Raw genomic sequence first — 72089 nt, forward strand, 5'->3', positions numbered from 1 at the left:
CCCAACCCTTACCCTAAACCTAACCCTGACACTTACACAACCCCTAACCCTAACACTAACCCTAATCCTAAACCTAACCATGAACAAAACCATAACCCTAACCCTAACCCTAAGAGTAACCCTAAGCCTAACCCTAATTCTAAGTCCTAAACCTAACCCTTACCCTAACCCTAACCCTAACCCTAACACAAACACTAATCATGACCCAAACCCTCAGTCCTAACCCTAACCCTAATCCTAACCCTTACCCTAAGCCTAACCCTAACAATAACCCTCACCAATATTCTAACCATAACCCTAACCCTAACCTTAACCCTAACCCTAACACTAACCCTAACCCCAAACCCAACCCTAACTCTAACCCTAACCCCAACAGTAACCCTAAGCCTAACCCTAAACCTGAGTCCTAAACCTAACCCTAAACATAACCCAAACCCTAACCCTAACCCAAAACCTATCCCTAGCCCTAACCCTAACACTAAACCTAAACCTGACCATAACCCTGAATCCCAACCTTTGCCCTAATCCTAACACTAACCCTAACCCTAACCCTAACGCTAAACCCTAACCCCTAACCCTAACTCTAACCCTATCCCTAACCCTAACCCTAACCCTAAACCCTAAACCCGAACACTATCCGTAAATCCTAAACCCTAACCAAAACCCTAACCCAACCTTAACCCTAACCCTTACACCTAACCCTAACCCTAACCCGTTCCCTAACCCCAACCTCAACCCCAACCATAGCCCTAACCCTAACCCTAACTCTAACCCTAACTATAACACTAACCATAATTCTAATCCTAACACTAACCTTAACCCCAACCCTGACCCTGACCCTAACCTTAACCCTAACCCTAACCATAGCCCTAACCCTAATCCTAACCCTAACCATAAACCTAACCCTAACCCTAACACTAATAATAACTCTCACCCTTACCCTAACCCTAACCCTTACCCTAACTCTAACACTAACACTAACCCTAACCCTGAGTCCTATACATACCCCTAATCCTAACCTTACCCTTAGCCTAAAACCTAACCCTTACCCTAACCCTAAACATAACCCTAACCCTTACCCTAACCTAACACTAACACTAAAAGTAATCGAAAGACTAACACTAACCCTGAGTTCTAACCCTAACACTAACCCTAAACCTAACCCTAACAGTAACCCTTATCCTAACCCTAACCCTGAGTCCTAACCCCGAGTCCTAACCCTAACCCTAACACTGTCACTAAACCAAACCTCAACCCTAACCCTTACACTAACCCTAACCGCAACCCTAACCCTAACCCTAACCCTAACCGTAACCCTAAGCCTAACCCTAACCCTAAACCTAAGCCTAACCCTAACCCTAACCGTTACTCTAACCAAAACACTAACCCTAACCCTAACCCTTACCCTAACCATAACACTAACCCTAACCCTACCCCTATTCCTAACGGTAAACCTAATCCTTACCCTAACCCTAACACTAACCCCAACCCTAACCCTAACCCTAAACATAAGGCTAACAATAACCCTAACACTAACACTAACCCTAACCCTTACCCTAACCCTAAACCTAACCCTAACCCTAACACTAACACTAACCCTAAGAATAACCTTAAGCCTTAGCCTAAACCTAACCCTATCCCTAACCCTAACCCTTAACCTAAACCTAACCCTGACCCTTATACAAACCCTAACACTAACACTAACCCTAATCCTAAACCTAACCATAAACAAAACCATAACCCTAACCCTAACCCTAAGAGTAACCCTAAGCCTAACCCTAATTCTGAGTCCTAACCCTAACCCTTACCCTAACCCTAACCCTAACACTAACACTAACCATGACCCAAACCCTCAGTCCTAACCCTAACCCTAATCCTAACCCTTACCCTAAGCCTAACCCTAAAAATAACCCTCACCAATATTCTAACCATAACCCTAACCCTAACCTTAACCCTAACCCTAACCCTAACCCCAAACCCAACCCTAACTCTAACCCTAACCCCAACAGTAACCCTAAGCCTAACCCTAAACCTGAGTCCTAAACCTAATCCTAACCATAACCCAAACCCTAACCCTAACCCTAACCCAAAACCTATCCTTAGCACTATCCCTAACACTAAACCTAAACTTGACCATAACCCTGAATCCCAACCTTTGCCCTAACCCTAACGCTAAACCCTAACCCCTAACCCTACCTCTAAGCCTATCCCTAACCCTAACCCTAACCCTAAACCCTAACCCGAACATTATCATTAAATCCTAAACCCTAACTATAACCCTATCCCAACCTTAACCCTAACCCTTACACCTAACCCTAACCCGTTCCCTAACCCCAATCTCAACCCCAACCGTAGCCCTAACCCTAACCCTAACTCTAACCCTAACTATAACACTAACCATAATTCTAATCCTAACACTAACCCAAACCCCAACCCTGACCCTCACCCTAACCCTAACCCTAACCCTAACCATAGCCCTAACCCTAATCCTAACCCTAACCATAAACCTAACCCTAACCCTAACACTAACCCTAACTCTAACCCTAACCCTAACACTAACCCTTACCCTAACCCTAACACTAACACTAACACTAACCCTGAGTCCTAAACATATCCCTAATCCTAACCTTACCCTTAGCCTAAAACCTAACCCTTACCCTAACCCTAAACATAACCCTAACCCTTACCCTAACCTAACACTAACACTAAAAGTAATAGAAAGACTAACACTAACCCTGAGTTCTAACCCTAACACTAACCCTAACCCTAACCCTAACAGTAACCCTTATCATAACCCTAACCCTGAGTCCTAACCCCGAGTCCTAACCCTAACCCTAACACTAACACTAAACCAATCCTCAACCCTAACCCTTACACTAACCCTAACCCCAACCCTAACCCTAACCCTAACCCTAACCCTAACAGTAACCCTAAGCCTAACCCTAACCCTAAACCTAAGCCTAAGCCTAACCCTAACCCTTACCCTAACCATAACACTAACCCTAACCCTAACCATAACCATAACACTAACCCTAACCCTACCCCTAATCCTAACCGTAAACCTAATCCTTACCCTAACCCTAACACTAACCCCAACCCTAACCCTAACCCTAAACATAAGGCTAACAATAACCCTAACACTAACACTAACCCTAACCCTTACCCTAACCCTAAACCTAACCCTAACCCTAACACTAACCCTAACCCTAAGAATAACCTTAAGCCTTAGCCTAAACCTAACCCTACCCCTAACCCTAACCCTTACCCTAAACCTAACCCTGACCCTTACACAAACCCTAACCCTAACACTAACCCTAATCCTAAACCTAACCATAAACAAAACCATAACCCTAACCCTAACCCTAACAGTAACCCTAAGCCTAACCCTAATTCTGAGTCCTAACCCTAACCCTTACCCTAACCCTAACCCTAACACTAACCATGATCCAAACCCTCAGTCCTAACCCTAACCCTAATCCTAACCCTTACCCTAAGCCTAACCCTAACAATAAACCTCACCAATATTCTAACCATAACCCTAACCCTAACCTTAACCCTAACCCTAACTCTAACCCTAACCCCAACGGTAACCCTAAGCCTAACCCTAAACCTGAGTCCTAAACCTAACCCTAACCATAACCCAAACCCTAACCCTAACCCTAACCCAAAACCTATCCCTAGCCCTGACCCTAACACTAAACCTAAACCTGACCATAACCCTGAATCCCAACCTTTGCCCTAATCCTAACCCTAACCCTAACCCTCAACCTAACCCTAACCCTAACCCTAACGCTAAACCCTAACCCCTAACCCTAACTCTAACCCTATCCCTAACCCTAACCCTAAACCCGAACACTATCCCTAAATCCTAAACCCTAACCATAACCCTAACCCAACCTTAACCCTAACCCTTACACCTAACCCTAACCCGTTCCCTAACCCCAACCTCAACCCCAACCGTAGCCCTAACCCTAACCCTAACTCTAACCCTAACTATAACACTAACCATAATTCTAATCCTAACACTAACCCAAACCCCAACCCTGACCCTCACCCTAACCCTAACCCTAACCATAGCCCTAACCCTAATCCTAACCCTAACAATAAACCTAACCCTAACACTAACACTAACTCTAACCCTAACCCTTACCCTAACCCTAACACTAACACTAACCCTAACCCTGAGTCCTAAACATACCACTAATCCTAACCTTACCCTTAGCCTAAAACCTAACCCTTACCCTAACCCTAAACATAACCCTAACCCTTACCCTAACCTAACACTAACACTAAAAGTAATCGAAAGACTAACACTAACCCTGAGTTCTAAACCTAACACTAACCCTAACCCTAACCCTAACAGTAACCCTTATCCTAACCCTAACCCTGAGTCCTAACCCTGAGTCCTAACCGTAACCCTAACACTAACACTAAACCAAACCTCAACCCTAACCCTTACACTAACCCTAACCCCAACCCTAACCCTAACTCTAACCCTAACAGTAACCCTAAGCCTAACCCTAGCCCTAAACCTAAGCCTAAGCCTAACCCTTACCCTAACCATAACACTAACTTTAACCCTAACCCTTACCCTAACCATAACACTAACCCTAACCCTACCCCTAATCCTAACCGTAAACCTAATCCTTACCCTAACCCTAACACTAACCCCAACCCTAACCCTAAACCTAAACATAAGGCTAACAATAACCCTAACACTAACACTAACCCTAACCCTTACCCTAAACCTAACCCTAACCCTAACACTAACCCTAAGAATAACCTTAAGCCTTAGCCTAAACCTAACCCTACCCCTAACCCTAACCCTTACCCTAAACCTAACCCTGACCCTTACACAAACCCTAACCCTAACACTAACCCTAATCCTAAACCTAACCATAATCAAAACCCTAACCCTAACCCTAACCCTAAGAGTAACCCTATGCCTAACCCTAATTCTGAATCCTAACCCTAACGCTTACCCTAACCCTAACCCTAACACTAACCATGACCCAAACCCTCAGTCCTAACCCTAACCTTAATCCTAACCCTTACCCTAAGCCTAACCCTAACAATAACCCTCACCAATATTCTAACCATAACCCTAACCCTAACCTTAACTGTAACCCTAACACTAACCCTAACCCCAAACCCAACCCTAACTCTAACCCTAACCCCAATAGTAACCCTAAGCCTAACCCTAAACCTGAGTCCTAAACCTAACCCTAACCATAACCCAAACCCTAACCCAAAACCTATCCCTAGCCCTAACCCTAACCCTAAACCTAAACCTGACCATAACCCTGAATCCCAACCGTTGCCCTAATCCTAACACTAACCCTAACCCTAACCCTAACGCTAAACCCTAACCCCTAACCCTAACTCTAACCCTATCCCTAACCCTAAACCCTAAACCCGAACATTATCCCTAAATCCTAAACCCTAACCATAACCCTATCCCAACCAGTGGAATCGCTCCGAAGAACTGAGTCTAAAAAGGTCTACTTCTCCTGTTCACATTAACCTCTTTTCTCTCCTATCTAGAGTAGGTAGGTTGGAAGGGAGGTAAAGCATTAAAGAACCCCAAATAAAGTAGGTTTGAAAAAGTTCAAAGCCTACATGCTCTGGCAAGGAATAACATCCAAAGGCCTTCCAGGTCTGGGTGATCTGGCTGGAATGATACACTTTTAATCCCTCTGACTGGAATACAGACATGCCCTTGGTACACACCTTTCATCTCAACAACACCATCTAATTGAAGGGCAAACAAAGTGACAAATCAGAGAAAATACTTGACAGAATGAGTCAGAGATAGGATATGCCCAACTCTCACAGGAACAGACAAAAAATAGAGGCTACTTAAGAGCAGTGCAGAAAGAGTAGAGAGAAGGAGAGGGAAGCTCAGTGAGCTCAGTTCAATTGAGTTCAGGCAACGCAGTGGAGTTCAGCTGAGTTCATTTTGGTGCAGTTCAGCTAAGTGCAGTTTAATTCAGTTGAGTTCGTGTGGTTCCAATTCACTTCATTGCAGTCAGTGCAATCTGTTAAGGTAGTCTTTTACTCTCCTGAAGAAACTGATGTCTCCAAAGCTTATTGCCTCTGTCTGCTAATGTAGGCCTAGTGTTTGAAGCTTCTAGCCTCTGTACAATTTTATCTACATCTAGAATGTTTTCAGCCTCTGAGATTTACCGTTGAACAAACTCACCCACTATTGGTCTTTCTGAACTCTTGCTGGCAGGTTCAACTCAGCTGTTGTTGCTCAACTTTCTCTCCAAGATGACTTATTCAGCCTGGCTTCTCACTCAGCCTCTGACTGAATTGCTCTGCTTGGCCTCAAGCTAACTCTAGCAATCTGTCCTAATGTTCTGGCTCCTCCTCATTCTCTGGCTCATTCTGTCTTCACCTGTGTCTAGCTTGTTCTATCTTCAAGCCCTGTCTGTAAATCTCTCCTAGTAAAACAATTTCTGAATTCCACAAACTGAACTGCCACGAACTCAACTCCACTGCCTCTCAACTCATAACTCAACTGAATTGACTAGAACTCAGAGATCTACATATGTAGCTTTGGCTCTCCTGGACTCACTCTGTGGTCCAGGCTGGCATCAAAATCACGGAAATCCAACTGCCTCTGCCTCCTAAAGTGTTAGGTTCACAGGCATGTCTGCCACCATGCCCAGCTGCTGCCCTGAGTTCTTAGGTTTCAGAATTCTATCACTGGTTTACACCTTCAGATTATGGGTCTTACTTATCTTGTGAACCACATCCAATAAATCTTTTCCTACTGTTTTTGTTTTGCTGGAAAAGTATTGGTAATAACTGTTTTTTAATAAAAATAGATAGCATATCAGCACATTTTAGAAACTGATTCTACTGCTTTCTTTATGGAATTATTTAAAATCTGAATTAATTTATCTAAAGGCTAATTCTAAAATTGATTTCATTCTTGAATGTGTTTTCTTTATTTTTAATGTTTGAGCTTTAACTTTTTATATATTTACAAAGTTGTTCATCCTGCTAATTTATGCTGTATGTACAGCTGTATTAGTTACTTTTCTCATAGCTGTGATAAAATACTTGAAAGAAGTAATTGGATTTTCTTAAAAAATTGGTTTCAGAGGGTTTAGTGCAACATGACTGGGGAAGGTGCTGAGGCAGAGGTGGGTATAGGGCAACTGGTCACATTGCACTGGCAGTGAGGGAGCAGAGAGCCCAGGTGGTGTGAAACATGTAAGTCCTGATCCTAAGGCTCTGTTTCATCCAGCTAGGGACCATGTCCAACCAAATATTAGAACTTCTCTAAAGAGCACTACCAGCTGAGGAATAATTAATATACGAACCTGTGAGGGACTTTTCTCACATATTCCTTTTTCCCTTTCTCCTTCCTCTACTCTTCTGCCTTTGTATGCTCGGTTTTCATAATATAAATTCTAAGAACTAATGTAATCCAAATCCTCTAGCACTTCATTCCTACTAAAAAAAATTTTTTTTCATCAAAGTCAGTGACTAACACAGGGACCGACTTACAAGTGTATTGTTTTCATAAACGTGTCGTAATAAAGTATGAAGGATGCTACAAACATTTTATACTAAGGATTTCGGTCTACAGATAATCAGGAAACAGTAAAAAACATAACCAAGAAGATATTATAATTAACTTCCTTTTTTTAAATTTCAGAAGAAGCAATTCTCTTTTTATTCTTTCACATTTTAAAAAGTATGATGAACTTGGATCAGTGTGTGCGTGCGTGCGTGCGTGCGTGCGTCCGTGTGTGTGTGTGTGTGTGTGTGTGTGTGTGTGTGTAAAATGCACTGAGTTTCACTGCCGCTGCTTACATAAGCATAACAACCTGCCACTTAAGAAAATGACACATACAACACTGGAGCAACCATTAACTGTTCATTGTTCTCCCATCCATAATGGCATAGTAATTAACCTATTTATAGGATTCTAAATAAGTATTTACACAAAGGGTGTCCGAGCTCAGCAATCTAGCCCTCTATTTTAAAGCACGATTTCCACCTATCAGTGTAACATCTCGGTGTACAAGTGAGTTCACTGGACTTAGTAGCAAGTTTAAAACATGAGACAAAACTCAAGCTTACAGTGCATGTTGGACCCTACCTCACCTACAGCATTAAGTTCACCCGACAATGCCGTATGTACATTCTGAGGAGAGTCCCATGGCACACTCGCACCGTCACAGGAAGAAGCCCACGCCTAGACCCACGCTCTTCAGAGCTCTGAGGGAGAAAAGGCTCCGTGGGAACTCGAATGCGCCTGCGCCTGCGTCGCGCCCTGCGCCTGCGTCGCGCCCTGCGCCTGCGTCGCGCCCTGCGCATGCTCAGCGGCTAAGACCTCCGGACTACCGGGACCCTGAAGGGTACCAGCCCGCCCCGCCCCTCCCCGCCCCGCCCCGCCCCGCCCCGCCCCGCCCCGCCCCTCCCCGCCCCGCCCCGCCCCGCCCCGCCCCGGCGTTGTCTACCGCCCAGGTCTTCCTTGCTTTCTTTTCCGGGCAGGCGGGCCTTGGCTCCGGGGTTTGTATGTCTCCGGGCGCGCTCATCGCGGGGTCCACGCCACGCTCCATGGCGAGTGCTGCGGAGCGCAGGAGCTGGGCCGCCCTCTGGCTCTGCGCAGTGGGTGAGGAGCGCGCGGGGCGGTGGGGATCGGTGGGAGGTTGGGCCGGGTCGGGGTCGCGCCGCGGGGTGCTTAGAGTATTCATCCGACCTCCTCTGTGGGTCGGGCTTCCTCAGCGGGACTCTGCGCTCGCAGACGCCCCGAGAGTACGGCTACCTTCTCTGCCACCAGGAAGTTTCCGTGACTCCATTGGTAGACGGACAAGGAATGTCGAGCCCCAATTAGCCATAGGTTACAGGGTCTTGTTACAGTAAAAGGCTTTCCTTGCCCAAGCTAAAGAAGAGGATGATGCCTAAGGGCAGATCCTAGTCAGATATCCAGAACTGTGGTATAAAGAGAAACCATGCGTCTTTTAAGCTCTCAGCCCTCTGCTGTCACGGATATTTGGGTTCTCTGTGGTTCACCCCTTGATTCAGCCACCTACTTAAGGTGTGAGTCTTTTTCCTACCTATTTTGGTGAATTGTATTTGGACTTTATATCGAAGGGATAAATGCTACTAGAGAAAGGGGAAATTATTTTAATGTCTAGGGCAGAAAAATAGCGAAAAGGAAAAATAAAACGAGAGTGGAAATATGTAGAACAAACAACTATTATTATATGTACTTTCATAGTGCTTGTCCCTTGCAATATGATTGCATGCAGAGTAAATTTTTACTGATTGGATGAACTAATTATGCTTTTGTGTCACTTAAATCTTGTAATGGATCATTGGTGAGGTTTGGTTTTTTTTTTTGATAGATAGTAAAAAAAAATTCAAACATTGAATAGGCAATTTAGACTAAAGGTAAAAACAAAGTAATGAATCATTTATCTTCTACATTTTGTCCTTTCCAGTTATTTTACTTGACCTGGCTGTCTGTAAAGGATTTGTAGAAGATCTAAATGAATCGTGAGTATACATATATGTGTAAAATACTGTTAAATACTGTTTAACTTTGCCTAACTCAGATGCCTTCTAAATATCCACACATGAATCTAATCTTTTAATAATAGGTGCTGTGGTGACTGATATTAACATTGTCAGTTTTGTTTCAGGAGTTGTATAGAGTGCCTGCCATTTACATGCAAAATGGAAGAGTGCTGCAGAGAGTTCTGCTAATAGTTATAAGGTGAAAACCCAACAAAAGTCTCCTTATTGTTTTTTTTTTTTTTTTTTTTTTTTGGTTTAATCATACAAAGTTAGCGCTGGAATTCGGTGCTTAATCTATAGTATAACAGGTTTATTCGTGAGATCTTGCTCACAATAGGTGGGAAAACTAGCTTCATTGCAAAATTCAAGGTCAGTATTTCTGCCTTCACGGCAACTGACAACAATCTCTTCCTTGGCAGGCCACATGGGTGCCTCTCCCATACCAGATTTGGTGTGCAATCAGTCTCTGGAGGGACTTGTAGCCAAGGACTCAAGCTTCCCATGCCAACCAGGCTCAGAAGTATACCAGCATTCCTAGCCTACTTGTTGGTACATTTTTTTTTTTTGGCATTTTTTTCATATACTTTGCTACTAAAATGTTCTTTTTGAAGTCTTTAACTTAGTTACTTTTCTACTTATAGAGAGGCAGAAATCTTTTCTTCTGTGTTCTTCATCAGTGAGATAGATTTCCCTGTCTGTACTTCATCTGCATGATACTTGTATGGTACTATTTCATGATGGAAACAAACACCACCTACCAAGGAGCTACTATCTTTTTTATCTTATATCTTTCATTGTTAACAGTAGATGAATCAGTACTTATTACTTCCAGTTTTGCTTTTCTGTGTGAAATGGTGTGGGCGTGTGTTTGTAGTTTGTATATGTGAGCACAGCCTTTGTATGCTTGTGCAGAGGACAGACGAATACTCTGGTAGTCCTGCTCTACTGCTTTATGTCTTTGAGACGGGGTCTTTCCATTAACCTGGTTCTGGCCAGTATCTAGTAGGCCCCAACACTCTTCCTGTCCCTACCCTGTAACACTGAGGATCCAGGCATGGTGTTAGCTTTTTTTGTGGGTGCTAGAATCTAAACCCTGATCCTGCTTGCACAATAAACTTTCTTACTCACAGAACAATTTCTTCAGACAATTTCAGTTTGTTCCTTGTCCGCATTATCCACCTTGGCACCCAACTGTGTGATAGAATGGCTGTAGTAAGTAGTATGGTCATTTGAATACAGGTACTTATGGATTACAAAGAAGTATGAACATCCCATGGGTTCTAGTCCTAGTGATGGGCATTGAAGTTGTGTTTGAAGATTATTTATAGAAACTATATGTTTTCCCAACAAGGAAAAAAAAAAGAAACTATATGTTTAAGGAAAATTCTTTGATAGCAAGAACTCAATGGTATCTTGTGGGGTATTTCACTTTCAACCACTTTTTCATACTTCTCTCTCTTTTTTTTTTTTTCTTTTTTTGCTTTTTGAGACAGGGTTTCTCTGTGTAACAGTGCTGGCTGACCTGGACTCTCTTTGTAGACTAGGCTAGCCTCAAACTCACAGTAATCTGCCTGCCTCTGCCTCCCGAATGTTAAGATTACAGGTGTGTACCACCACACCTGGCTTCACACTGCTCTTATAATGGTAACTGCCTGAGCAGGGGAGGTTTCACTTTTGGTAATCATTTTGCTCCTGAAGTGGATGCTCACCTGAAGGCTCTTTCATTACAAAATAGAGTACCTTGCTTGATGCCTGAATGTGAAAACTGAACTGTATCTTGTCATAGTGCCAGCCAGTGTTTTCACTCAGATATACAAGACAGTGCTCCATGAAAAGGGAATCCAACTGTGAAAAGACACCAAAACAGTATGGGGGGGGAGCCCCATTTGTCACATCCTGGTGAAAGCTAAATATCCTGTGCAGGGAGACTTCCGAAGCCTAAAGGCATGCCATCCTCACCAGATGAAACATGTTGAACCCCTTATATTGTCTGTAATATTACTATAGACCTAAATGCAGTAATGTGTCTCTGGATGTGCATTGACATCCTCATGCTTTGTGCCGCCTTGCTAGGTGCTCTGCTGTATTTGCGTCCTGCTCAGACTTTCTGAGAGCATTGCATCTGATGGTGGCCCTAGAGTTTTGAGCTAACTAACTGATGGAATTTTACAAGTTCATTATAGCCTGGAATGTGAATCTCAGACATTGACCCCAATGCAGCAATTCTGGATTTGTTGCTTTTCACCAATATTTTATGAGAGCTGCATCCTTTACCAAAAAATGATGGGATTCCTCCTAAAATCCAAGTTCTTAATAAAAATAATGGGCCAATCTTTTTTAAAAATATATTTTATTAATTTATTCATATTACATCTCAATTGTTATCCCATCCCTTGTATCCTCCTATTCCTCCTTCCCTCCCACTTTCCCCCTACTCCCCTCCCCTATGACTGTGACTGAGGGGGATTTCCTCCCCCTGTATATGCTCATAGGGTATCAAGTCTCTTCTTGGTAGCCTGCTATCCTTCCTCTGAGTGCCACCAGGCCTCCCCATCCAGGGGACGTGGTCAAATATGGGGCACCAGAATTTGTGTGAAAGTCAGTCCCCACTCTCCACTCAGCTGTGGAGAATGTCCTGTGAAGGGGCCAATCTTATAAGCAGTGTTTTCTAAGTATAACCTTAGGCCACTGCGTTAAATTTCCTGCACAGGCTCAAAATAGAAGAGTGAAGAGCTTACACAAACATTGTCATCCCTCAAGACTCCTGGAGATTAGTTCCGGGATTTTAACAAAGTCTGGATGTTCAAGTACATTATATAAATTTATGATATGCTATATATGATAACTTATTTACATGTGTCTTTACACATATTACATATATATAACTTATTTGCATGTCTCTTGCACACATCTTCCTTTGTATTTTAACTCATTCCTAGAGTTCATGTAAAACCTAACAAAGTATAATGTAAATAGTTTTGCTGTATTGTTAATGGAATAAAGACAAGAAGCAAAAACTAATACTTGTTCAGTTTAGAGGAGCCCCTTGTTCCAAATGGAATACCAGATTAAGGAAACAGACTGCATTTGTGGTTTTCCCAAAAAGTTCTTTCTTTTTTATAGTTTTTCGATTTTTTATTTTTTTGGTCAATTTTCAATTTTAATTCTTAAAATGTTTACTGGATAGGATAAGATTTAACAGTCACTGAGTAAAATTTTTATGTAAAACTTTTATTCAAAGATTTTGTTCTGTAATGATTAGTTCAATATTTTTACTTAAGTGGCAGATTTATAAATTATACTAATTGTAGGGGGTCTGGAGAGATGGCTCAGAGGCTAAGGGTACTGACTGCTCTTCCAAAGGTCCTGAGTACAATTCCCAGCAACCACATTGTGACTCACAACCATCCATAGTGTGATCTGATGCCCTCTTCTGGCCTGTAGGTATACATGCAGGCAGAGCACTGTATATATAATCAATAAATCTTTAAAAAATAAATAAACAAATTATACAATTGCAATAATAAATATTATTGGCAGGGACAGTGTTTGTAAACAGAAATATAAAATCAGATTTATTTTTCCTTTTGTTTTTAGATTTAAAGATAATCGAAAAGATGACATATGGCTTGTTGATGTGAGTATGTAAATTTAAGTATCAATTTTGCTCTCTGCAAAGAGAACAAATTTGTTTTCTCAGATACTGATACTTGTATTCCCCCCATATGTATGTGGGTGTACATGTATGCATGCATATTTGTTAAGTGTGCATTCACTTGTGTGTGTTAGTGTACGTAGTGTATGTCTGTGCCTATGAAGGGCAGAGGTTGACACTGTGACTTCTTCAGTTGCTCAGCATCTTATATAATGTAAGACAGACTCTTTCACTGATGGAACTCAAGATTTTTTTCTATTTTGGTTAAGTATCTCCCCATCTTTCTCCTGTGTACTTAGACTTTTGTATTTAAATGACCCTGAGAATTTTCTAGTGCCTGGCACAGAAATTTATTTTGGATGAAATGCTGAGAATAGGGTTATTCTGTGGGAAGCTGTAACCTTTTCTTATAATGAGGTGTTGTAGATTATATTTTAAGGAGATTATGTTATGATTTCAGTGTAGACTTAATTCATCTCTTAATTATTTTGAGAACTTGAGTTATATTAATATAACAATAATATCAAACGTACTTTCATCCCAATACTGAGCAAAGCTAAATTTGGGGGTTTGCTCTAACAAATATCGGGGGGGGGGGAGTTCGATCCATGAAATAGAACAAGATAGCAGAGTTGGTGACTGTTAAGGTAGAAGATAGGACCTGAGAATCTACTGCTTAAATCTTTCTTCTTTTATTTCAGTGTGAACGTTCCATACTATCAACTTTAAAAATAAGCCTTATTTCATGAAAATAAATAAATACTGTGTTAATATCATATAACCCAGGGATCTAATTAAATCTGATGGTTCTGTGATATGAAGGGCTATGGTTCTGATCAACCTGACTTGTCCCTGTGTCACATTTCTCAATGATCACCTCTACTCTGCTAGTGAAAACAATAGAACTAAGGAAATTCACCTACCTCTTAACTTTTTGTACTAAGAACATATTTTTTTATGAACACAGATTGTATGTGGTATGGTACATGCTTGTTTACTTAGTGTTTTTATATAAACATGGACACATTTGCACAGAATTAGAGACTTTGAGTCAATCACATTTCTATTCTAAATAGATATTGATAGTCAATTAAAATAAAGTTAAAATACTAGTTTTGAGGTATCTATCTATATTTATCTGTTTTGTTATATTGCTTGGATAAATTCTTTGAATATTATGATTGATCCTCATAGTGATGCAGCTTCTTAGTGTGTTTTCTTTCTTTCTGTATAGTTTTATGCACCCTGGTGTGGCCATTGTAAAAAACTAGAACCGATTTGGAATGAAGTTGGGCTTGAAATGAAAAGCATTGGTTCTCCAGTTAATGTTGGAAAGATGGATGCTACTTCCTATTCTAGTAAGCTCATAGTTAATTATTTTATGGTTCTAATAATAGAAATATTTTAATTGAAACTGTTTTCAGGGTGAGTAGAAGAGATGTTTGTTTTATCATGTAAAATTATCATAATAACTTTAATAACTTAATACTTTAAGGTTATATACTTTGAGTTAAATGAATTAGCTATTAAAATTTTAATAAATAATGTGAGCTAATCTTATATTTTGGTTGTGAGCTTAGCCTTTAATGGCTGAGCCATCTCTCCAGCCCATGTGAGCTAATCTTAATCATAGTGTAGACATGCAAGCCATTGTTTGTTCCTAATTGAGTCCACATTGATCATAATATATTATAGGAGACTACTATAGAAAAGTTGATTTTGTAAGTGCAAGCTGAGGAAAAAAGATAGGGAAATAAGTAGAAGTTTAAAAGGTGGACTGAGTTAGAAAAATAAGTGAGGGTTAGGAAGGTATTGAAAGTAGAAAATGAGATGAATAAATGGATGCAGAAACTGAATGAAGCTGAGACAAGTATAAGTACAATAAGCCAAATCTGCCCTGCTGCCTATTTTTATAAATAGAATTATTCGATGCCACAGTCATTTGTGTATTGTTATGTAGATTATTTTCATGCTTCTTTGTCAAAACTGAGTTGTGACAGAAACTACATGCCCCATAACATAATCTTCATTAAGAAGTGTCTTAAGGGAAATAATAAAAGAAGAAATTAAGCTTAGAGAAGTGTGAGGTATCAGAGCAATTTGGAAAGAGCTTCAGAGACAGTAAGGTTGGTACTGCCTATTGCTCTTGTGTGTGAAACTGGGAAGGCTTCTGAAGATCCTAAGCTTTGGCTTTATCAGTAAACATTTAATTGTGATATTTCTTTACTGGCTGTTTTGAAGTTTGAATGATGTGATACATGTAAAATCCTTTGTGTTCAATAAAATTAGTTTCCTTCTCTTTTACTTAGGAAAGAATTGTGTTATGTGGCAATATGTATGCTTGCTCTCTTTAAAATAAAACAAAAATGAGACAGGCTCTTTCCCTGTAGTTCAGACTGGCCTGGAACATTCTATTATGTCCCTGGACTCATATCACTCTTCTTCCTCAGTCTCCCAAGTACTAGCATTACAAGTATGAAGCAACACACCCAGCTACTTACTGTCCTTTTTTTTTTTCTTTAGGACAGTAAGTTTATGTTCTAGATTGTACTTTGGGTCAAGACAGGCCCATGTTTTTAATCTCAACTCTTACATCCTATTTTGTGGCTATGAAAGAAGCACTTAACCTAATTTTAGTTTTTTGATCGATCAGGGAGCAGTAATCTTTAGGGTGGTGAACATTGCATAATGTTTCATACTTAAAACCCATTGGTGTAGTAGATAGTGCATCTGATGATACAGAAGGAGCCATATTAAGAGTTTCCTACGTCAGGCAAAGTTTTACATTTTATCATTTGTCAATAGGGAGAGAACTCATTTGAGGAAAAGCAAATGACTTGATAAAAGAAATGTTTTGGGCAGAAACTTGTAAGATGAAGGAAAAGATCAATACATACAGAAGGATAATCTATATGAAATGTTATAGGTATTCTGTGTAGGGGCCTGGAAGCTTAGGCTTGAATGGAAACAGCAGAGCAGTAAAAATAATGTTCATAGTAATTTGCAAGGCTGAAGGTATAGATGGGATAAACTGTAATCCTAGATGTACTGCTGTATTGCAAGCAGGACATTTTGCTTTTTGTTATGTTCAAGCTGTCAGCTAGTTTCAGTTGGCAGTTTTTAGTTTACTGATGTTAGTGAATTAGTGATCTAGAATGTAGATGAGTTGTCAGAGCTGGAATTACTAAACCAAATAAATGAACTTTTGAATACTAGAAGGAGATAAAATGACTGGCAGACCCTTGTTGTAGAGAGGAAGGATTATATGCTTGGATTGGTATGTTTGAATTAGTTTTTGACCGTATTAGAAGAGTCTGGCAAGATGGCTCTGTGGTTAAGAGCACTTTACTGTTGGAGAGGACCTACCTAGGTTTGGTTCCAAGCATCCAGTGGGTGGCTCATAACCACATTTAATTTCAGCTTCAGAGGAGCTCACACACATATTTACTTATGGTGCAATCATTCACTTGTCCACTCAATCAGATTATACTTCTTAACTATTTATGAGCCTCCATTCCAATCTTTAGAGATTGTTTAAAGGTCAAACAAGTTCCATTAGGCCAAGAAATGCTTAATAACCTATTAGAGAATGAGAAATAAACTAGTAAGTGCCAAAAAGTCTGGAAAATGGCAGATTAATTGATCATTTGAATCACTTATTGGAAAATACAATGGACATATAAAGAAAAGTCATTAGAAAAAATACATATAATACATGTAATGCATTTAAATTGTAAATATCTTAAAGATAAACTGTGTGATGCCTCAGAGATATTACATTAACTCAAAACACTTATATTATCTGATATTTTAAATTTAGTATTCATTAACTGACCCTTTTAAAGGGGTTCTGTGATTAGGAAAATTAGCCAAGTGAGAGATAGAATTCCTTGATGGTAGAACACTCCCTTGCATGTATAAAGCTAGTAAATTTTGTTTGGTAGTTCAGGTGAGAAAGTGTTTTACATGCTATGAATTCGTTTATAATTTTCTTTTTAGCCACTCTAATTGGGACTTCCCCCCCCCCACTTTGTTGTTTTGTTTTGTTTTGCTTTGTTGTTTTTCGAGACAGGGTTTCTCTATGTAATATCCCAGGCTATCCTGGAACTCTTTTTGTAGACCAGGCTGGCCTTGAACTCACAATGATCCACCTGCCTCTGCCTCTCAAGTACTGGAATTAAAGATGTATGCCTCCATGCCCATTGGTACATTTTAATTTCATAGGTGTGATTATTACAGCTTATATTTCTCGTTCACAAAACATTGTTATATAGAGCTGACCATACAGAAAATATGCATTTAACACATCTTGTGTAAACTGCATATCTTTGGGAAAGGGGAAAGAGAAACTCATACATATGGAACACTGTCACCTGCCAAGTATTTTACCTTGTGTGATACACTCTGTGGATATAGACCAGTGAAACTCTTCTACTTCCCCTTCCAACTTACAGCCCAACCAGAGCAGTAATACATTCTTTCTTCTTGTTGTTAAGATGTTTTTAATAATTATTTACTGTTAACAGTATTTTGTATCCTTTCGGCCTACAAAGCAAATAACTGACACAGGGAGACTGAAACTTTAAAGCTGCCAGCACTTTGCTGGGCAGAATCTGAACTGATTCTAATCTGCTCATAAACTAATCAAACTATTCTAAGCCTTGTAACATACATATATTCCAAGCACTTGCCACTATGACCCATTCCTCCTCCAACTGTCAAAAAACCTCTCCTCACTCCAGCCTTCAAACTGTCCCCTCCCCTCCAGGAAGTCCCGCCTCTCACTTACTGTTTTTCTGCCTAGCTGATTGGCTAAGCAGCGCTTTATTGATGGTTGATACAATTACTCACTCAGCATTCCTCCACAATGTACACAATGTTTTGTCTGCATGTACACCAGAAGAGGGCACTAGATCTCATTACAGATGGTTGTGAGGCACCATGTGGTTGTTAGGAATTGAATTCAGGACCTTTGGAAGAGCAAGCAGTGCTCTTAGTTCTTAGGAATCTTGTCACTAATTTAATAGGCCAAACATGGTCTATTACAAAAGTCATTCTTTCATAGAAAAGCTGTAAAGTCAGCATTCATTTACCTAGAAGATAACTTAATGAGTGTTCCTTCCATGATGGTATGTACCAGTTGCAGAATCATTTCCCTATAAGCCAGCACATGCCAGACACATTCTAGACATTGGTAATACACCATTGAACAAAGGGAAACTGGGCTATTCCGGTACATAAACTAGAAAAGAAACAATATCCAATAAACATAAATAAGTTATTTTATCATTGAATATACCGTCTCCAATGTACTGTACAGAAAAAGAATGTACTTTTTAGTATGTTGATAAACATTGATAAGTATTCATAAACTGCTGTCTAGAGATCACATAGTTTTGTTCTTATAATTCTCAATGCTTCCTTAAATACCGCAAAACTTTAAATACAGACATTTTGATGCAATTGAGAGTTAAATTGATAAAGGACTGATTTTTTTTTTAAGCCACCTGTCCTTGTTATTCTTTGTTGTCTGTACAGTTATAAACTTTTGACTATTTCATAGATACCTCTCCTGTGCATTTTGGACATTGTGTTTCTCAATATTTGGTCTGTCTACCTGTGTTAAGATTACCTGAGTACTCACTGTTAGTTTAGAATCCAGACACCCACACTGCCATATCATTTGAAAATATTTCAGAGTAGGTTATGAGAATAGTTTTGAAGGCATTTTGAATACTTCTACTGCAGAACTTAAGTTGAAGAACCATAAAGTAGAATATTGGTATGTAGTTACATGATTTGGGTTTGGTTTGAAAGAGGGCTATTCAAAGCAGTCATGTAGAAATAAGATTATTTGACAGTAGCTTATTCTCAGTTGTATAACTGTGACTGAAACAAATAGACACAATGAAACAAATCCCAGTGTATAGAACTTTTGAACTGGAACTTTGAATTAGTATGATTTATTTTTCTTTGTTTCAAATAGTGACAAATTTTTTATCCAGTTTTAATTAGTAATTAATCTAGCATGTCTTAAAACATCTACACATACACAAATATCTACTCTTCCAGGAATCAGTGCTAAAAGTATTTCTCATATAGACGTTAAATTGTATAGTTTCCTCAAATGTTTCTTTCTATTGTGGAGCCCCTAAAACCCTGCTTACTCTCCAGCCTACATACAGGCTTTACAGTAAGGATTATGTCAGCCTCACTTGCACTGGTACCATTCCTATTCCTTGTTCTTGTTAAAGGATTATGTTTGCAAATTTCCTTTCTAGACTGCAAAACATTTTAGTCTACGACTATAATTATAAGATAATGAATGCCATGGTTTTCTTCTTTGTGAGATTTAATACTTAAAAACAATCAAGTTTATATAGATATACTTTTTTCTGAATAAAAGGCTCATATTACTTAGTTTTCTCAGTTTAAAAGGAACTTAGAAATATTTATTCTTTTTCTTATCAAGGCATTGCTTCAGAGTTTGGAGTTCGAGGTTATCCAACAATTAAGCTGTAAGTTGAGTGTTGTATGTTTGTCTGTATGGTTTTAATAGTTCACTCTGCTTATATTTTACTTATTCTAGTACTTTCTTTGGAGGGCAAAGGTTTGGGTTCAGCCATTGTTTTTAAGCCAAGAGTACGATCAAAGGTGAGAAAGTTCACCTCTATACATCTTCATATTTAAGTGTGTGGTATACAGCTAATTCAGTAAATGTGTTCTGGATGTTTACTGTGTAACATGCACTTACACTTACACTTAAGGTGTACATCATAAATTATGAAAGGTCTCTTGAGGAGCCCCAGTATGTTTCTGCTTTGCCACTGCAAATCACATCTAAGAGATTTCATTCTTGTATAATTAATGACACTAACTTTATTAGAGAAAAATGATAAATATTCATTTTAATCTATGTGTACTAGAGAAATTAAGTTGGAAAACAATGTGGTGAGTTGGGAAAAAATGTTTTAAAATGATTTTGCTAAATTTTCCTGTTTTTTACATTAATCTTATTTTCGTGCTGTGAGCAGCTAAGCCATTTTTTTTTTCAGTTTTTTTATTTTAAGCAAACTAACTTTACCCCAATATTTTAAAACCCCCAATTTTTTATATTAGTCTGGGTTTTTTTAATTGACATTTTTCCTTTGTTTTTAGTTTTGTTTTGTTGAAAATGTTATTCTATTACAGTGTATGTTAATGGTCCTTTCTCTTTGTTATTAAGAGCTCTGTTTTTGCCTATTAATTGCTCTTTTGTATCTGTACAGTTGGTTAAATATAAATTTATTCATTGACATGTCTTTTGGAAGATAATCTGTGTTTTAGGAAAACTATTTTTATGCCTAATTCATGATGCATGTTGGGGGTTTTGCTACCACCAAAATAATCTAGTCCCTAGTCCTTTTATTTTCCGCTTGATGGAGAATAATTAAAATTACTCTGATTTAAGCTCTTGACTGTAAATGTACAAATTACTCACTTTTCTGAAGGTTCATACTATAACTCTACACTACAGATTAAAATGTATCTCTGATGTGTATGTGGCACATTGCCTTTTCCTGTGCATTGTAAGTTGCTGGTTCTCAGGGGACTCTGCACACTCTGCTTTACACAAGTGCGCTGCTCTTAAAGCTTCTTCTTATTTAGTGTTTTATGCATTTTAAGCTTATACTTTAGTAGAGGAGGATTGAGAGTAAATATGAGGACGATTAATTTCCAATTCTTATCTTTTATTTTTAAGATTAAAGGGAGACTTGGCATATAATTATAGAGGACCACGGACTAAAGATGATATAATTGAGTTTGCTCACAGAGTATCTGGGTAAGTTGAAAAAGCCTTTACTATATGATTTTAGTATTTGAAAGAAATGTATTTTAGTAGATTATATTGAACATACATATTTTAGATATTAAATGTGTTGTATACATTTATGAAAATATAAGGTTATATAGCATATGCAGTGAAGTTCTGTAAAGATAGATGATATAGTTTATGTTAATTTTTTTCTCCAATGAATTTTAATATATTTTCAAAATTTTTATTATAGATATAACAGTCTGTCCTATATATTAAGGACATCCTAAGCCCCTACCTCAACTCCTCCCAGAGATGCTTGAAACTGCCTAGTACCAGATCATATGAATGTTTTTTTTTCCTTTCTTTCAAAATATCTTGTACTTCTCGCTTTTCACTTAAAGGAAGCACTTGATTTCCTTTCTTTAGTATCTGGATTTCCAATGTCACTAACTTCTGCACTTTGTTCCATTGATAAACAAACTAAGGATTACTTGCTCACAGCCCTGAGTAATTTACTGGCTGTCTCTGTACTCTTTGAAGGAAAGCAGTGTACAGTGGGGCTTCCTGTTATTCAGAACAGTGCACAGTTTAACTTATGGACTGGTTCCTGTGGAAGTTTCTACTTAGTATTATCAGACCATAGTTGTTATGAGTAATTGGAAACATGGTAAAAGAAATTAGGAGTATCTGTTAGCAATTTCATGAATCTTATTTTTTAGAAATAGTTCTTATGTTGTAATGCCGTGTATCAACTTACATAGCGTCTTCTCTAATTTCAGAGTCTTAAAAGAAGCCCAGATGTTATTGCTCTTAGAGACTTGGGGTTTCATTTCTAGTTTGTGGTGATGAAAATATTTTTTTAAATACATCTAAATTAATTTTCTTTGCCATCACATTTTTTTTCAATGCTACCTGCAAAGTATTCTGGCAGTATTGGCTTAGCTAGTGACATAGTTAAAACCCAGTGAGCCATTTGCACTGAATTACCAATCTTTGACTTATTGCTGATCAGGAAGTAGATCCTTCACAAGCAGTTCTTGCTGATTTGAATGTGATTTTTAAAAAACAAGATATCTACATCTTGCTAATGTGTAAAGAATATCAGTGTTTATAATTATATTTGTAATATGCTTATGTGTATCTTTGTGAAGAGCACTTGTCAAGATCAATTTATATTGGCTTTAAAGTTCTACACACTTTATTAGCTTAATAGGATATATTGGTAATTATAAATAGCTTGAGGTTGAAACAGGATAGGTTCGTGGTGTAAAATTAAGCCTCAAAATATTTGTGTAAATGCACAGATTTAGGAATGATCTTTGTTATAGTTTGTGACTCTTATATGTAATTTCAACTGTATTTTCTCATTTTGATTGTATATTTCTCTTCATTTACTGTGTGAATAAATAAATTTTGAAACACGTTTATTTGAGGTAAATGATGCTAGTGGTATATACACTTGACTCTCCTGTGGCTTCAGGTAGTTTTATGTTTGGCAGTTATTGATTGCGTTTTTCTTTAACTGTAAGAAGAGATTCTCCTGATGTGAGAGTGCCTCTGGAGTAGGGGAGATTTCATGACTCAGTTTAGAGTTGCATCACTTGCTGGTTAATTATGAAGGGTTGAAGCAGAGGCTCGGGAGAATGATGCAATGACCTTAAAAACTGTGTGTTTTGAAAGTGTTCACTTCGCAAAATAGGTTCTGTTTATTTTATAAGTTTTGTCGACTAAAAGTATGATAATCTATACCATATTTTTAAAAAGAAAGCATTTATTTTATCTCTTAACTTTATAAGTGATATGTTTTATAGTAACCTTTATTGTCATTCATTTATCCATTTGTTTTAAAAATGACTGTTTATTAAATTTTGTAGGAAAGCTTTCTCTTTGTGCTTCCATTTTATTTTTCTGAAAATAAATAGTAATATAAATTAGAAGCTTGGGACTTTGACCTCTATAGGGTACTTAAGAAGTATGTAGTATTTAAATTGACACATATTATATAAATATTAACTCTTGTTGACTCCTGGGATACTATTTCTGTAAGTATGCTTTTGAAAAGGAAAGAATTCTCAGGTGAATTGTCTTGCTTTTAGCCAAGGACTATAAATGGATGATCATTCTATATCTCACTAATTTAAAATAGTGTCGATGATGTCTAAAATGATTTGAAGCTGTCAGATTTAATTTTGCATACTACATAGAATTTTACTATGTAGTACACAAGTACCATAGGCTGAAATTTTACTTGAGTGGGTTTGGTGATATACATAAGTGCAGATAATACATTGCTAAAACATGTCCCATAAGAATGAATTGTGCTCTATCTTTAGTTCACTACCATTTGTTTTGTTTTCACACAGGGCTCTGATTCGACCTCTTCCAAGTCAACAAATGTTCGACCATGTACGGAAGAGGCACCATGTATTTTTTGTTTATATTGGTGGAGAATCACCCTTAAAAGTATGACATTATCTTTTTTTTCCACATGAACAGACATGTTGTAATTTTATGTTTGCTATGCAGCTATGATTCTTCCAAAACTTTGAAGCAAAATATTTTAGCTTATCTATTTTTCACAATGAAAACACTTTCTTTAGTCTCTCTTACTAAATTTACAATTATGAAATTATCAAATTGAAATTAAGTGAAATTTGGATAAAGCTTGCCTGCCTTAGTTTTTTTTTGCATCACTTTTTCGTACTTTAAGTGAAAGACTGAAAACTGTTGTTCAGATGTTACCTTTTTAAAGCAAAGCACTGTGCTTAAGTTTACTTAATGTATATGTGTATTTGTGTATACTTTTCTTATTGTCACCACCATCATCATTAATCATCATTGCTAATCTCTATTAATAAACCTGAGTCGACTTTGTGTTATAATTCATCAACTCTTTTTGAAGGGGAGGGTAGGATCACTTAGTTGCAATGGTGGTTTGCCTTCACAACAGTACATTTGTTTTAGTTATAGTGTCTTATTTCACTGAAAGGTAACATGGTAGGAAATCTTTATAGTATATTATAGTTAATTGGATTATTAAATAAGGAATAAATTTTTTATCTTTAATGTTTAAGATATCCTTTTTCTGTTCAAATTATAGGAGAAATACATAGATGCTGCTTCAGAGTTAATTGTGTATACATACTTCTTTTCTGCCTCAGAAGATGTGGTTCCTGAGGTAATATTTAATATTTGATTTAATGAATTTTGATTTGGTTCTACATGTCAGATTTATTTGTAATGTTGTATGAAAAGTTTTTTACTACTGATGTCAGACTGTTTATAATTCATGAACCAATGCTTCCACAATCATGGCACTTAGAGATTGTGGTTACATTACATTGGTGACCTTCTTTCTTTATGAAATAATATTGGTAAGCAGTGATATATATCAAACCCCAAAGGTGCTTTTAAGTAATAAATTATGTATTGTTGCAAATGCAGTCTACTCCTGGCCCCTCACACCCAGTAGTAAATAAATACTACAAAAACAAGACTCCAGAGATGCTACCAAAAGTAAGTGGACATTGTGAGAGTTGGGATATGTAGGGATGGACAGCTGTTTAATTTTTTTGATCCAAAAAGGTAAGGAAAGAGGGAGGTGTGAGCAGAAAATATTTGAACTGAAGCCTGCTTGATGTGAAAGAGCCTCACACAGGTCTATGGATAGAATATCAGAAAAGAGGAGATAATTCAAATGCCCAAGACAAGAGCATAACTTGCATATTTGAACAGCAGCACAGTAGCCAGTCTTCCTATATCACTGTGAGAAGGGGATAGAAGCAAGCAGAAGACAATTCTTGTTGTATATTTTACAGCATGTATAATGAAGGTGAAGTTCATAAGGAACTCAAGTCGGTTCATTTGAAAGTGCTAAGAGCACAATATTGTGAAAGTAGATTCACAGATCACTTAACCTTTGAACTTGGGAGTCAATAAGCAGGTGAATATGAAATAACTTAGAGTGTACTCTAGCACACTGGTTCTCAACCATCCTAATGCTACGATGCTTTAATACAGTTTCTCATGTTTTGGTAACCCAACCATAAAATGATTTTCATTGCTATTTCATAACTATAATTTTTGCTATTGTTATGAACCTTAAAATGTAAATGTCTGATATTCAGAATGTGTGATATTCAATCCCTGTGAAGTGGTAGTTTGACCCCAAAAGGGTCACGACCACAGCTTGAGAACCATTGCTTTAGTACATAGGTTTTTATGTTACAATGGAAATTCTGAAATGTTTTCAACATGTTAAAGAACCTCTACTTTTGCCAATCTAAATCCACTCCAGTTTACCTATTTTGGTAGAAGACATATTATTTTTTCAGAGCACATAATGTTCATACCCTTAATTTGTCATTTCTCCTTTTTTTAGATCTAAGTATTAATTTTTATATTTTACAGTCAGATCCTTCCATTTTGGTGTACAGATGTGTTATTTTTGGCACATGCAAATAGTTGTGTAACCACTATCTCTTTGAAGCTAAAGAATTAGCTGTACATGATATTTATTATACAACTGGAAATAGAGGCAGGAGCTCAAGGCTAGCCTGGGCTACAGTGAGACTTTATATTTTAAAAACAAAGAAAAAACTAAAACAATAGAGAACAGACCAGCACCTCCTGTAATGTAAACGCCATGGAATGTAAGGAAGAGATAGATATGGAAATGGATTATCTGCTGTAAGTCCTTCCAAGAAAGGCCACTTCATTGCTTTGGAAGGGAGCAATGCCTCATGCTAACACAGAAACTTCCTAACATTTTTGTGGGTGAGTGGCCAAGAAAAGGCAAATCTAGTCATGATTGAGAGCTTTTTTACTACCCGATATTATGATAGTATTATGTAATTTTTAGTTACAATGTAGCAAGATCATTTATCATATTGCCTCTGTGCTGAGATGTACCTGAATCTATTCACTGTTACTTTTGGGTTACATATACTCATGGGTAATTGCCTAGCCTAATTTTTCATAATTTTACCTGTTTGAAATACATACAAAATAGAAGGAGGTACTTTTAGATGATTCCTTATGAATGCCAATAGTATTTAAAAAGTAGTTTGGAGAGTACTTGTTGCCTAATGTCATCCATAATTATCCTGGGAGGTAGATGTTGTCATTGGCTTTAAGTTTCTAGGCTGAGGCAGTTGAATCTAGATGAAGTAACTGAGTATCACAAAGCTGATGAGTACTGGGGAGTGATATCCTTAGGTAGACTGTTAAAGCATTGTGCTCCAGCATACTGCTCTGTGCTCCAGAATTCCTCCATCTTTTCCTACTCAAAATATTATCCATGGTCTTATAGAAACTCTTAAGAGTGGTCCTTGTCTTTTCTTATGTCAGGCAGCATGCTTCCAGGGAGGTATCTGAAAACATAAAATTTAGCTGAATTTAAGATTGTACTCTTTCTAGTCTTCAGTAGTGTGGGTGAGGGGTTATTTCCTAGTTTTTTTTCAATGCTTTTGAAATTAATTGTAGGTACTTAATGTAGAAAATAAAAATGGTTAATAATGTTTATTATTAAAAGCCTGTAATTGTTATGGTGGTATTATTCTCTAACCTGCTACCAAATCAATAAGTACACAGACACCTGATAGATTTTAGATAAGCCTTATTTTACCTGGGGCTGAGCAAATATTTCCCCTCTCAACTACCCTTCATCTCCCAGTCCCATATCCTATGCCAATTGCTCTAATAATTCCTATCTGGGCTACTTCCCCCCCATCCATAAATCATAAATACTTGCACGTGTTTCTCACCTGGGCTGCTTTGCTCCATCCATCATTAGAGCTGCTCCTCCAAGCCATTTGCTTCTTTTCCTATCTCCTCCCCATGAACCTTAGCTCCACCTCTCACTTCTGCCCTGCCCAGGCTTCAGCATTTTGTTTTGGTTTTTGATTTTTGGTTTGTTTGCTTTGTTTGTTTGGTTTTGGTTTTTTTGTTTTTTGGTTTGGTTTGGTTTTTGTTTGTTTGTTTGGTTGGTTTGGTTTTTCAAGACAAGATTTCTCTGTGTAGTCTTAGCTGTCCTGGACTTACTTTGTAGACTAGGCTGGCCTTGAACTCACAGTGATCCAATCTGCCTGCCTCTGCCTCCCAAGTGCTGGGATTAAATGTGTGTGCCACCACACCTGGCTTCAGCGGTTTTTTTTAACCAATCACCTTTAAATTAGGTAGAGCAAGATTTACACAGTAAGGGAAGATGTACCGGAGAATGTGCTTGTAAGAGAAAGCAAGCAGATCTCTGGAACAAAATAATTCGCAATCAAATACAAAGCACCAGATCATGCTATTACAGGTACTAATTGAATTATTGGCGTTAAAATTTCAAACTTCTGATGTTTTTCTGCAGTATGTGACACTGAAAGAGATTCCTGCTGTGCTTGTTTTCAAGGACAACACTTACTTTGTTTATGATGGTAAGTTCCAAAGCTTTAACTCACATAAGGCCTTTCATAATTAAAACATTGTTGTAAGCAGGCATTTATAAAATATTGTGTAAGTGCTGCCACTTACAAAGTATCACATTTGATAGAATCATCTTTTAATCCTTCAGTAGATTTCCAACAATGTACTTCATTCTTAGTTGCTTCCATTGAGGGGTGTGTGTGTGTGTGTGTGTGTGTGTGTGTGTGTGTGTGTGTGTGTGTGTGTAATTATTTGCCACTTTAAGAAATAATCTGTATTCAATTTCTATACATTAAAATGTTCAGACTTAATTTTAGGAGGATAGTTAGCTTTCATCACACACCGATAAAATAAAATATCCTCAGCAGAATGAAACTCTTTACCTTCTTTAGGTATTTCTCCCCCTCTGTCAGAAAATACTTTATTTAAATTTTATTTTTATATCATCCATACATCATAAAAGAAAGATATAATAAAACCCTCATGCTCATAAATGGTTAACAGGACCTTACTGTAGTTGTTTCAGTTTTATTGTTTTTCTTTTGAAGTAATTCAAAGCAAATCCTAATGAAATTTTTTCACTGTGTTTCACTATCCTTCTTTTTAAAAATGGGGGTTATATTTTTTTAGGTAACCACTTGATTGTTGGACCACTGAAGAAAAAAATTATTTTCCTTGCTTTAGTAAAGGAACATGTTTTGATATTTTCTTATATTTTATGTCTTGATAACTGCAGAGAAAACTACACATCTCTAATTTTTGTCATTGTGTTCAATTGAACTAACTTGATACATAATTATCACTAGTGCTATACATTAGATGTCCTGCGTTACCCACCTAATGTTGCATAGTTATTTCTGTCCTTTAATTTATACAGGGGATAGTGTGGCAGATACATGACTGTCCTACATCATTAGAGTATTAGATAAAGTGATCTATACAGTGAAACATCAAAGTACATTCATTCAGGAGATAGTTTTTGAATGTTTATAGTCATCACCAGTCAAATGAACTTGAGAAGAACTTGCATACATGAAAAGAGGAGAAAGGAAAGAACCCATATATTTGTCTGTACCTACCTTCTTTTTGGTTAAGAAAATGCTACTAGAAGTGTTCAATGTATACTTGACCATTGTTACTATTTTATGTATTTTTAAAGAAGAGTGTTTTCTTTTTTCTCCCAAGTTAAAATGTCTAGCAGTATCTAGACTCAGCCTTCAAATCTCTTATTCTAAACCTGCTAAGAGGCCCTTAATTCAGGCAACTATAAACTACCTAAGAACCAGCTTAAGGTTTTATAATTATAATACTGTTTTAGATACGTTATCACTTTGCTGAATTGAGACATTACAGCTGCCTTGTACGCTGATGTATTTCCTTTGCTTTGTTTCAAGAGTATGAAGATGGCGATCTGTCCACATGGATCAGCAGGGAGAGATTTCAGAACTACCTTACTATGGATGGCTTCCTTTTGTATGAACTTGGTGACACAGGTAACAAGCATATGGCCATTCCGCTTCATTACAGAATTTTTCTTTGAGTGCTTATTTACTGGTTCTTTTAAAGCTGCATTTCCTAATTAAAGTACACTTATGTTTGCTAGTTCTGCTTTCTAAGAGTTGAGACTTAGAGTACCACGGATATATACTTTCATATGAGGATCAGTGTAGCCAAAGAGGTTTACTAACACCTGATGGTGATGAGGAAGACAAGGGCCTGAATGATTCAAGAATAAGGGAATAAAAAACCAAAACCAAAACCAAACAAACAAAAACCATGAAGCTACAAGTTAAAGTGAAGCCTTCTCACTGTCTCCTAAGGTCTGCTGTTACTTGTGAGTGGGAATCAGTCATACTGTTCATTTCTTAAGGTCATATGATAGAAAATGACAAAGAAAGAAAAATAAATAGAAATATAAGAGTTAGCCAACATAGAAAGTTTAAAAATTATAAGAAGCTTACTTTATTAGGAGAGTATTGTATAGGCTTAGACCCCACTAAAGGTGGGACATCTATATGTTGTTACCACATGTGTTCCCTCTCACAGTTTCATGATCATGAAATGGAAATACAGCGATAGGGAAGAAACATTTGAAAATTAGACACAATTCAAATTAAGCACTGAAGCCAGGTGCTGTAGCACACGTCTGTAATGCCAGCATTCAGAAGGCAGAGAGGTAGATGGATATTTGTGAGTTCGAGCCAGCCTGATCTACAGAGAGAGGCCAGGACAGCCAGGACTCTATTACACAGGGAAACCCTGTCTTGGGGGGAAAGAAGAATAAGAAAAAAACAAAATGAAAAATTAAGCACTGAATAGTACATGAAATATTTCAAGAAATGAAATAATTCTTATAGATGATGTTTTCAACAAAAAGCTAACAGTGAATCAAGATTATGTAGATGTATTAGAGATGTATTATGCAGGGTGAGATTAGGAAAAGCATGAAAATAATGTAAATGATGCTAATTTTTTGGTTTTGGGATTTTGGGGGGGGGGGATTTTGGTTTGGTTAGTTTGGTTTGGTTTGGTTTTTAACTTATTCCTACATTTGTGTTTCTACCTCGAGTGAAACTATACTCAAGTATGTTTATGTATATAAATTCATTTAATTTTTCCTTATAAGTCAGAAAAACTTGCTTTCCTAAAATAAATGGGAGTTTGCTTATGTTCAGTTACATAAGTATTAGAGAGTGGTATCTCACTTTTATTCTCCCTGCTTGGTACAGTGCTGAGAACATAACCCACGTCAGCACCCCGAACACTACTGTTATTACATTGTTCTACCCTCCCGAACATTGTCAGTAGGCATATAACTTACTGTTTTACTTATACTTCAAAAGTAGTGTCACTCAATTTGATTCTATATGCCATCACTGGTGAAATTGTAACAGAGGAAATGGCTATGCAAAAATAATTTCCTTAGTGTTATAAACTACTAGGGCTTATTAGCAATTTTTAGTAAATGTTTTTAAATCAATGTCTTTGTTGTTGTTGTTGTTGTTGTTGTTGTTGTTGTTGTTGTTGTTGTTGCTGCTGCTGCTGCTTTTTCAAAACAGTGTTTCCCTGTGTAGCCGTAGCTATCCTGGATTCACATTGTAGACCAGGCTGGCCTCTAACTTTGATCCATTTGCCTCTGCCTTCCTGAGTGCTGGGATAAAGGCATGTACCACCACATCTGGCAATGTCTTCTTTATGGTGTAGCTTTTGACAAAATATTTCATTACGTTGTTGGTTTGCATAAAATAATTTTAGAGAAATTAAAATAAAATTATTAATATTTACCTCCTAGAGGTAGAAGAAATGTATCATTTGAAGTTGACTAATTTACTGGTCTGGGCTGCAAATATGTTGGCTTAATTTTATGTAATGTGTAAATAATGATTGGCAAGTGAGAATTCTACCACTGAACCACCAATGTGTAAATGATGATTGGAATCTAGAAACATAGTCTGGTATCAGAAGTAATATTTGACAAGTATGGGTTATGTGAGTTATGTCTTTCTCAATTCAAGGAAATGAAAGATACTATTCTTAATTTCAGGAAAGCTTGTGGCTATTGTAGTCATTGATGAGAAAAACACATCATTTGAGCATACCAAGTATAGTTGCTTTGAAACAGATTTAAGCTTCAAATGCCATGCCAGCTTTGTGTAGTCTACATAGAGTGTCTTGCAACAGATGTTGTAATGGGATAGTTAAACCTTTTAATTGAAGAGGTGACATATTTATGTATTTATTCTTCTACAGATTAAAGTCAATTGTTCAAGAAGTTGCTAGAGATTTCAGAGACCACTTCCATAGGTATGTGCATGTTTTCTGAAAAGTTGACTTTGTTTGAAAGTTTGTCACTGTTTAATTCGGTTTATCAGTGAAGTAAATTAAAAGTAGTTAAGATCCCTAATCTCAAAAATTTAAGGCTGGCATCTTAGATGCTCTAAGGTCTAAATGCATGGGCTCTGACACAGCACTAAGTGGAAAATTCCACACCTGCCTTCCCATGATAGTGGTCAGAACACAAAGTCATGTTAAAGAATTGTGATACTTCCTTCATGGTATGTGTATAAGGTGTATATGAGGAGGGAAAAATGAGTTCTGTATTTTTTTTAATTCACTTTATATCCTGTCATAGCCCCATCCCTCCTCTCCTCACAGGCCCACGCTCCCTCTCCCTCCTCCCTCCCCCATCCCCTCTTCCTCAAAAAAGGGGAACCTCCTTCCCTTCTATCCCAGCTCATCAAATCACATCAGGACTAAGTGTGTCTTCTTCCCCTGTGGCCTGCTAAGGTTGTCCCACCAGGGGGAAATGATCAAACAACAGCCAACAGAGTCCATGTCAGAGAGAGCCCCCACTCCTCTTACTAGTGGACCCACAGAAAGCCTGAGCTGCCCATCAGCTACGTCTGTGTAGGGAGAGATGTGCAGGGATAAAGTTAGAGCAGAGATTGAAGGAATGTCCAACCAGTGCTTGGCTCAACCTAAGACCCACCCATGGGAGAGAGCCAGCCCTGACACTATTAAAGATATTCTTATCTAAAGATTTGCTTGCAGGCAGGAGCCTAGCATAGTTGTCTTCTGAGAGGCTCCACCCAGTAGCAGTTAGAAACAGTCGCAGCCAAACACAAGGCAATGTACAGGAATTCTTGTGGAAAAGGGGGAAGGGGAAAAGGACCTGGAGGTGACAGGAGCACCCCAAGAAGACCAACAGAGCCAACTGACAGCGCCAGCCTGGAGACTGAAGCACCAACCAAAGACTCTGCATGAGTTCTGTACTGAACATTTGGGTCCCTGCCCTAGGGAGCTCATTGTACGCAAATCCAAACCATGAAAACTCAGAAATGTCAAACACTTCTGGGCCCCAGCATTTCAGATAAGAGAGATCATATCTCATACTTTGAAAGGTAAATCAAGAATTAATTGACCTGGAGCTTCCAGTCAGCATGAGGACATATCTATGCCACATCTTAAAAGTTGGAGAAGCTGCTGCACCCAGTCATTTATAATTCATCCCATTCCTACTTCTTGAGAGTGTTTGACACATGTTTTATGGTAGAAGAATATTCACATAAATTTGCAAATTTGAAACAATTTAAATGAACACTCACATGCCAGGAAAGTGATTGTAAAAAAAAAAAACTCAAAATACTAATGAAATGTAAAAAGTTACTTAGGAATAAGAATTTTTGCTGTATTTCATTTTTTTATGTTTGTTGCTGCTACCAAAACAGCAAGAGAAACCTCGAGGATTCATTATTTTCTTTGTATAAAATCTACTAAAAGTTCATTGTGCAATTCTCATGGTACATGGTAGCTGACCTCTTCTGAGTGATCCTATTTCACAGTAAATCCACTTTTTTTTTATTTTCTTTTTTGGTTTTTTGAGACAAGGTTTCTCTGTGTAATGGTCCTCGCTATGTGCAACTCTCCTTGTAGACCAGGCTTGCCTTGAACTCACAGAGATCCACCTGCCTCTGCCTCCCTGAGTGCTAGGATTAAAGGCGTGTGCCACCACACCTGGCTCACTTTCTTTAAATGTATTTTACTTGCAGCACATTTCATTCCCTGTCTTTTAAACATGTATAGTGAGGTGAAATGTCCAGTTTGTTGGTTGTGTATTTGCTTATCAAAACTGAGTAGAAAACACTCTGGTGTAAATGTCAGGGGTTCCATGTTCAGTGTTGGAAGTTTATGTGCTTACAAGTTCTAGTTTGTGGTGTGTACCTTTTTTCTCTTAATCCAATAGTGTGCTCTTTCTCTTCTTTCTCTTTGTTGTTGCTTGTGTCTTACAGAGATTTTCAGTTTGGCCATATGGATGGAAATGACTATATAAACACCTTGCTGATGGAGTAAGTAAAGTATTGATGGTTTTTCCACTTTGATATTACTAATTTTGAGAGATGGAGAGCGACTTAATTAGCTGGAAAAAACATACCAAAAAGCACTTTCTGTCATTTTCTGATGCTGACATCCCCCCAATAAATGTCTGATTTTATTTTATAAATCCTGTATTTTGAATTTATTAAGATTTAATTTTATTCTTTACTATAAAGATTGTCTCCCACTTCAACATAATAACATTTTCAAATCATTCTATAATAGGTAAATTTATAGTTTTTATAATACATATTTTAATAAGTTATTGTGGGCTGGTAAGGTTGTTCACTGAGTAGAGCCACTTCCTCATAGGCCTGACAACTTGAGTTTGATCCCCATATGCCACAAGGTGTCAGAAGAGGCCCAATCCTGAGAGTTGTCTGACTTCCACATGCAATAATCGAAGATGCTTGAAGTAATTGACAGTATTTTTTCTTTGTTCTTTTTTTTTTTTTCTTAATTTTCTTTACATCCCATTTCAATCCACTGCTCAGTGGAGCCTCTCAGAGGACACCTATGCTAGGCTTCTGTCTGCAAACATAGCAGAATATTGTTAATAGTGTCAGGGGTTGGCTCTCTCCCATGGGGTGGTACGAGGCTGTAGTTGGACTTTCCTTCAGTGTCTGCTCTGTCTTTATCCCTGCACATCTTGTAGGCAGGGTAAATTTGGGGTCGAAGTTTTTATGGGTGGGCTGGTGTTCCCATCCCTCCACTATGAGTCCTATCTAGTTAGAGGATATTCTTTAAATTTTAAAATTTCACGCCAGGTGTGGTAGTCGGAGGCAGAGGCAGGTGGATTGCTGTGAGTTCAAAGCCCGTCTGGTCTACAAAGTAAGTCCAAGCTACATAGAGAAACCATCTTGAGAAAATAAATAAATAAATAAATAAATAAAATTTCACTGACAGATTCATGCAAGTGTAGAATAAATTTTAGATATTTTTTAACCATCTTTCCCTCCCTTTCTCCCCCACATCTTTCTCTGAAACACTTCTGCCCAATAAGTCTGAGTTGTTTGCATAAGTGTGTGATAGGTTATTGGTAACTTCACTGAAGAAAATTATAACCTCCTGACCCGAAAGCTACTAACTACCAGTAATCACACAGGAAGAGACAGGACCTCGTAGGCCCCTTCCTTGTGCATGATGAAATGCTGACAGACCCAGTCTCATGCAGGGCTTACACAGAGAACCACATGTTCAGTGAGTTCATAGTTGCAGCAGCTGTGTTATGTACAGCACTCATCTTTTTGCAGCACAACTCCCCATTCTTTAGAGTTTATGTTTTTTTCCCATTTCCACTTCCATCCCTCTTCCACATTGTTTCCCAAATGGCACTAAAGTTTTAATAATGTTTAAAAAAAAAAGAAAAAGAAAAAGAAAAGAAAGGAAAACAATTGTTTATAAATTTCCTATTGCTCATAGAACAATTATTGTGTATAGAAGTTGTAAAGTTGATCTTGTATAAACCTAAGAGGAAAGATATTCTGTATAACCCTATAATGGAAATTCATTTTTTTTTTCAGTATATGATAGGGACTTTGATAAGACCATTTAAGTTGATAGATTCATTTTTTAAATGTTTGCAGCATTCCGCAGCACTTTTGCTCCAATAACTAACATCATAATCCACGATGATAGTATCTAGCAGTAGGTAAGCATTTAATTCGTAGTTTAGTCAGTTGTAAGATCTTAGCTCAAATTACAGTCACAACATCATAGTCAGCTTAAGTTGTTAGGTTTGAAGGGTGTGTTTTAGTTTTTTTGTCTTTGACAAATACCTGAGGGAAACGTTTTAAAGGAGGTAAAATTTATTTTGGTATGTAAGTCTCAGTCAGTGTTGGTGGGTTCTGCTGCTTTCAGTCTGAATGAGGCAGATCATCGTGGCAGCAGGAATTGTATGGCTGATACTCCTCACCTTAGGTGACTAAGAAGTAAAAGTAGAGGAAGAGAAAAGGAAGCAGGAGAAACCTTCAGTGTCATGTTACCAGTGACTTGATAGATCTAGCCAGCTTAACTGTAGAAGACTCCTCTGCCTACAAAGATGATGTCACCAGCTGGGGGCCTTCACACACGAGCCTTTCCAGGCCATTTCATATTCAAGCCATGACAGCAGGGCTTAAGTGCCAAGGTGTGACCTGCCTGGTGAATGTTTAAGTACATTGGAAAATATATGTGTCCTCTTGTTGGGTAGAGTGACAGGAGACTACAGAGAATTCACAATAGTGTTTATTTAACATGTATGTTTACTCAGTGTATACAAGGAACCATTCTGAAGGGTTAGCTTGAATTTTCTCATGTAATTGTGTAGCAAGTTAGGTACTATTGGTTTCCATATTTTATAAGAAAAAAGCTTTACATGTAAGAAGCTAAAGTTCTTGACTAACATGCTGCAGTGTTAAGAGAAAGCTCCAGATTCAAACAGTGTGGTTCCAGAGACCACTCTCTTGCCTGTTGGGGTTTCTGAGTACCATCTGAGGTAGAGTTAAACGTTATTAGTATTCTGTATAGTACTGTGCAGAATTGTATACTTTGCACAGCACTTTTAATCACTTAGGTGTTGGTTTTTAGAATATTTTCATGCAATCTTGATTAATGGTAAAGTTTATACAAACTTTGAAAGCTTCCTGTAAACCACAGAGGTAAAGATATTAAAAATCTCTTTTCTTCTCTAACTATAGCTACTTAGATGTAATTGAGCGCTAGAGTATTTATTATTGCTGTGCTTAATATAAATTTTTATTTTTTTTTTCTAGTGAGTTGACAGTCCCAACCATAGTTGTACTGAATACTTCTAACCAACAGTACTTTTTGCTAGATCGACATATTAAGGATGCCAGTGACATGGTCCAGTTCATTAACAGCATTTTGGATGGTACAGTACCAGTAAGTGTTTCAGATCCATTTCAGAGGGATGAAGGGAAAGAGGCACAAGAGAAACTAGCAGTTCTTTACCTTAGATCCTGAAAAGAGTAGGTATTCATTGCTTGGAGGGAAGAGGGAATCAGCTTCCACCCACTGCTTTCTCCTGCCTCATTCAGTCAGCCTATTAGAGCCTCACAGGGGCAAATGTCCCTCAAAGAGTTATTTGGGACACTGTTGCCTATCACAGTGATGGGGAAAGTATTCTTGGCCTCTAGAGCTGGTAGAGATATTAGGAGGTTTGTGACCCGGAATAATGCTTTTTTAGAGAATTTTCCTGGCATGACCCTTTGGAGTCAGTTGAATTAAGGACAACTGAATTAAGTTAGCCAGACTATGAAAACCAGTTTTTTAAACCATCAAGAAATGTATTGAGGGGCTGGAGAGATGGCTCAGTGGGTAAGAGCACCACTTGCTCTTCCAAAGGTCCTGAGTTCAATTCCCAGCAATCACATGGTGGCTCACAGCCATCCATAATGTAGTGTGATGTGATGCCCTCTTCTGGCCTGAAGGTGTACATGCAGACAGAACACTGTATACATAATAAATAAATAAATCTTAAAAAAAAAAAAAAGAAAGAAAGAAAGAAAGAAAGAAAAAAAAGAAATGTATTGAGAACCAGAGCTCCAGCAAAGAGTTCTAAAAATAATCATGTGAAAGAATTGTCATAAAGACTATGTGATCTTATTTTTTCCTTTTTCTATTCTTTTTGTTACTGTAATTCTTATTGTAGTATTTCTCAAACTAGGCTGCAACTCATTGAACAGTCGTGAAAACATATCTTAATTCAGTAATTTAAAAAAAAGTCAGAATGAGTCTTTGTTGCTTCAGTGATAATTTAATTATTGTTTTGTTTTTTACATGTTTTTTTCAGTTTTACACAGACTTTGGGAAGCTCCCTGAGTCACATAGTAGCAATATGTTACTGTGTTGAAGTGTTGTTTTGATTGAAAGAAACTGAGTTATAGTAGTGAGAGCCCTTTTGTTTGTGAGTTAGTGAAACCTGACCAGACTCTTGTAACAGATATGTCATTGGTCCTATAGCTTAGCAATTCAAAGAATGGTCCAGACTTCTGGGGTAGCTAGATGCCAAGGTTTGATATCCCCAGGAACTTTTCTCTGCACTCATCTCAGCACTATCTGTTGAGCTCCATCTGCATGAAGATGTTCCTACTTAGTAAGAAAGTCTTTGGCCACACTGTAGCTAAGCAGCCAGAGAAACTCAGAGCTTGTGCAAGCCTAGGGAGGGTGGGCCACCTTCCAGCAAGCCACAAGGATTATAAGTAAAGGAAGAATGAATTGTTTAGAGTACGTTAACATGATAAGTAGGAATATATATATTTAACGTGAATATATAAGTGGTATAAATATTTAACATGATTTTTGGGGACTAGGGTATAATATTTTTTGAATCAATATTTTTACTTCTAGCTATATTTTTATGTACGTAACATAACGAACTACTAATATGTGTATAACTTGTCTTATTCTTATTAAATTAAAGGCCCAAGGAGGTGATAGCATTTTGCAGAGATTAAAAAGAATAGTATTTGATGCCAAATCTACAATTGTGGTAAGTTCTGGCAGTTAATTTAGTGTCTTCAATAACTGAAAATTTTGGCATTGTCAGTCTGCTCTCTGTTTCTTTCAACTTGCCTTCTTTCTTTAATACTTTATTTCTTTATATGGCAGGCTTAAATTGTAGAATTAAAATGTGAATTAATTCTCTAACAGTTCATTTGTTCATCCCAACTGTCTTGCTCCATGCCACTTTTCATTTGTTGAGGCAAAGGCAACCATGAAAATGTGGCCTTATTGGTAAGGAATAAATTTGGGTAATCTGAATTATCCATACATAACATCCTTCTGTTTATCACTATCCTGTTTCCACCTAAATGGTTTGTCCTCTTTGTATTTTGTCTGACAGCTGCCCTCACTTTCACTCAGGACCACACATCCTCTCAACAGTCTTCAGTCCACTACACAGTGTCACAACAGCCATCAGTTCTGAGCACTTCCTTTCCCTTTTCCAGTGATACTCACCAGAAGACCTCACCCATCTGAAGTACTTTCCTTACTGGCTTTTAAATATTGCTGAGGCTTTCTAGGGCTAGAGTCAGTAGTCATACATTGTCGTGTTCTGCTTCTTTCTCACTCATCCTCAAATTTCCACCTCTTATTCTGTGAATCAACCAAAATTACCTTTTGTTCTCTGTATTCTTTTAGAGTAACAGACCCAACCCATGAAATAAATCTTAGTGGTAAAACCAATTCACGTAACTGAGGAAATAGCACATAACATAAGAGGAAGTAGTAAATTAATAAAGCTTTACTAACAACCAGATGACTCAGATATTAGAATGTCATGTGAAGAGAGTATGTATAGGGCTGTAAATAGATGGCTCTGTAGTTAAGAGCTGGTACTTTTTACAAAGGACCTAAGTTCAGTTCCCAGCTCATAACCTCCCATGACTCCAGCTACAGGAGATCTGATACCTCTGGCCTCCAGGCACCTACACACACAGACATACACACATAAATCTTTAAGTATGTGTGTGTGTGTATGAGCATGAATATTAACTCTTTACCAGAAAGAACCCACAAGCAACTTCCTAGAGTTTAACACATAGATAATAATCATCTAAGAGATATTTATAGGCGATAAGAGAAAAAGAAGGGTCTTGATAATCAGACTATTTGATTGCTTATCCTGTTGCCTGTAGCCATTTCTGCACACATGCACACTTACATGTGCATATATGAGCATAGAATTTTTGTTTATGGAGTCTTTTTGTTTGTTTTTATTTTTCGAGTCAAGATTTCACTTGTAGTCCTCGCTGTCCTGGACTCCTCTTTGTAGACCTGGCTGGCCTCGAACTCACAGAGATCCACCTGCCTCTGACTCCTGAGTGTTGGGATTAAAGATGTGAACCACCACATCGGGCTTTATTTATTGAGCCTTTAACATGGTAGATACTGCTCAGGTATTGACAGTTATTCATTGCAACTGAGTTCAGTAACAGTGAGAGAAAAGTTGTGTGGCTTTAAATTTACATCATGTTTTTTATGTCAGAATTCCATTGAAGTGCAACTGAATTCTCTCCCCACAGTCTATATTCAAGAGCTCTCCACTTATGGGCTGCTTTCTCTTTGGCCTGCCGCTGGGTGTCATCAGTATCAAGTGCTGTGGAATCTATACAGCTGACACAGATGGAGGCTATATAGAAGAGCGATATGAAGTGTCCAAAAGCGAAATGGAAAACCAAGAACAGATAGAAGAGAACAAAGAGCAGGAGTCCAGCAGTGGAGGGTCTCTAGTGCCTGCGGTGCAAGAGCCCAAGGATGTATTAGAAAAGAAGAAAGATTGAGACTTCACAGAAAGAAAATATTTGATAAGATTTCAAATTATTAAAGAGTATTTATTGAATTTAGATATTTAATCATGATCTATTTACAGAAGAGAACATGTTCTTTGTATTTTGCTAACAACTGCATGAATTAAAGTAATCCTTCCATAAATGGAAGCTGTTTGGAGCAAAGAGATGAAGAGTTTGTCCAGAACAAAGTCAAATCGTTCTGTCAACTATTGTTCAGATGCCCAGTGTCTGTACACCTGTCTATGTGTGTGTTCTATGGCAAAGTTAAGAAACTTTGGCAGAATTTTAACTTGACCATTAAGGTGGAAGATGTGTGTTTTGCAAAGAGAAATAATACTTTCACCTACTATACCAATTCTCCTATATTTTGGATAAAGTTTATATAAACAGATGAAATCTTTAAAATTTAGACATTTTAAGAGAAACTGGTAATTTTTCCATCTATCAAATTTAAAGTTCTAAGTTTAAAAGTAGTGATTTTATATATAGCATAATGATTTTATTTTACTAGTTGTTTTTAAAGGAGAAATGTTACTTTTTTACTTAAACTCCACTGCATTATTACGATACGGGCATATGGTACCATGAAGTAGGAGAAGGATCTTGTAATTGACCTTTACAAAATGACCAAGATATGTGTGGAGTGGGGGCTGAAGCTGTGCTGTTTAGCAGAGCACACTGTCCACTACTGCAGGAAAGAGAGGCCATCTCACTTTTAGCCAAAGCAGCCTGGTATTTTGTTTTGTTTCATTTTTATTTTATAGCTTGATATTACTTACAATATTTCTATTAATTAAGAATGTTTTCATAAGAAATACAAATTACATTTTATGATATGTAAACTAATAATTTAAAATTTACTGCCACACCTCTATTGTGGGAGACTATAATATATCAGTGATACAATCAACATGTTAAACTCAGATATCATGGATAGAGAGAGTTCTCTTCTCTAGCCCCTCACCTTTGCCTCCATGACAGTCACGACCTCTCATGTTTTATCAGAATGCAGTCATGCCTAACAGTAGGTATTTTGTGATAATATGTTTACTACAGATCAGTTTGTTAATTTTGAGGCCTTCGTTTTAGCTAATTTCTGATTTTTTATTAGGTAATGTTTAGATTCTGTCCTTTGACTACTTTAGGGTTTGTTAAAAGGATCCACTGTGCATTTACAGACATCGTGTGTAGTTCCAACAGTGACATTTCTTGGGGCTTCTGCTTTGGTTGCCAGGGGAGCTTCTGATCTCAGATGCAATACTAATCAGCACTGAACTTAAACACGTGTGTCTGGAGCTAGGGAATTGCTAATCATAGTCTGTGTCCAAGTGTTCCTTTTCATAGTCAAAAGCATCCATTTTTAACATTTAATCATCATTAACTTTATTGATAATGTTATAAATATGTAGTCACAGGGAATTTTTAGGAAATAAAAGAATATTCTCTAATGGAAACTGGAGATACGCACTGTTAAAAGTTATTGTGAGCTGTGCATAGTGGCGCACGCCCTTAATCCCAGCACTTGGGTGGCAGAGGGAGGAGGATCGCTGAGTTCGGAGCCAGCCTGGTCTACAAAGGAGTCCAGCACAGCCAAGGCTACACAGAGAAACCCTGGCTCAAAAAAAAGTTACTGTGAAAAGTAAGCTCCTCCAAAGAATAAAGATGATTCTTTAGGAAGGTTCATGGTAGTGGGCCCAATGGTCAAGCCTTTTTATAGGAGAAAAGACCTGAAGTGCATAGAGATTCCTCATTTATGATCCTGTATGGTAAGGAGAGAGACAAGGGAAGTCCCACCAGTATATTTTAGTATTGTTCATCACTGTCAACTATGTATGTATTTTGTCTTGTCAATCATCCCTTGTAAATAAGTTCTTAGTAAGAAAAAAAGAATAACTAAAGCACAGCTTTGCATCAATGAACAGAAGTGCAAAGATAATTCTTTGTTTTCGGCAATATTTTTCTTTACGAATGAGTCCTTTGGTTCTCTGCTGCAAAACAACTTTATACTGATCCTCATAGTCTATTTATACTTTTAAAATGTGCATCGGATAAAACAAAATGTGTATGTGGATTGTAAGTAAAGTTTTTTGTATTGAACTCTTTTTTACTTGTTTATTCTTAAGGACATTTTTATTTGCATTGTCAGGTTGCTCACATAAAAACAAAACAAAACTAAAATTTGTTCATTCATGTGCTTTTCTCTTGAGTGTGTTATCATTCTGAATACTGTATGCTTATCAGGAGAACATACTTTAGAATCAAGGCACCCCTCTTCATAATGTAGTAAATGATTGATACTCTAATTCCCATGGCTAAAAACCAACAACAGAATCCTTTCAGGAAAGTGGGATTCTGCCTTTTTTTTTTTTTTTCATGTGTAAAGATCTGATTTCTGAAATTCAAAATCGTAGCTCATTGGTGCTCAACAACATTTAAGAGTATTTCAGAGAATGTGCATGTTTAGCCCAGCAACCCCAGCACCTCTGCCCTGAAATTCCTCTTTGTTGTGTTTACCAATATTTTGTAGTTTCTATTGTTTGAAATTTGTTTGAGATTTACTAGGTCTAGAGGTTTTGATTTCTTCCTTACTCAGAGGACTTTTGGAACCTGGTTTAGAACTCATGTAAAAGATGCCAAATGAGTAAAAGTAATGGAAAAGTCTCTTGAAGAGCTGAAGCAATTGTGTGTGTTGTTTGTTTTTACCCAGTTTTATTGCTCATGATGTTTCTAATATTTTGACTTGGTAGCTCTTTATTTTAAGAAAATAATATTTTCCAGCACTCGGAGGCAGAGTCCGGCCAATACATGTAAGTTCAAGGTCAGCCTGATCTTCAGAGTGAGGCTACACAGAGAAACCCTATTTTGAGGGAGAAAAGAAAAGTAATAATATTTTCATCAGTGTTTCATGATGAGATGAACGGGGGTAGGGGAGAAACCACTCACCTATTCTTACACAGAAATTGTTAAGTGTGGACTGTTTAGACTTAAGTGGCAGGACTGAATTTGCCATTTTCTTTTTATAAATATATATTTTTTCTGAATGTGCCTGAGCCCCAAGAATGAGAAAAAACAATAATTAATTGTAGAAATAATACATTTTCTAGTTTGGACTAAGCTATAAAGGTTTTTGAAAGTGTATTACTGTTAACTTGTCGAATTGTGATACTCTGCCTTATGACATCAATTGGAAACCTTTGTTTTTCTAAAATAAAGTAACTAAAAACATCATTGCATAACTGCTACCTTTAATACGTGTTTTTCAGAAGTTTGCCATTTGACTAGTTGTCTAAACAAAATAAGCTATAACTAATATTCCATACAATACTTTCATTTTAATAAGACATAGCTTATTAATAATCACAGAAATTTTAGATTTAAGCAGGCTTAGAAGAGAATTATATCCAAAACCCCAACACCCCTTTATCTACTTTTAATTTTATAAAACCTAATTTCTACAAAATTCAAAGTTAAAACTGGTGAACTTTGAATTAATAAATTAACGATTCTGAATACCATACTGTCCTGACCTCTCATTTTTATTATCAATGAACAGGCAATTTAAAGCATTGGAGGGGTGGCTATTTGTGTTTGATTTTTTTTTTCAACATTAAGTAAAGCACGTACATTATGAGTACATAAGTTTTACACAAATGTTAATTTTAAATTCCTGACATCAGATATGTTTTCATGAGGTGTTGAGACCAAGAATAACTGAGCTCAAAATATGAATTTGAACTTGATTTGCAGCTTATGAGCAGAAACAGACAGCTCAGCTATGTGTGAAGGAGGTGCCCTGTGTTATAAGTGGGTGGGGCACCATCTGTACGGGAGTTTTCTCCACCCTTGTGAAGTTAGAAAAGCCAGTTAACCTGTCCCACTTCCGAATTACCTGTGTCTTGAGGATAATGCTGCCTACCTGTGGATTTTTTAAAGTTAGAAGACCCCATGACTGACACAGCCACAATTCATTAATTGAGGATTACTGTTTAAATTTAATTGACTTCTCATTTAGAATTCTATCATTGACCTCAAGGAGAGGAAGGATCTAATAACAAATATTTAAGTTTAGTTACCTATGAAAATCCACTGGAACCAGGCGGTGGTGGTGCACACCTTTAATCCCAGCACTTGGGAGGCAGTTGGAGGCCAGCCTGGTCTACAAAGCGAGTCCAAGACAGCCAAGACTACACAGAGAAACCCTGTCTCGAAAAACGAAAAAAAGAAAATCCACTGGGTTTTGTGCTTTTTAAATGAAAGTGATCACACACAAGGAAATGTAACCTGCCAGTTATTGATTAATATTTATGAATATCTTATTTAAAGTTCTGTATGATTTAGACAATTAGATGCAGATATGTCACCATAGGTGGAGTCTGAGGTTTCAGAAGGTACCTGTGGATCATGATGCAGATCTCAGGTTCTCCAGCACCATGCCTACCTGACACATACTCCCTTTTGGTGATGATGGTATCTTTGGAAGCTGTAAGCAAACCCCTGACTAAATGCTTCCTAAGTTGACTTGGGTGTATTGTTTTATTACAGTAAATGATAGCCCTAAGATAGTTTTCTTGTGCCTTTATCTAGGAGAATACTCTGGACAGGTGAGTTGGGGAAGTGGGTTGAGAACAGAGCTGATTTCCACACTGGAGTACAAGCAATTGGTGTGCATATGTAACTTGATATTTGAATGACTTTAGAAGAAAACTTGCTAAAATGACATTTTTCTGCCTTTGTGGAATAGTAGGAAAATAGTTTGCTATGCTGGAATGGAAAGAAATATGTAATCTAAATTGGACTGGGGATGAATGTTCTAAGTGGGAGCTGGAGACATCTCTCCCTAGTTAAGAGCATTAGGAACATACTAGGAACATACATAGTTCCAGAATATCCAGTTTCTGGATCTCAACACTTACATGGTTGCTCACAATGTTCTGTAACTCCAGTTCTAGAGGATCTGATACCCTTTTCTGGTTTCTGCAGGTGCTACACAAACATGGTACACAAAGACACATGTTAGTAGGCACTCCTACATTAAGTAAATTTTGTTTTGCTTATCAAAACAATTGGAACAAAATGTTTTACACCTTGATTGTTATGATGCTAAGCAAGTAACTCAAGATAATTCTTACTTCCAGCAAAGGAGACAGGTATGATAACCATGCTACAATCCACAGAACCAAAGGAAGCTAAGTAACGAGGGCCACGGGGGATGCTTGAATCTCACTGAGCAGGGGAAATAAGGCAGACATAGGAGTGGAGGGAGGGAACAGGGTTGGAGGAGGGGAGCAGGAGAGATAAAGTGGAGGGGCCAGAGGAGAGAGAACTGGAATGGGGTTTGTGGGGGACAAGCTAGAAACCTAGGAAAATGGAGTATCCCAGGAATCTATGAGGTGATCCTGGCTAGGACTCCTAACAGTGGGGGAAATGGAGCCTGAAATGGCCATTTCCTATGACCAGAAAAGACTTCCAATGGAGGGACTGGGCCACCAACCCAACCACAAAACCTTAGACCCACAAATCTGCTAACAAGATTTGTAAGGGTAAAGATGGAGCAGAGATTAAAGTAACAGCCAGCCAATGACTGGCCAAACTTGAGACCCATGCTTGTAAGAGCAAGACCACTCCCGACATTATTAATGATATTCCAGAAAGGTGCCTGGCATGGCTGCAGAGACCCACAGCCAAACACTGGGCAAAGCTTGGGAATTCTATGGAAGAGGGGTACAAAGCATTGAAGGAGCCAGAGAGGTCAAGAACACCACAAGAAAACATACAGAATCAATTAATCTGGGCCCATAGGGACCCAAAAGACTAAATCACATAATAGCATACATGAGACCCTAGCAGTGAAAGCTAGGAGCTATATCTGACTCTGTTACCTGCCTTTGGATCTTGTTCCCCTACCTGGACTTCTTGGCTAGCCACTTTGGGAAAGGATATGCCTAGTCCTACTGCAACTTGATATACCAGGTTGGGTTGCTATCCATGAGAGGCCTCCTTTTCTCAGAGTCTTTTCTGAGGATATGGGGAGGATTGTATGGGACATGGGACTGGGGGGGGGGCGGCATGGGGGGAACAGACTGAAAGAGGATGCTTCGATCCGAATGTAAATAAATTTTAAAATATTTTTTTTCTTTTAGTGTGGTCCTTCTGACTTAGTTGTCTTTGTGTTTATAATGCAGATATAGTATGTGCTTATGGGACTATTAACAGTCCCTGACCTAAAATAACTATTTACAATAAAAATGAGCCAGTGTCTTAGTGAGAAATGAATGCAGATATTGAGTGTGAGAATTATATAGAAAAGGTCCTATTGCTCTCTGCCAAAGTGGGGAATGCCTTGCAAACACAAATCAGATACCTGATATTGAGGTACATGGTTTTGTGAGAATTTAATAATTATCAGTACACTTAAAGCACTGCTTGTTTACACCATTGCTTTTCTTTAAAACTTTCAGGACACATTATAATTTCTTCATAAGCATTTTCTTATCAGCTTGCAGATGAAAATTACCTTCATGTCTTCTAGAACTCTGAGAATGTTCTTCAATATTATGGTCTTCCTAATTGTAGCCTAAAACATAATACCAGAAAATATGGAAATTAGGCAAATTTTAACTTACTATCTTCAGTGAACCTGATTAATTCACCTCATTCTTCCTTGTCCTCAATTAAAATTACAGAAGAGCATCAATAACAAAGAAACAGTTGTCTCTTTGTTTTAAAAAAGTCTTACCTATAACAGTGAGGTTCCTGTAGGTCTCCAGCATCACATCTTTGTAGAGACTCTTCTGGGAAAGATCCGGCAAAGCCCACTCTTCCTCAGTGAAGTTCACATGCACATCATCATAGGTCACTGTAACCTTAAATATCCTATACATGGTATAACAGAAAGCATGAAACTTATAATGCTGCAAATGTATATTCATTTACAATATATTCATATAATTCTAGTGCTTCCATGAATTATTTCCTGACACAGAAGTTCTAATGTAATCACCAAGTCATTTTAGAAGGAAACTGAATAATGAGGTTCACCTCTATCATTTCTGAGCCCTTTGAATAGGATAGAGCCTTGCAAGATAAATGCCAATTCACAGAGAAGGGGGAAGAGAGAGAGAAACACATCAGAGAAACTGTATGAACAATTACTAATAACAAAAAATGATGAGCAAGCTTGGTGTATTCACTCATTCCCTTAATCCCAGCACTCAGGAGGCAGAGGCAGGTTTATTTCATTGAGCTTGGTGCCAGCCTAGTCTACACAATGAGTTCCAGAACAGCAAGAGGTACATATTGAGTCTGACTCCCCTGCAAAAATCAAACAAACAGAAAAGAGAACTCTTTACTGAAGTTCCTACTAAGAATTATACATTCACTCCAGTTCTGTATTCATCCTATAAACTTGAAGTGCCCCAGATTAAACTGTAACACTAGTAAGATCTTACTAAAAGAAAATGCATGTTTAAACAGCTACAAATAGACAGATGAAAATACTAGCAATATGTTGATCATAAATAAGCAGCATAGGGCAGGAGAGATGTCTCACCAGTTAAGAGCTCTTGATGGTCTTGCAAATAATTGGGGTCAATTGCTAGTCTTTACATGGGGCTCACAATTATCCTCAAAGTTTGAGAGTTCTGAGGCCATCTTCTGACTACAGTGAAGAGGAGGCACACATGATATACATATTTATGCATACAGGTAAAATACTCATCTTCATTCAAAAAATCCTTAACAGATTAAGAACACTGACTATTCTTCCAGAGGTCCTGAGTTCAATTCCTAGCAACCACATGGTGACTCACAATCACCTATAATGTGATCTGATGTCTTCTGGCCTGCGGGTGAACATGCAGGCAGAGCACTGTATACATGATAAATTAAATATTTAAAAATTTTTTCAGAACAAACACAACAGATAGGAAGAATGTCACAAACCTGCAATCCAATGATTCAGAAGGCCCAGGTAGTATTAATGTAATTAATATGTACTATTCTGAGAAATAGAATATACTTTCTGCAAAATTTCAAAATTCAAGATGTAGATGAAGCCCAACACATGGTTGGCATGTACAAAAACATATATTCTACATATATCAGCTAATAATGAACAAAACAAGCCAGGCATGCTGACCCGCATCTAATCCCAGTACTCTGGAGCAGAGTCAGGTGGATCTCTAAGAACAAGCCCTGTCTGGTCTACATATCAGGGCTACACAGAGAAACTTTGTCTTCAAAATCAAAACCAGAAACAACAAAGTTAAAAATATAAATATACCAAGCTAGCAAAATAGCTTAGCATTGAATAGCACTTGCTACTAATGTATCTTATATGATTTAGGAGTAATGGTGAGAGCATGACAGCACAGGAAGGAAGCTGACTGGTCGATTTCAAACACAATACAGTAGATACAAAGAACAGGGAATGGGTTGAATCTATAGGCACTCAAATCCCACCTCAATAAGGAATCTAGAAAGGCTCCCCCTACAAAAGCTCCCAAAAGCTCATCAAAGAAAACCACAGATGGGAAGAAATACATAGATATATTTCTCCAAATGTTTAAAGAATGTAAAGATATTTATGTCACATGTAAATGCTCTTAAAAAGGTGACTTCTGCAGAGGAAGAATTCAATAATGAAATAGATAGAATGATTCATTCTGTGAGCAGTCAGCCTCTTTCCCCAGCCATTCCTGTCATTTTCCAATGGTCCCATGAATAAAGTGGCCATAGTGGCAGATGTTTACATAGTAACTTTCATGTACATAATTGCTTCTGCCATAACCATCATCCATGGATGTGCAGAATGCCTTATCCCCTGCAATAGTATTCCACACAGTGTTGCTCCTGACCAAGGAACTCACTTCAAAACAGAGAAAAGAGATAGTGGGACCACTATCATGGATTCCACTGGTATTGCTATGTTCCTTGGCATCCTGAATCAGCTGATCTGATAGAAAGATGGAATGTTCTTTTGAAGATACCATTGCAAAGCAAATTAGGTGACAGGCAGCTGGAGAGCTGGAGCAGGGTCCTCCAGAAGGCTGTATATCCTTTGAGTCAGCATCCAATATATGGAATGGTTTATCTCATAACCAGGATCCATGGGTCCAGGATTTAAGGGGTGGAAAAGGGAATTGTCCTAATCACTATACTACTGGTGACCCCTTAGGGAATGCTTTGCTCTCTCTTCCTGTGACCTTAAGTTCTGCTGGCCAGAAAGTTATAGTTCCAGAGAGGTGAGCGCTCCAACCGGGAGCTAAAACAAGCAGTTCATTGAACAAGAACCTCAGGTTGTGGTGATCCTCAAGCATAAAATCATTTTCACTGCTACTTCATAAGTGCAATATTGCTACTGTTATGATTTGTCATGTAAATATCTGGTATGCAGATGGTCTTAGGCAATTCCTGTGACAGGGCCTTTAGATCCCCAAAGGGTTTGCAACCCATAAGTTGAGTGCATTTAGTGATTTAGTGCATTCCTTGCTACTACAATGCCTTGTGATTAAAGGCAGTGGGAACCTACAACAGCTTAATCCAGAGGGATGACAAAAGGCACAGACCTCTCAGGAGTGAACATATGACTCACTCCTCTAGTAAAAGCACTGAGATCTGCTGAGGTTATGGCCAAGGGTGGAGGAAATACAGAAAGGATGTTAGGGGAAGGTAGTTATAGTACCAGCTAAAGCTATATGACCAGTTACAGAAAGGAGTTTTATAAGTGATATGAGTGTTCCTGTTATATTTTGTTAACAATGTGTTTGTACAGATATTTGTGCTTTCTTTCCTTAATTTCTTCTTTAGGTGAGGTAAATCAAGTAAGAGAATATTAATGGTTATCATGTTTAAATTTGAGATACCAAAATAATGTCCCCCGAGGACATTGCAAACTATTCTAACATTATAATGAGCTTACCGTTGTACAAAAGATACTTATATCACATTAGGCATAATTAGGGTCTGGTTTGGTATATAATGTGTTTTCCTTGGACTTGGAATAGTTAGTTACATCATAGTTAGGCATTATTATGACCTGGTTATTGTTTTCATTTGTGAAATTAATGATGGCATAAAAAGATGGACTGTGTGTCAAGTTGACCTGGGATGGAACTGTGATGGTATGATGGTTCTTTTTGGTTGTCAACATTATTACATCTGGAATTAACTATAACCCAAAAATGGAGGGACACACCTGAGAGGGCCTAACCCTAACCCCGCCCCTGCCCCCCCTGTTAATGAGAAGTGGGAAGATCTACATGTAATCCACAACTTGGAGGTAGGAAGAAATGCCCTTAATCTGGATCTTGATGGAGAGGGGGGCGCAGACACCCTTTAATCCAGTTGTTTTGAAATAAAAAACCCTAATCTGGGCTACACCTTGTGCTGGAAAGTCCATATAAAACATAGAAGAATGAAGCTTTTACTCTTTCTTTGCTTGCTCTCACCTTTGTAGCAAGTCCATTCCTTCACTGGCATTAGTGCCTACTTCTTTGGGATTCCAGCCTATACTGAAGTTGCACTGTGACATCGAGGCTCCTGCAGTGAGGACCTACTGGATTCTTGGACATTGCCAGGGTAGATGGCCATTGTTCAACGAGCTGGTCCACAGCCTCTTTTTATAAATAGAGAAATTGATTCTATCAGTTCTGTTATTCCATAGAACCCTGACTAATAATATATTGGGTATACAAAGAATACCATTTAGAGCCATTTGTGACTCAAAATCATCTCAGCTCAGTTATAAATTACTTTTGATAGATTTTCATGATTAAAATGGAAAATTTTAAGCAAATAATATGTTGGTTTGAACTCTATAATAGCCTTACGAAAGTCTTATTAAACGTTAAGGTAGACCATAGGGAGAAGAGCTGCCGAAATGTCCTCTAATCTGCAATGGATGGTCCCTGGGAAGTGCTCCAGTTTCCTGACCAAGAGGAATAAGCAGACGCTCGTCACCAAGCCTAATAATCTGAAGGCCACAGTTCCTTCCACTACTATGGGCTAATTCACTGCCAAGACTGTGGGAGTGGAGCCCGAGGCCAATGGCAAAGGTGTCGTGGTGGTCATGAAACACAGGGCCAGGCAGTGGTGGCGCATGCAGGCAAAGGCAGGCAGATCTCTGCGAGTTACGGCCTGCCAGGTCTACAGGGCGAGTTTAGGACAGCCAAATCTACACACAAAAAAAAACCCTGCCTAGAAAAAGAAAGAAAGAAAGAAAGAAAGAAAGAGAAAGACAGAAAGAGAAAAAGAGAAAGAAAAAAGAAAAGAAAAAGAAAAGCAGAGCAGATCCGGTCAGTGAAAACCAGCTCTACCTGGAGCCAGAGATTGAGAGAGGTTTAAAGTGGGCTCTCCCCAACTCCTCCACTTGCTGATTTAATTTACTTTTTCTCTCCCCACTGTCTTGAGTTCTGACTCAAGTGTCTCCTCTCCATCCCTCAATACCCTTCTTCACTACAAATTCTAATGATTAAACAAAAAGACAAAAAAATTATTTTTATTTATACTTCATAACTAAGCTTGGCTGTCCTGGACTCCCTTTGTAGCCTAGGCTGGCCTAGAACTCTCAGCTATTCACCTGTCTCTTCTTCCAGAGTGCTGGGATTAAAGGTGTGTGTCACCATGCCTACATTGTCCTCAGTTCCTTTGTCCATTTCCTCGCATTTCCATACCCATCAACCATTTCCTTTGCTTATCTTCATGAATCTGTGCTTTCAATATTGGATATTATTTAAATTGCTCTTTTTAGGGGATACATCTATGGTTGTGATTGGTGTTTAGTCTTTTTTTTTTTTTTTTTTTGTAAATAATTTATTTTGAGAATGAGACCAAAAGAAATTGGAATTAGGGTGTTGGATGTCTTTTGCCCTGCATTTTTTTATCCTAGGAGGCTTGTATTCCAAGCTAACAAGTTAGGCTGCCTATCTTTTATATGAAGGGTTCAGAATTCACTATAGGGCTCAGATATTGGGGTGCAGCATCCTATTAGACCCAGTTCTGGTCTAGGCTGGCAGCAAGAATGCTGGGAGGCTTGCAGAGCAGAGCCAGGGCAGCTTGACAGTTGGAGCTGTGAAGGAGAGATAAACCTGTTTTTTATGATGCCAAGTGTGGGATCGGAACGGTCTTGTGAGAGAACAGGTGAGGTTAATCTACTAGAAGACCAACCTCGTGCAGGAGCTTGATTGGTGCCAGCTGAAAAGATCCCATGAACAGACTTCTGGGAGGAGATATATAAATAAGCCCAGAACTGGAAACGGGGCTTTTGGAGACCTGGGATAGTTTTGGCTGTTCGTTGCTGACTGCGGGGGAAGGCTTGGGGCTCCGGTTCCTGCTGAGGTTCCGGGTTCTGGTTACTCCAGGTTCCAGCAGAAGAAATCCTGCTGATTATGCCAGGAGAATCATTCCTCGGAACTGCTTTCCTTAAGGTTTTGTTATTGCGTTCTTTAGTCCTTTTTTCCTATTGTTTTGGTTAGTCGGGTTATAAGTGACATCGGTTCAGTTAGTAAGTTGTAATAAAATACATTGGTTAAGAGAACTGAGCCTACAGAGCTGTGTGGCCTGCAACTTGAGAAGGAGTGGGAGGGACCAGTCTCTGCAGGGCAGCGACACTAAAAACCAGGATAGTGACAAGGAAGAGACAAAATCTGGGTGGCCCTTGAAAAGGTTTGGGGAACCGCGTGACTGGAACTGAAGGATAGTGGGCGGGTCTATATGAATATGCTTCATTTCCTTCGGTGGATGGGGGTCATGTGGGGGCAGGTTGTTTGCAGAAACCCAACAACTTCCTCAGATGTAGTTTTCCGGCTGCTGGCCTGGTCAGTCACCAGTCAGCAGCACAGCGGTAGGAACAGCAGCCTAGCAGTCAGAGGGAAACGGAGGGAGAGGAGCAGCATGATTTCCTCAGCTGCTTTGCTGTTGCTGCTGTTGTTGTTGTTGTTGTTGTTGTTGTTGTTGTTGTTTCCGAGACAGGGTTTCTCTGTGTTTCCTTGGCTGCCCTAGTCTTGCTTTGTAGACCAGGCTGGCCTTGAACTCACAGTGATTTGCCTGCCTCTGCCTCCTGCTCTTAAGGATGCCACTATCACAATTCTGTTGATATCTTACCATTGTTGGATAGGGTGTTTATTGTGAGTATTTTTTTTTATGGTGGCCAGATTATTTTTCATAAAATCATCTCATGGAGCATTTGCAGTATGTGTATTTGGACACTGGGTTCACAGCTACAGCAGTTACAAATCTCCTCGAATTCAAATTCACCCATGCTTTCTTAACTTCTGTGTTCCTCTATCTGCCTAGTCAAGAGCGTGTCCTCTGTCCTGGGTAATAGGTATCCACAAAATACATGTTGGTCATATGTGGAACCAGTGCAGATTTGATTGAATCAGAAAATTTACTTTATAAAACACCATAGTTAGCCAGGCGTGGTGGTGCACGCCTTTAATCCCAGCACTTGGGAGGCAGAGGCAGGCAATTGCTGTGAGTTTGAGGCCAGCCTGGTCTACAGAGTGAGTCCAGGACAGCCAAGGTTACACAGAGAAACCCTGTCTTGAAAAAACAAAAAACAAAACAAAACAAAAATAAAACACCATAGTTGTGGTTGGAAACATTAACGTCTTGGATGTGAGCACAGCGTTCAGAAATGTGTCTTCAATGCTTAGTTATTAATGGTATACCTTGGGTCTGATGAAAACTGGAGATCTGACTGGTCCAGGGTATGGTTGAGGTTTATTCTATGCTGTGTTCATCCTGAGATTCCCGGGAGAAAAACCAATTTCACCACTTGAGCAGGTACTAATATAAATAGTGAATACTGACCAAGAAATGGACTTTGTCAAGAGCTACAGGGGCTTATGAATACAAACCTATATGCCATCATACTTTCTCATGTGGCGTTGTTATTTTTGAAGAACTACAACTCCCAGCATTCCAGGGAGCTAATCTGGTTCTTGGGCAGGTGGTATTTGCAGATCAATTTTGGGCTTTACAGTATGAGGGAGAAAACAGCCAGATGTATCTAGAAGGGTCCAGACTGAACCAGCTCATGAGAAGACTGAGAGGGGAGGAGATGGGGGACAGAAAGAGAAGGGAGGAGAGACTAGGGTTTAGAGAGGAACCAGGCAGCAAGAAATTACCTCTCCAAAAATGTCTCCTTTAATATGTTAATCTCAGGTAGCCCTGTGTCCTTAGTCTCTTTGAGAGCCCAGCCCACTATGCATGCTGTGAGATCATGACATCAGGCCACACTGTTATTATAGATAGAAAACTCACTATATATTACAACAAAATTAGAATTCACCTTTTGAGTGATTATGATTGCTGACTTAAATCAGAAAACTGTCTCCTTCGTTCAAGGAAATCACTGTGCCTGTGCACATGTGGCCAAACTCTTGTTTTTAAATTCACGGCTTGTTAACACTGAGTTTTTTCACTGTAACTTCTTGCAGGAGTGGGAATGCCTGGACCCTGGCCTCAGAGGTTTTTTTCAGAGACCTCCTGTTGTAGTGGTGCAGCAGTCTGGATTCTGTGGGTCAGAGTCCAGTTTTCTTGCAGTCTTCCTTCCTCAGGCTATCTGGGAAAATGGCTCTGCAGGTGTGTAAACTGTGTGTGAGTGAGTCTCACATCTCATAGACTAAGTGAAATCCTCAGTGAAGAAGAGACATTTTTATCATACTTTCTCTTTCCTTCATGGTTATCCTTTTGGCAGGTGTTAGCATCTTTCAGTTTTGTTCCATTAAAGTACTTTGCACCTCTTTCCCATGGGCAGGTCTCCCACTGCTCAGCCAGATCTGCTCACCTGTGAGTGACAACTAAGAGCCCTAGATAGTGAGGACAGAGATTGTAGCAAAGGATCCAGGTATGTTAGACAGATTGAGCATGGTGTGTGGTGGCTCTGAAATGACAATAGAAACAAGACATGAAATTGATTTTTGCAAGATTCGGTTTCATTAATGATTCTGGAAATTTTCACTGAGAATAATGTTAGATGTGGTAAAATGAATTTCCCATTATAGGCAGTACATTAAGCATTCAGTCGTTTCCTGTATTTGATTAGTTTCGAGTCTCTGAAATAACTGTTGCCCATTGAAAACAAAGTCTCTGACCAGACTGAAAGCAGCACCTGGTCTTGGGTGTGAACCGAGCCATTTGTGTGTGTAGCAAATGTCATAGTGGATTCCTTTTTAGGGCCTGTGACCTTCCTTATCATTTGCTTTGGTGAGGTTCCAAGTGTAATCTGTGTATTTCCCTCCCTGTACAATTACCCTCATATTGAACCAGAAAAGTTTCTGTTACTAAAAATAGTCTTTCCAGTATGTTTCCAGTGTGCATGTCTGACAGATTTGGATTGTAGAACACAGGATCCAAATTGGGAAGTGACCACTGATGACTCTGCCCTCCTCCTCAGTCTGCATAGCTGTTTCTGACATTGTTAATGGTATTACTGTGTAGTACAAGATATCTGAAGACAGTGTGAGTGGTTTGATTGAGGTCTTCTTCTTCTTCTTCTTCTTCTTCTTCTTCTTCTTCTTCTTCTTCTTCTTCTTCTTCTTCTTCTTCTTCCTCTTCTTCTTCCTCTTCTTTTTGGTTTTTTTCAAGACAGGATTTCTCTGTGTAGCCTTCTTTGTCCTGGACTCACTTTGTATACCAGACTGGCCTCAAACTCACAGAGATCTACCTGCCTCTGCCTCCTAAGTGCTGGGATTAAAGGCGTGTGCCACCACTTTTGGGCTGAGTTGTTGTTTGTTTGTTTTTGTTTAAGGAGATCCATTTGATTTCTGACTCTATTGTCACTTTAAATTTTTCTCCGTCAGAGAACTGTGTACTCACTGATGCACTGTGTTGAGTTAGTCCTGATTAGAGTGGAATTATTCCATTTGTCCTTTTTCACACTGTTGGCTTTAGCTTTTGTCTGACTGTATTATTCTGAGGTATGTTCTTTCTCTCCTCATACCTTGAGAGGTTTTATACTGAGAAAATGTCATATTTTACCATAGGGCTTTAATTTATCTATTGACATAGCCATTTTTCTACTTTTACTGAGTCTACATATTTGGTGTCTTACATAGATTCGTCTGTAGGTGTTGGAACAGCCTTGCACTCTTGGTGTGAATTCAATGTTTCCATTTCTGTGTTATTTAGAGATGATCTCTGTGTCTGTGTAGATCCTGGCAACTGCTCTATGATTTTTTAATTTTTTGAATATATTTGTTTGGGCTCACCTGCTTTGTGCTTTGAGGTAAAGCCAGCTTTGCATGAGGACTTTCTATCGTTCCTCCTTTTTTGTGTGTTTTATGCAGTGCTCTCCTTTTGGCATTAGTATAAGGTTTGTATGGAAAGGAGAATTCCATGTTAATCTGTCCAGTCCTCAGACACTGTTGACGGAAACTCTTACTGCTTCAGTCTCAGCAGCTGCTTGCTGTGTGTTGTAGTTGTATCATGTAGGAGGCTGATTCAGTCACTAGTTTCTAGGAACTCATCATGTCTTCTTCAGTTGTGGTTTATGTATGTATGACTTTCCACAGCACTGCACAAGATAACACTGAAGTCCTTGTCAAATCTTTCAGTATCCTCATGTTAGCTCTACTTCTAATACATATAAATTCACTTTTCCAGTTTGAATTAGGTGAATGATGCTTTGTTATTACTTTAGTCCCGGCACCAAAACAGTTCTGTTATGTTGAATCATTGTACTGTCTTTGAGTCTCTATCTAGTTCATTAATCTCTGCATAGCCTTGCTATTTTCTTTCTACATACTATTTCAGATTGTTTTTATGCTTGTAAAGCCCTCAGGCACATAACTCTGGGCAAATATCTTTCATAACCTGAGCTTCTTGCTGCCAAACTTCTTGACTTCTCTTTGTTACTTCTGTGTGATTGTCTTTGCTGAGCTGTCACTCCTCTAGGCTCTAAGAAAGCGTCCTTGGAGCTCCATCATTTCTGACTCACTGTTCATTGACTTAAGAGTCCACAGTAGCTACTTAAGGGACCATTTTACAGGGCAGGAGATGTGACTCAGCAGTTAAGGGCAGTGGTTGTTCTTGCAGTTTCCAGGTTCAGTTTCCTGTGTCTGCCTGGGGACTTGACATCTTTCCAGAACTGAAGCTCCTCCATAGGGTCTGTTACTCTCTTGATCTCTTTCAGTTGTCTTATTGCTCTAGCTAGAACTTCAAATAAAATATTGAATAGATGTAGGGAGAACAGCCTTGCCTTGTTCCTGATTTTAAAGGAGTTGTTTTTACTTTCTTTCCATTTGATTTGATGTTGGCTATAGGCTTGCTGCAGATTCCCTTTATTATGTTTAGGTATGTGTTGCAGGTGGGTTGGGTGTATTTTGATGCTAATACTGCTTGTCAGCTTGTATCTTGCCTAAGAGCCTAACCTGTTTGACCAATAAAAGGCCATCACCCCTGGGCAGAGTAAATGGGATGGGCGTGGCTAAGGTTCCCGGGCTTTGGGAGACCGAGATAATATTGGGAGGAGGAGGGGAGAGGTGGAAGAAGGCTGCACCATGGGTTGGGTGAAGGAGAAGCATATGGCCAACATGGATGGAGATTTGGTCCAGATGCTGAAAATTAGCAAGTATTTGGGATTATGGGTGGGAGGTAGCTTGATAGAAATTATTAGAAGCAGATGGCATAATAAGTAGTTTAGGGATTTAATATCTGGCCTTCCCAAGGTTAAGTAAGGCAATTTTAAAATATAACAGGTGTCTGTGTCTTGACTGATTGCTAGCGGGTTAGAAAATACCACCATAATGATAATTTATAGGCCTAATAATAATATTATTAGGCTATACTGATAAATTAACCACAACAAGTATGTCCCTTGTATCCCTAATCTCTCCAAGACTATTATCATTAATTGGTGTTGGATTTTGTCAAAGGCTTGGTAGGTGGCAAATGAGATTATCCTCTGTGTTTTTCTTTTTTTTCTGTCAGTTTATTTATATGGTGGGTTACATTTACTGATTTTTGTATGTTGAACCATCCCAGCATCTCTGGGACGAAGCCTAGTTGAACAATGTTTGTGATCTTTTTGATTTGTTCTTTGATTGAGTTTGCAAATATTTTATTAATTTTGGATCTATGTCCATGATGGAAATTGGTCAGCAGTACTCTTTCTTTGTTGAGTATTTATGTGCTTTTGGGTATCAAGGTGACTGTGACTTCTTAAAATGAATTGGGTAATAATCTTTCTGTTTCTGTTTTGTAGAATAGGTGAGCAGTATTGGTGTTGTCTTCTCTGAGTGTCTGGTTGATTTCTGCATTAAAACCATCCAGTCCTGGTGTTTTGTTTTGTTTTGTTTTGATTTGATTTGATTGGGAGTCCTTTAATGAATTTTTCTTTTTCACTAGGGGATATAGGTCTACTTAAGTTGTTTACCTGATCTTGATTTAACTTTGCCTATCAATTAAATTATCCATTTCTTTTAGATTTTCCAATTTGTTGGGGTACAGGTTTTTAAAGTGTGTTCTTAACTATTCTCAGGATTTCCTCATTGTCTGCTTGTATGTCCTTTTTGTTTCCAATTATTAAAATTTGCATATTCTATTTTGGTTATTTGCAATGAATCTACTCTGTTTCATTGAATCTTTATTGGTTTTGGTTGGTTGTTTGCTTGCTTTTTGGTCCAACGGAGTTTAGTTTATTCAGGGTTGTGGCATTAGCCTGACTCCTGAACAGAAGCTACACCTTGATCCTGGGAGTTTCTTGCTGGGGCAGTGGGTGCTTGTGTCTGCCATGCCACAGGCTCACACTTCATAGAGCATCATGGGGGAAATCCACATAGATTCGGTCGGTGCGCGGGGTGTGGGGGGGAATCCAGCCTCACGATGTCCTGAGGAATCAGATTCTTATGTATCTGTCCATTCTTGGTGACAATTGTCTCCTCATAGAACTCACGAGCCAGATCCCCATCTTTATCATAGAACATGGAGCCGCGGCGTGTGAATGGGAAGGGAGGCAACCCTCGGGCTCAAGACTGCACCAAAGATTGCTCAGCGCCGCCTCTCCACCCCAGTAGCAGTGGCAAAGGGCCAGAGGCCCCAGGCTTCAGAGCCTCTGATGCCCCTGTCAGCCTCTCGGGAGCTTGGCGGCCACTAGGCTCCCACAGTGCGGTGGGCGTGACCATGCCCCGCCCGGTCTCAGGTGCTGCTGCTGCTCCCTGGTTCTTTGTATTCTTCTCTTTGGTATCTGTTTACTTGATTTTGAGTGTGTTATGAGTTCCTTTAGCGTTTGTTACTTTGTGAACTTTCTGTGGAGAAACAGTGTTAGTTGTCTCTTCTTGATCCTGAAGGTTTGCCTCTCATTTCTTGGCAACTCTGTGTTTTCCAGTTGTAATCATCAGTTTGGGTTTTTGTTACTTAAGTGATTGATATGGTTAACACATTGGTTTTTGGTTTTTCAAACTTTCAGCAAATGCTGAAACAAAAGCAGGACTTTTCAAGGAGAAAAGAAAGAGGGCCCTTGATCTGGATTGGAAGCCTAACAAGGTGCTTTAAGGGCAATACTTCCTCCTGCCCAAGCCTTAAATTAATGGAAAGAGTATGCAAAGTGATTCCTAGTCCCAGGAAGAAACTTCATATAAAACCTGCTGCTACTGTGGTCCAAGCGTGGTAGGGTCCATCCCTGCATAGAAGCCAATCTTGACAGGATCACCTTATTGTGCTGGTTCTAGAAACAAGAAAGACACAAAATTCAAAGATTCTTCCTCTGTGGTTTCAGTTCAGCAATGTCCCAGCTATTTATGTTTGGCAGCTTCATAGTCCCAGTGAGGAAACTGTGAGAGTTCATTGCATTGAAGCTGTGAGGATGAAGCCTAAGTTGCATTTTGAGACCACAAACAAGATGTTGAGACACCCAAGCCTTTGCGAAATCTGCATGGAGAGATGCAGATAGGGAGTGGAAGTAGCCAAACTGAGGGATGTATGAAAAGGTACAGGAATAGGTCATCTGAGCCCTTTGATGTGAAGGTCCATGTGTGTGAGACAGCGCTGCAGGATTTGGTGTTTGCCCTGCAGAGTTTCTTGCCTTGGTCTAATCTCCCCTCACTGTGTACACATTCCTATTTACTGGAATGAGAAGGACTATTCTGTGCCATTGTATGTTGGAAAGATAGAACTTGTTTAATGATTTTATAAGATGTGTCAATTAAGAGATTGTCCATAATTGTCAGAAGCGACTTTGGACATTAGAACAGTGTAGAAGCTATTGCTTTGAACATTTGAACAGTGTAGAGGCTGTTGCTTTGGACATTTAAGCAGTGTAGAGGCTGTAGCTTTTGACATTTGAACAATGTACAGTCTGTTGCTTTTGGCATTTGAACAGTGAACATGCTGTTGCATATTATTAGGACCATTACAATTAGACTAAATGCATTTGCATCACAGGGTGACCATAAGCTTATAGTGACCAGGGTGAGAATGCAGTTGTTTGAGTCAAAAAGCTCCTAGATTAGAGGTTGCCTTTGGGCACTTGTCTGGCTTTTGTGGCTTTCTTTGGGTAGCTTATGCATGCTTTTGTAGGAGGAGCCTTTCTAGATTCTGTTAGGGTATTGTGTACAGTTTACTCTTGTTCATTCAAATGCTGATTTCTCTACCCCACTATCTAGTTTGCATTGCGATGTTTATTTCAAGTATTTCTGGTGACAAGTTTGTATTGACATGTCACCATTTGTTCTCTTTTTTGCTAATAAAAGTCATCTAGCCAGTGCTGAGCAATACAGAGACTAGGGTGGGACATCCTGGTCCAGTGAGAGGAGGAGAAAGATCAGGAAGGGAAGGAAGGATGCCTTTGGACAGAACCAGGAAACACTAGGAGAAGAGAATTGGACCATAGAGACAAGAAAAATGAGAGGAAGATAAACTAGCTTGGAGGCTTAGTATTATGCTCTCTGCTAATTAAACAGATTCTAGTCTCTCTGTGTGGTGTTTTGGCTAAGGAATAAGCACTGATTATCTTAAAATTATAAATATTAATATCCATTCAACAAGATTCCTTATTGGGGATGAAATTTGATTGTCTAAAGACTCAATCCATTTCCTGTTCTTTGTGTCTACTGTGTTGTGGTTGAAACTGATCAGTTAGCTTCCTTCTCATGCTGTCATGCCTGCACCAGTATACACTCTATCCCTAAATCACATAAGATACAGTAGAACCAATTGCTACCCAATGCTAAGCTAATTTGCTAGTCTGATGTTTTTATATTTTTAAATTTGTTGTTTTTGTTTCTGTTTTTGGAAACAAAGTTTCTCTGTATAGTCCTAGCATTCCTGAAAGTAAGTATGTAGACCAGATAGTTGTCAAACTTGGAGATCCCCCTGACTCTGGCTCCAGAGTGCTGGGATTAGTTTGGGCCAACATGTCTGGCTGTTTTTTTACTGTTATTTTTTTTTTTTAAGATTTATTATTTATTCTTATGTATATAGTGCTCTTCCTTCATGTACATCTGCAGGCCAGAAGAGGGCATCAGATGGTTGTGAGCCACCATGTGGTTACTGGGAATTGAACTCAGGACCTCTGGAAGAGCAGTCAGTGCTCTTAACCTCTGAGCCATCTCTCTAGCTCCCTGTTATTTTTTTTTTTTTTAAATAAAGTTAGCGGAAGTTCTTGGAATGTAGGTTTTTGTACAAGGTAGCATATGCTATTGTGCTTATCTTCATCCACATCTTGAACTTTGAAATTTGGCAGAGAGTGTATTCTGTTTTTTAGAACGGCATGTATTCATGATATTAATATGACCTGTGCCTTCTGAGTCATTGCATTGCAGGCGTGTGACGTTCTTCCTACAAGGATTTGTTCGAATCTTTTGAATGAATATGAGTGTTTTTCCTGTATGCATGAACATGTATATCATGTGTGCCTCCTCCTCACTGCTGTCAGAACTCCTGAACTTGGAATAATGAATAGTTGTGAGCCCCGTGTAAATAATGACAATTGACCTCAATTATTTTTTCCTTCACTTTTCTTTTTCTTATTTTATTTCTTATTTTTATTTTTGGTTTTTCAACACAGTATTTCTTTGTGTAGCCTTGGCTGTCATGGACTCACTTTGCAGACTGGGCTGGCCTCGAACTCATAGTGATCTGCCTGCCTCTGTCTCCCAAGTGCTGAGATTAAAGGCGTATACCACCAATGCCCAGCTTACCTCAATTATCTTCAATACCAGCAAGAGCTTTTAACTGGTGAGCCATCTCTCCTGTCCTATTTTGTTTATTTATATTGCTATTATTTCCTTCTGTTCATTTATAAATGTTTAAACATGCATTCCCTTTTAGTAAAATCTTACTATTGTTATAGTATAAACTGGGGTACCTCAGGGTTATGGAAGATGAATATCAAACAGGAGTGAATGTATAATTCTTTGTAGGAACTTCAGTAAAGATCTCTGAGTTCTTTCTGTCTTTTTTGTTTGTTTGTTTGATTGATTTTTTTTTTTTTGAAGGGAGTCAGGATCTTAATATGTACGTCATGGCATAGAACAGGCTGGCACCTGCCTCTGCCTCCTGAGTGCAGGGATTAAAGGCATGAGCAAGGATACCCAGCTTGCCCATCATTTTTGTAGTTAGTAATTGTTCCTACAATTTCTCTGATGTGTGATCTGTGTGGTTCTTTCTCTATGTCTGTTAATTGACATTTCTCTTGCGAGGCTATTTCCTGTTCAAAGGACACAGAAACGACAGATGCCAAGAGATATGGAGGATTGGCAAAAGCAAGCCTGTGAGCCTCTGGAGGCAGCCCACTCATTTTTCACAGCTCTATCCCTTGGTTTAGGAAAAGCCTAAGTTATTTTGCCTCAAAACTGCTTCCTGTTGCTACACTGTCTTTCCATGCTTCTCTCTTGTGTCTGGCATAATGCATTATGCAGATCTCCTGCATAATCGTATGAAGGTGATTATATAGTTCCTGATAGTGATTTCTGAATAGATTCAAGTAACGTCTAGCCCTCCTACAAATTATCAAAAAACTGCTAGGAGTTCTGCGAACCACATGAATTACACCAGTAAGAAAAGCAAGATTAAACCACATTAATGATCAAGGGAATGCATTCATTCTAGGTTTAGTCCAGGCTGAGTCCTAGGTGTTTACCACAATAAGAAAGACCATATGAATATAAAAACAAAGAACAAATGGTTTTCTGTACAAGACAGGACAGACCCCTGTTTCTTGATAACAACCTTGGCACCAAAAACTCTTGTTTTAAATACATAATGTACATATGAAATAAGAAAAAGATAAAGCTTCTGCTTGGGACTCAGTGAGCTTATAGATAAAACTACTATTTAAACTTTAATGAGCAAAAAATGTTCAGTTAGATATAGTTCTAGTGAAATAAATTAAAGTCCTACTGTCATTCTCTTCTGTAATGATTGTATAGGGAAGATAAAAACCTATAGGACAAGAATAAAAGAGAGAGGGGCTTGCTAGAGCCTGTCCTACCCATTTACTATGTGTCTGTGTATATATGTTCACATGTGAATAGATATGTGTATGCATGTTTAAATATCTACATGTTGTTGTTGTTGTTGGTGTGTGTGTGTGTGTGTGTGTGTGTGTGTGTGTGTGTGTGTGTGTGTAAAATTGGGAACTCCCTTGTGTGTATGAATGTGTACCTGTCTGCATGTCTCATTGCTTACGTGTGCTGATATAGTGGAAGGTTCCCTGAGGATGGCCTGGATTTGCTGCATTCTTCGCAAAAGAGACTGCTAAAACCAATGCCATCACCACAGGAAAGCTTGTGGGAATCTGCTGTTCAAAGCCCATGTTTATTTTACTTGTATGAGTGTATGTTTAAAGTCTTTTTTTTTCCTCTTTTTTCCCCCCTCTCCTTCAAGCCACTGTTGAATGCCTAAGTAAGTCACTAAGTTTAAAAGCAAACTATGGTTTTTCTTTTACAGCCTCCTGCTGTTTACATCAGGAAACTGTCACAGCCACCTGCCCTTAGGTAATAGACTCCTTAGCTAAGGAGCGGCTTTGGCAGCAGAAGAGCCAGAAAAACCAAATAGCTCAATTGATAAAGCATCAGATAGTTCTTTGGAATTTGCCAACACTGTGTCCTGTGCAAATACTAATGTGTGTGTCAAGGCTGGCCCTTGATGGAGATGAACCTCGTTATTCAGTTTCCTTCTAAAATGACTTGGTGGTTACAGTAGAACTTTTGTGTCTGAAAATGAGTGGAGGAAGCACCAGAGTTACACGACTATGTTGTCAATGGTGCAGACATGTACAGTGATGTCAGTATCCTGCTTTCTGTGTACACATGTACAGCATACTTTAGGATGCAGTGACCTATGATGATGAGCATGTGAACTTCACTCGGAAGAGTGGGCTTTGCTGGATCCTTCCCAGAAGAGTCTCTACAAGGATGTGATGCTGGAGCCCTACAGGAACCAAGCTGCTGTAGGTAGGACTGAATTATGTTTTGCTTTTTAAAGTCAGGGGACAAATGTTTCTCTGTTACTGATGTTCTTCTGCAATTTCAAATGAGAATGAGGAAGAATGAGGTGAATAAATCAGGCATGGTTCTTAGAGACTCTGAATGTAATAACTTAAATTTTCTTAATTTCCAATAATATATAATATATTTCTTATACTATATTTTAAGCTACAATCTGGGAGACCATAATATTGAGGACCGTTGTCAAGTTCTAGAAGACATGGAGGGTCATTTTCATGTGCAAGCTGATACATGTCTTGCAGAAGAAATTTTAATGTGCCCTGCAAGTTTTAAAGAAAAGCAACAGTGTTAAAAAATGAAAAAACTGACCCCCCCTCTTTGCCCTGCCTCTGTGGGTCAGGCGGACCCAGGGGAGGGTGGTAGGTTGCAGCGACCGCCCCCCTCCCCCCGCCCCCCGTGAACCAGCAGTGGGAGGGGTTTGAACCCCGGAAATGGTGGGGAGCCCTGGATTTTCCCTGGACGTCTAGACAGTTGGACCTGAGAAGGGGCCAGTTAAAGGTTGGGGCCTTTGGGGAGAGGTGGGGGTGGGGAGCTGAGACTCGTACCGGGACTAAATGGGGCCTGGGCAGAAGCTGAGCACCCTGTGCCCAAGGAGCCCCCCGTTGGCCTTGAGTGGCTGAGTGACTGAGCCCCCCCCCCCCCAGAGCAGGACCTTCCCTTGGAAGGGCCTTGCAGCAGCCGGTGGGAGGGCCTGGCCTGGCGCTCCCGACCTCCACTCGCTGTTGTCCCGCCCTCCCCTGGAGGGAGGGGCCGAGCGCCCTCAGGAAGCATAGACCTAGGCTTTCCGAGAGTTTCCCGCCCTGCGTTGCCACTGGCCGCCTACCCGCCAGGAGATGGCTCCCGGGACACGTGAGAGTCTTCGGTGATGTTGACACTCCCAATGTCTTCGAGCAGCCAGGGCCCTGGGGCTGGAGCGCACCAACGCGGAACCTGCTGCTGCCGCCGCTGCCAGGCCTGTGTGCGAACTGAGTGTGGGGACTGCCATTTCTGAGGAGACATGAAGAAACTGGGGGAGTTGGCGGGGCGGGCGCATGAAGTGGTCTTGCCTGCTTCGGCAGTGCGCTGTGCCCGTGCTTCCACACACAGCTGTATGCGTGTGCTGAGTGCGGGGACTGCCATTTCTGAGGAGACCTGAAGAAGCTGGGGACGTCGGTGGGGCGGGCGCATGAAGCAGTCTTCCCTGCTTCAGCAGTGCGCTGCGCAGCTGTGTTCCTTCTGTGTGGGGAAGCTGGGAAGGAGGAAGGTGCATGGAGAGGAAGAGAAGTTTGGTTTGAGCCTCATGGAGTATACAGTCTGCAACGGGATCATCCACCCTGGCTGCCTGAAGATGGGAAAGGCTGAGGGTACTATCAATTCAGAGATCCCCAACTGCTGGGAGTGCCCCCAAGGTACCCAGGAAGGATGGACAAGGATGCAGGTGAGGGTCCAGGGCACCACAGGGTTGACAGTGGTGAGGGGTGGATGGAAGCTGACAGAGGAGCCACCACCTCCACCTCTGCCCAGAAGAAAGGGAACCTTACCTGCTGGCCCTCCCCCTGAACATGTGTCTGGGCCCCCAAACAGAAGGAGTGGGAGGCAGGGAATGAGACCCCCGACCCCAAGGAAAAAGGTGAAAGGAGGCCAAGAGAGGCACTTGAAGAAGGTGGGTGGAGATGCCTGCCTCCTCTGAGGAGCAGACCCAGGCAGCCCTGGCCTTCTCCCCTAACCCCCACCCCCCACCCCCCAGGCTTCGGAATCCCAGCCAGGCATTCTCATTCTGCCACCCTAGGCTCCCTCCCGAGAACTGGGAGAAACTCAAGCCACCTATGGCTTCTGCTGAGGGCCCGGCAGCACCATTCCTATCACCACAGAGGGAGAAACTCGAGCGTTTCAAGCATATGTGCCAGCTGCTGGAGCGGGTGCCTGATACCTCTTCTTCCTCCTAGGACTCAGACACAGACTCAGACTCCTAGGGCACATAGCTTAGTAAGGACAAAGCTCCTGGGGAGGCCTGGAATGTCCTTCAGCCAGCCTGGGGCAGCTCTGGCGAGAAGAAAACCATGGGGTAGCGGTGGGCTAAATGCCCTGGCAGTGGGGGAAGCACTGCTCAGTTGACCCCTGGGCCCTGCCCCACCACCATAGCCTCCACAGTTATGTGCCTCCCCACCCCAAGCCCTGAGCCTGACACTCTGCCTTTGCTGCTGCCTCGGGCTGCATGGCTCCATGTCTTTCAGCACCTTGGACCCTGAGAGCGATGTGTCTGCATGCGAGTCTGCCAGACTTTGAGCTGCTGGTGCTACAAGCGTCTGTGGCCTCGGATGGACCTAAGCCGGAGGAAGCCGCTGACCCCACCCATGCTTAATGGGGTGGTTTGCCACCAGCCATGTGCTCTGGACCTCAGATGGACAGGTGTTTCCACAAAAAGCAGCTCATGCGTTTTCTGAACCGACTGTAAGGCTTGCAGGAGTTGGTGCTTTCTGGGTGGTCCTGGCACTCCACCTCTGCCCTGGGCTCCACCCCACTGCCTGCACCGTGCTTCTTGGACCTCCATTGGATTAAAGATGTAAAAGACTACCAGTTCCTGGACCTCTTGCCCTCATTTCACCGCCTAACGTGAGGCCAGGTTATTTTCTTCATGACTTGACACTCCTCAGTTTAATATCTTGGGATTTCTGCCCCGGGACTTGAGCCAGCCTTCCCTTTTCCCACCTGCACTGATATCTTTGGGGATCTTTCCTTCCCATCTCTGCCTTCCACCTGCTACGTTGTCCATCCCCTTGGGGGCGTGGGTCAAGAGGTACAGGGGAGGTGCTGAGCCAAAGGGATGGTGGGGTGGTGAAGGTGCAAGTCTTTAGTAGAGAAGAGTGAGGGGGCAGGATACTGGGAGCCATGGGGCTGTGGGAGGTGATGGATGGGTGCGGGGAGGGCAGAGAGCAGACCAACAGGGTTCAGGGAACAAAGACCAGTTGGGTGGGATGGGGGTCCAAAAAGGGGAAACCAGAGGAGCAGTTGGGGATCCAGTAGTTAGATAGGGGGCTCTATAAACCAGGAAATGCCAGGACTGGGGCCCGGGAGAGGAGCAGATGTGGGGCTCGTTCCCTCTCTGTGGGGTTGCTCCTCTCCCTTCCCCCTGTCCAGATTTCAGTTCTTTCCCTGACCCTGACTCCTTGAACGTCACTGAAAATGGCAGCTATTACAAGGAGTGGGGGCTGCGAGTCAACCTGCTGTTCAGCTTGTGGCCCAGGGGAGTGGTGAGGGATAGCCCAGACCCCTGCTTGGCTCTCTACACCGTACTTGAACATTCATCTGTACTTAACCAGGGGACTGTGATGTGAGGGGACCAGCTTGACCTAAACTGGGCTAATGGGCACTCCGTTTGGACTGTCCCACCCCCAGCTCTCTTGCATTGCTGTCCCAAACAGCTCTACCACTCTGACCTGATGGTGGATTTCAGCTTAAAGATGGGCAAGATGGGACTCCTCCAGTGTTGGCTCAGTTTATTAACAATTGAACTTTATTATACAACCCAACTAACACACACAAGAAGAAAAAAAAGGTTAAAGGGATAGAAGAGTAAACTTCCTTGAATCTTTTGGCAGGACGGGTCCTTAGGTGTCTCTGTCCCACGAGCTGGTCCAGTCCCTTCCTCTCTCTCCGCCCCTCCTCCTTCTCTCCTTCTACCTCTTGTTTTTCTCTCCCCCATCTTCCCAGTCATATGCAAAGGGCGGTCCCTTCTCCCTTCGAGGGTCAATTAGGAAAACAATAGCCAGGGTGGGGTTCCTAGGTAGGCTTCCTGAATTCCAAGCCCAGGAAGGCTCCAAACAGTCTCTCACAAGGTATTCATGGTGTGCCCCAGGGGTAAAAGCCCGCCAAGACTGCTTCCACCTGCGACAAAGCTTAATCTTTCCCACACTCCAGCTTGGCTCATCCCATTCTTTCATTGTCATGGAAACGTGTGTCCCATTTGCCCAGGGAACTGCCACTCCTGGTTGCCATGGAAATAGCAGCCAATGGACCCTTCCAGAAATCAGTGCTAAGACTGGAAACAGTCCCTCTTAGTTGCTGTGGGAACTTAGTTAACAGACTCTTGGCACCTCCCCCTCTCCCCTCTCCCCACCCCTTTCCTTCTTCCAGTGTGAGTGTGGGGTTTCAAGAGCCTGAGGGAGGAGTTGGGTCCAGGTCCCACTCAATTTAGACCAGGAGGAACCGGATTGTACCACATGGGGGTGGGGGAGGGGAATCTATCCACATACCTCAGTTTACAGGAAGGTGCGTGGGTTGGAGGTGGGTGCTGGGCAGACCAAAGGCAGATGGGAGGGGTGTGCCTGGGGTTGGAGAAAAGCTTGACCTTGGGAGAACTTGAGGGAGGGAAGAAAGCACCCCGGCAAGGGGCAAGTGTGGGACCCAGCTGGTCTGGACCCTTAAACCCCCAAATCTGTACAATACGGTTTGCTATAGAACTCAGAATCTTCAAAAAACAAAAAACAAAAAAACAAAAAAAAACAAAATCAAAAAACAAATGAACAAAAACATATGAAATAAACCAAAACCCCACTGCTTTAAGTTCAGTGATGATTATTATATTCTCATAAAACCACGCACCGCAATGTCAGGAATCCGGTTTATGGTGTTTTTTTTTTCTCTTCAATTTATTTATTTATTATGTATACAGTGTTCTGCCTGCATGCACATCTGCACACCAGAAGAGGGCACCAGATCGCATTATAGATTGCTGTGAGCCACCATGTGTTTGCTGGGAATTGAACTCAGGACCTCTGGAAGAGCGGACAGTGCACTTAACCTCTGAGCCATCTCTCCAGCCCTGATTTGTGTTCTTAAGACATTCATCTAAGAACTGAAACAAGGAAACAATGACCTCTTCCAGAGGTCCTGAGTTCAATTCCCAGCAAACACATGGTGGCTCACAGCAATCTATAATGCGATCTGGTGCCCTCTTCTGGTGTGCAGATGTGCATGCAGGCAGAACACTGTATACATAATAAATAAATAAATTGAAGAGAAAAAAAAAACACCATAAACCGGATTCCTGACATTGCGGTGCGTGGTTTTATGAGAATATAATAATCATCACTGAACTTAAAGCAGTGGGGTTTTGGTTTATTTCATATGTTTTTGTTCATTTGTTTTTTGATTTTGTTTTTTTTTGTTTTTTTGTTTTTTGTTTTTTGAAGATTCTGAGTTCTATAGCAAACCGTATTGTACAGATTTGGGGGTTTAAGGGTCCAGACCAGCTGGGTCCCACACTTGCCCCTTGCCGGGGTGCTTTCTTCCCTCCCTCAAGTTCTCCCAAGGTCAAGCTTTTCTCCAACCCCAGGCACACCCCTCCCATCTGCCTTTGGTCTGCCCAGCACCCACCTCCAACCCACGCACCTTCCTGTAAACTGAGGTATGTGGATAGATTCCCCTCCCCCACCCCCATGTGGTACAATCCGGTTCCTCCTGGTCTAAATTGAGTGGGACCTGGACCCAACTCCTCCCTCAGGCTCTTGAAACCCCACACTCACACTGGAAGAAGGAAAGGGGTGGGGAGAGGGGAGAGGGGGAGGTGCCAAGAGTCTGTTAACTAAGTTCCCACAGCAACTAAGAGGGACTGTTTCCAGTCTTAGCACTGATTTCTGGAAGGGTCCATTGGCTGCTATTTCCATGGCAACCAGGAGTGGCAGTTCCCTGGGCAAATGGGACACACGTTTCCATGACAATGAAAGAATGGGATGAGCCAAGCTGGAGTGTGGGAAAGATTAAGCTTTGTCGCAGGTGGAAGCAGTCTTGGCGGGCTTTTACCCCTGGGGCACACCATGAATACCTTGTGAGAGACTGTTTGGAGCCTTCCTGGGCTTGGAATTCAGGAAGCCTACCTAGGAACCCCACCCTGGCTATTGTTTTCCTAATTGACCCTCGAAGGGAGAAGGGACCGCCCTTTGCATATGACTGGGAAGATGGGGGAGAGAAAAACAAGAGGTAGAAGGAGAGAAGGAGGAGGGGCGGAGAGAGAGGAAGGGACTGGACCAGCTCGTGGGACAGAGACACCTAAGGACCCGTCCTGCCAAAAGATTCAAGGAAGTTTACTCTTCTATCCCTTTAACCTTTTTTTTCTTCTTGTGTGTGTTAGTTGGGTTGTATAATAAAGTTCAATTGTTAATAAACTGAGCCAACACTGGAGGAGTCCCATCTTGCCCATCTTTAAGCTGAAATCCACCATCAGGTCAGAGTGGTAGAGCTGTTTGGGACAGCAATGCAAGAGAGCTGGGGGTGGGACAGTCCAAACGGAGTGCCCATTAGCCCAGTTTAGGTCAAGCTGGTCCCCTCACATCACAGTCCCCTGGTTAAGTACAGATGAATGTTCAAGTACGGTGTAGAGAGCCAAGCAGGGGTCTGGGCTATCCCTCACCACTCCCCTGGGCCACAAGCTGAACAGCAGGTTGACTCGCAGCCCCCACTCCTTGTAATAGCTGCCATTTTCAGTGACGTTCAAGGAGTCAGGGTCAGGGAAAGAACTGAAATCTGGACAGGGGGAAGGGAGAGGAGCAACCCCACAGAGAGGGAACGAGCCCCACATCTGCTCCTCTCCCGGGCCCCAGTCCTGGCATTTCCTGGTTTATAGAGCCCCCTATCTAACTACTGGATCCCCAACTGCTCCTCTGGTTTCCCCTTTTTGGACCCCCATCCCACCCAACTGGTCTTTGTTCCCTGAACCCTGTTGGTCTGCTCTCTGCCCTCCCCGCACCCATCCATCACCTCCCACAGCCCCATGGCTCCCAGTATCCTGCCCCCTCACTCTTCTCTACTAAAGACTTGCACCTTCACCACCCCACCATCCCTTTGGCTCAGCACCTCCCCTGTACCTCTTGACCCACGCCCCCAAGGGGATGGACAACGTAGCAGGTGGAAGGCAGAGATGGGAAGGAAAGATCCCCAAAGATATCAGTGCAGGTGGGAAAAGGGAAGGCTGGCTCAAGTCCCGGGGCAGAAATCCCAAGATATTAAACTGAGGAGTGTCAAGTCATGAAGAAAATAACCTGGCCTCACGTTAGGCGGTGAAATGAGGGCAAGAGGTCCAGGAACTGGTAGTCTTTTACATCTTTAATCCAATGGAGGTCCAAGAAGCACGGTGCAGGCAGTGGGGTGGAGCCCAGGGCAGAGGTGGAGTGCCAGGACCACCCAGAAAGCACCAACTCCTGCAAGCCTTACAGTCGGTTCAGAAAACGCATGAGCTGCTTTTTGTGGAAACACCTGTCCATCTGAGGTCCAGAGCACATGGCTGGTGGCAAACCACCCCATTAAGCATGGGTGGGGTCAGCGGCTTCCTCCGGCTTAGGTCCATCCGAGGCCACAGACGCTTGTAGCACCAGCAGCTCAAAGTCTGGCAGACTCGCATGCAGACACATCGCTCTCAGGGTCCAAGGTGCTGAAAGACATGGAGCCATGCAGCCCGAGGCAGCAGCAAAGGCAGAGTGTCAGGCTCAGGGCTTGGGGTGGGGAGGCACATAACTGTGGAGGCTATGGTGGTGGGGCAGGGCCCAGGGGTCAACTGAGCAGTGCTTCCCCCACTGCCAGGGCATTTAGCCCACCGCTACCCCATGGTTTTCTTCTCGCCAGAGCTGCCCCAGGCTGGCTGAAGGACATTCCAGGCCTCCCCAGGAGCTTTGTCCTTACTAAGCTATGTGCCCTAGGAGTCTGAGTCTGTGTCTGAGTCCTAGGAGGAAGAAGAGGTATCAGGCACCCGCTCCAGCAGCTGGCACATATGCTTGAAACGCTCGAGTTTCTCCCTCTGTGGTGATAGGAATGGTGCTGCCGGGCCCTCAGCAGAAGCCATAGGTGGCTTGAGTTTCTCCCAGTTCTCGGGAGGGAGCCTAGGGTGGCAGAATGAGAATGCCTGGCTGGGATTCCGAAGCCTGGGGGGTGGGGGGTGGGGGTTAGGGGAGAAGGCCAGGGCTGCCTGGGTCTGCTCCTCAGAGGAGGCAGGCATCTCCACCCACCTTCTTCAAGTGCCTCTCTTGGCCTCCTTTCACCTTTTTCCTTGGGGTCGGGGGTCTCATTCCCTGCCTCCCACTCCTTCTGTT

The 72089-nt window shown here is 40.2% G+C and overlaps 1 protein-coding gene, 2 long non-coding RNA genes and 1 pseudogene across 4 annotated transcripts in view; 3 read left to right on the forward strand and 1 right to left on the reverse strand.

Annotated features, from left to right (window-relative positions):
* The first annotated feature begins 8448 nt into the window (after positions 1 to 8448).
* Positions 8449 to 42253, forward strand: LOC311582259 (protein disulfide-isomerase TMX3-like). The gene is made up of 16 exons (XM_084803372.1): positions 8449 to 8635; positions 9468 to 9522; positions 13141 to 13180; positions 14433 to 14556; positions 19671 to 19716; positions 20940 to 21020; positions 23360 to 23459; positions 24097 to 24174; positions 27352 to 27418; positions 28802 to 28900; positions 30952 to 31009; positions 31158 to 31211; positions 33197 to 33253; positions 36035 to 36164; positions 37705 to 37773; positions 39311 to 42253. The coding sequence occupies exons 1-16, from the start codon at positions 8539 to 8541 to the stop codon at positions 39566 to 39568; spliced, it is 1413 nt and encodes a 470-aa protein (XP_084659498.1). The 5' UTR covers positions 8449 to 8538; the 3' UTR covers positions 39569 to 42253.
* An 18936-nt stretch (positions 42254 to 61189) lies between these two features.
* LOC311582260 lies at positions 61190 to 64366 on the forward strand. The gene is made up of 3 exons (XR_014774056.1): positions 61190 to 61756; positions 63840 to 63975; positions 64177 to 64366. It is a non-coding gene; the product is annotated as an uncharacterized lncRNA (long non-coding RNA).
* Positions 64367 to 65376: 1010 nt separating this feature from the next.
* Positions 65377 to 66582, forward strand: LOC311582261. Its single transcript, XR_014774057.1, has 2 exons — positions 65377 to 65446; positions 66243 to 66582. It is a non-coding gene; the product is annotated as an uncharacterized lncRNA (long non-coding RNA).
* A 4364-nt stretch (positions 66583 to 70946) lies between these two features.
* The window catches only part of LOC311582262 (F-box/LRR-repeat protein 19-like), a 1704-nt pseudogene continuing 561 nt past the window's right edge, over positions 70947 to 72089 (reverse strand). Inside the window, exon 2 of the transcript in view lies at positions 70947 to 72089. This exon is cut by the window's right edge and continues 429 nt beyond it. The product of the transcript in view is annotated as an F-box/LRR-repeat protein 19-like (transcript).

The sequence above is a fragment of the Acomys minous genome (genome assembly GCF_964271855.1).
Source record: "Acomys minous genome assembly, contig: SUPER_13_unloc_1, whole genome shotgun sequence".
Lineage (NCBI taxonomy): Eukaryota > Metazoa > Chordata > Mammalia > Rodentia > Muridae > Acomys > Acomys minous.

What these genes read in the sequence shown, in the direction of transcription:
- LOC311582259 (XM_084803372.1), top strand. Translation starts at nt 8,539, where the DNA reads ATGTCTCCGGGCGCGCTCATCGCGGGGTCCACGCCACGCTCCATGGCG. An exon ending in CCTCTGGCTCTGCGCAGTGG is followed by an intron (nt 8,636 to 9,467) that starts GTGAGGAGCGCG and finishes TGTCCTTTCCAG; the next exon opens with TTATTTTACTTGACCTGGCT. An exon ending in CACTTACTTTGTTTATGATG is followed by an intron (nt 27,419 to 28,801) that starts GTAAGTTCCAAA and finishes CTTTGTTTCAAG; the next exon opens with AGTATGAAGATGGCGATCTG.